The sequence below is a fragment of the Dreissena polymorpha genome, chromosome 3 (assembly GCF_020536995.1).
Source record: "Dreissena polymorpha isolate Duluth1 chromosome 3, UMN_Dpol_1.0, whole genome shotgun sequence".
In the NCBI taxonomy this organism is placed as follows: Eukaryota; Metazoa; Mollusca; class Bivalvia; order Myida; family Dreissenidae; genus Dreissena; species Dreissena polymorpha.
In genome coordinates this window covers 39572853-39633800 of record NC_068357.1, presented here as the reverse complement: position 1 = coordinate 39633800, position 60948 = coordinate 39572853, and the positions used below count along the sequence as shown (strand labels likewise).

The window sequence follows — 60948 nt, the reverse complement described above, 5'->3', positions numbered from 1 at the left end:
TGTGTATGTGTATGATAGGATAGTATGCTGTTGTATTTGTGTTTCTATATTTGTGCACTTTTGTATATGTGTATTAAAACAACGTTTGAATATATTTATGTTATCAATCTAGATATTGTTAAAATGTATGCATGCATTCACTTCTGATGTTGTTAATGTCAATTTATTGCAAATGTTTGTATATATTTATGTAATCTCTGCCAACACAAGATAATCCTAACAGATTGGGTATGATGCATTTTTTGTTTAAAATGTATGTTTGCATTCACTTCTGATGTTTTAATATACTTATGTAATGTATTGTTAATGTATTATATGAAGCATTTAAATTGACTCTTAAACAATCTTGAAAAAAAAACATTGTTGTTTTCCCATTGAACAGATGTTACAATCAAAGGTGCGAAAGTTTTATGTTATGATTTCACACCTATACGGTATTATTCACACCTATCCGCCTATGTATTATCAGTGGGACGAAACGTCCAATGCCCTCCTTCACAAATATCAGTGGCACGAACTGGTAGTGGCACGAAACGTCCAGCACCCCTTATGAATAATAGAGATAGTTATATGTGCTGATGATGAAATAGAGGTAGATAGCTGACAATTTAATGGAAGTAGCTAGAATTGCAAGTAATGTAATGGGGTAGCCAGTATTGCTGATATAAATGGGGTTGCAAGATTTGCCGACAATTAAAGGGAGGTAAGTAAAGAATTTAGATACTCGTGATGTAATGGAGGTTGGGAGCTAGCATTGCAGACAATCTAAAGGAGGTAGCTTGTAATGATGATGATGAAATAGAGGTAGCTAGCATTACTGACAATATAATGGAGTCAGATATTATTTCTGATTACGAAATATAGATAGCTAGAATTGCAGACAATTAAATGGACGGAGCTTGTGTTGCTGTTGATGTAATAGACGTAGTTTCCATTGCCGACACTTTAAGGAAGGTTTCTCGTATTGATGGTGATGTAATAGAGGCAGTTAGAACTGCCAAAAATCTTTTGTAGATAGCTGATATTGGTGATGACGTTATGGGGTTAGCTAGCATTGCTTGTGATGCATTGCTGACGATGTATAGTAGTTATAAATGGGGATGAAGGCGGTAGGTATCTAGCGTCGCCAATTCTAAATTTGAAAGTATCTAGCACTTTTGATTTTATATTGGCAAATGTTAATACCATTCATGAAGTGTTTCGGGATTCTGTTACGTGCAGCCACAGGCCTTATGAGTTTGGGTAGAGCGATGACTAAATTTGACTTTATTTTGGTCAGCTAGCTATAACGGTTGTCAATTTGTTCAAATGCCAAGATCATCTTTTTAAAATCCAGTTTGAGTTACATAGTTCGAAAACGCGGATATATATTCACAGTCATTTCACGATTTGGTGTGCCTGAACAAAAGAAAATATATTTTGTTATGGATGAGATTCCCGTCATTCCATCGGTGGATTATCCAATACTTTACAAAGATCTCGCATGCATCATGGTTCTACTCAACAAACAGGCTTGTGTTCAATCCGCCGTAAAACAAGCTGGTTCAATAATCGTAGTTGAAAAACCAATGAGTCAGTAAAAGATGATTGACGAATTTTCAATATGTCTTGTTTTTGTTTACAACAAATACTAGCTACCTGACCACTCTGTGTAGCAAACAGGTTAAGCATACATTTAGTGGGGTGGATCTTCCGCGGTGCGGAATACAGCTTCTAACATGCCTCGATTTTGTCGCATTATGACACCGGCTGAAACAAAAGGCGCCTTTATAACCGATCAGAGTTGAGTACCGTAGTAAAGATGTATTGAATGTCAATTACTGATAATAAGTAACGCACGAAAATCAATGTCCGATTTATTTTATTTACCAATACGTTAATTAGTCAGTTGAAGTATTAACACGTGCATTTATTTAACAGTAACGTTGTACAATTATAAGCGACGCTTGCAAGTGACTGGGAATTATACCATGGTTAGTCGGGAAATTAGTTATTTATCGATTTAACGATTTTAACCCTTTTATGCCGAGCGTCTAGAAAAAAAGGCCTTGGCAAACAGCGTTGACCAAGATGAGACGCCGCATGAAGCGGCGTCTCATCAGGGTCTGCGCTGTTTGCTTTAAGGAATTTCTGTAAGAAATATACTAGACTAAAGTAAATATACTAGACATCCCTAATTTTGGAAATAAATTGATCCAATTTAGGAGGATGGGAGAGTCCACTAGGCATAAATGGGTTAACGCACCTGTTATTCAACTTACATGAATTTACAGATAGCGACACGTTAACTTCAGCCAAGTACATTTATAGCGGCAAAGTTTTCGGAATTATATTATCTTGTATACTGATGTTTAATATGTGATTTAACACTTTTATAGTTTTTAGTTAGACGTGCATTTTCACTGACCTTAGGGTTCATTCGTTATGTTAAATATTCAGTTGTTTCATTATGTTAAATATGCAGTTGTTGCGTTTTTAATGAGATTAATACTTGTTTGTATTGATATACTTCGGGAAAGTTTGTATAGATATACTTCGGGTAAACTTTTCTTTTTCTCTATATATAAATATTTTAAGCAAGCTATGTTTCTTTAATAGGCTGAGCAGATGACAGAAGAGCAGATATCTGGTAAGTGGACATAAAGTGCTGTATATTGTTCTCGAAAGCAATATGGTATATGCTGCTTTTACGTAATGTTCACAAGCTGCTTAAAGAATGACCAATCAATTCTTCATGAAAATCAGGAATAACAAGACTATTGCCAAGCAATATATGTCTCCTACCGGCTCAACCATTGTCAGAAATTCGACCATCGTCAGATTTTTTATATTTATTTGTTTCCATAGCAACAAGAATTTTTGACATAGGAACACAATTAAATGACGTGCATAATGTCCATATTGCCATCTATCCATGTTTCAAGTTTCATTAAAAAATATGAAGAACTTTAAAAGTTATCGCAGGATCCTGAAACCCACCATTTTCAGCAGTATGTCTAGTCTATTGGTTGCCATAGCAGCCAGAATTTTCGACGTAGGAACAAAATGAAAGGACGTGCATAAAAAATGTCCATATTGCCATCAATCCATGTTTCAAGTTTCATGAAAACATATCTAGAACTTTTAAAGTTATCGCAGGATCAAGAAAAGTGTGACAGACATACAGACTCACAGACGCACAGAGCGAAAACCATAATTCCCCTCCGGTTTCACCGGTAGGTCACAATAAAACATTTACATGTATATCATAGCACATCACTAAACTGATGAAACATGCACTTTCAAAAGCAGTAAAGGTTTGGTTAAACGGCTGAGATTTGTAAAGAAATAACAAGTTCTAAGGGTCGTCCTCACTCCTAATGGGTAGCAATTTTTTTTTTAATAAAGATGTTCAATTTTTTTTAGAATCTACTGTTTAATCAGATTGTTTAACCTGTTTGTGTGGATCTACTTTTCACTCAGATCTGCGAATGTCTGTTGGCAGAGTTCAAGGAGGCGTTCAGCTTATTCGACAAGAATGGGGACGGGACGATCTCGTCGAAGGAGCTGGGTATCGTGATGCGCTCGCTGGGACAGAACCCTACAGAGGCAGAGTTGCAGGACATGGTCAACGAGGTGGACGCTGACGGTGAGTAACCGCTTGACCACCGTGGAAACGGCGTTAACGCGCCACGTGGAGATGGGCATTGGTCCCTAATGTTGAGGCTCGATTGGTCGCTGTCGGGTAAGGTGCTATTTAAAAGTACCCCGTGTACTTTTAAGTATGTTTCGAAGTACCCGGGGTACGAAAAATATACCGGTACTAAAAAGTACCCCGGAGTATGACCGGTGCCTTTAAGAGTATACTTAAGAGTAAACGCGTTACGTGTATGCAAGCATTGGTCTACTATAATGAGCCGTTCGGTTTAGGTCATACGATACGGTATGTACTTGAATGATAAAATAAAAAGCATCCATATACAATGCACAGGATTACGTGACTTTTTTTCAAATAACTTTTTCAAACAATTTTTCATAAGACTTTCAACTAGTGCATAAAAGACATTCTTTATGCTGCTTATGGCAATGTGAAATACAGCAGAAGAAGTTTATTTAATAAGCCTGTGTTTTTGGCCAAAAAGTTAATGCGTACAGCATTTAGGTTTACTTTTATGCTGCTCACGCAACGTGAAATTTTGGCATCGATTTCAGGCGTATTCAAGGATTTATTCTAAAATCTTAAGATATCGACACAGACTGCAAGAAAAACTGCATTTTATGCACTTAAGATTTTTGCAAATGTAGTTCAATAACTTGAGATATTTGCAAGAATTAAGTGTTTATATTCTGTCCAGCCCGTGTATTAACTCCTTGTGAACCCCGTTGATCCTCCACCCTGATATACTGCTGAAATAAATGTAATGTCATGGGACTGAAAATTATGCGGACAATCGTGTACTCGAAAATAGTATTCACGATCCTGACCGAGCTACGGTGGCAAAGAGGTGACATTCTTTTTTTTTTTTTTTTTTAATTGCTCTCCTCTTTTTTCTATCTCGTGGCCACGAGTTAGCCATGTCGTGGCCACGAGATAGAAAAAAGAGGAGTGCAAAACTAAATAAAAGCGGCGTACAATTAAAAAAAGAGCGGTGCTTCTCTTTTTTTTTTAAATTGCTCTCCTCTTTTTTCTATCTCGTGGCCACGACATAGCTAACTCGTGGCCACGAGATAGCAAAAAGAGGATTGTAAACTAAATAAAAGCGGCGTACAATTAAAAAAAGAGCGGTGCAGTAAATAAAGGCAGAGTGCATTTTCGCTATCTCGAGATCCCGAGTTAGTCAGCCAATCAAATTTTGCGTAACATGTGTAAATAATCTGTACATAGTAATAGTAGGAAGAGAAGGAGGAGGAGCAGTAACAGCAGTAGCGATAGTAGTAATAGTAGTAGTAGCAGTAGTAGTAGTAGTAGGAGTAGTAGTAGTAGTAGTAGTAGAAGTAGTAGTAGTAGTAGTAGTAGTAGTAGTAGTAGTAGTAGTAGTAGTAGTAGTAGTAGTAGTAGTAGAAGTAGTAGTAGTAGTAGTAAAAGTAGTAGTAGCAGCAACAGCAACAACAACAGCAGCAGTAGTAGTAGTAGTCGTAATAGTAGTACTAATAGTATTCTCCTCTTTTGTTTAATGCACCCTTCCTTTATTTACTGCACCGCTCTTTTTTTAATTGTTCTCCTCTTTTATTTAGTTTTGCACTCCTCTTTTTTCTATCTCGTGGCCACGACATAGCTAACTCGAGATCCCGAGTTACTAAGTCGTGGCCACGAGATAGAAAAAAAGGAGTGCAAGTTAAAAAAAGAGGAGTGAATGTCACCTCTATGCCACCGTACCGAGCTGTTTCACACAGGTTCTCCCGTATGTAGCGGGTATTCTCTGTCTAATATATAATGACCGGTTTCCATGTGCATAAATATACACGCAGTTAGTACAAATGATAACTATGTACAAAGTTCACCATTTCGGTGACATATCGTCATACACACTGACACAAATATTTAACTACAGGAAACGGTACCATAGACTTCCCCGAGTTCCTGACGATGATGTCGCGGAAGTTGAACGACATCGAGAGCGAGGAAGAGCTGCGAGAGGCGTTCAAGACATTCGACCGCGACGGCAACGGAATGATCAGCGCCGCGGAGCTGCGTCACGTGATGACCAACCTCGGGGAGAAGCTGACCGACGAGGAGGTGGACGAGATGATCCGGGAGGCGGACTTGGACGGGGACGGACAGGTTAACTACGAAGGTGGGTCCACTTTGTAACGTATTGTTTATAAGGACAGACAGGTTAACTATGAAGGCAGTCCCACATGGTAGCGTATTGCTTTATAAGGATGGACAGGTCAACTATGATGGTAGGCCAATGTTGTAACGTATGGCTTGATTAGTGCGAACATGTCAACTATGAAGGTAGCTTCACATTGTCACATACATGTATTGTTTGATTGGGACGCACATGTCAACTATGAAGGTAGTTTCACATTGTCACATACATGTATTGTTTGATCGGGACGAACATGTCAACTATAAAGTTAGTTTCACATTGTCGCATACATGTATTGTTTGATTGGGACGCACATGTCAACTATGAAGGTAGTTTCACATTGTCACATACATGTATTGTTTGATTGGGACGCACATGTCAACTATGAAGGTAGTTTCACATTGTCACATACATGTATTGTTTGATTGGGACGCACATGTCAACTATGAAGGTAGTTTCACATTGTCACATACATGTATTGTTTGATTGGGACGCACATGTCAACTATGAAGGTAGTTTCACATTGTCACATACATGTATTGCTTGATTGGAACGCACATGTTAACTATAAAGGTAGTTTCACATTGTCAAATACATGTATTGTTTGATTGGGACGCACATGTCAACTATGAAGGTAGTTTCACATTGTCACATACATGTATTGTTTGATTGGGACGCACATGTCAACTATGAAGGTAGTTTCACATTGTCACATACATGTATTGTTTGATTGGGATGCACATGTCAACTATGAAGGTAGTTTCACATTGTCACATGCATGTATTGTTTGATTGGGACGCACATATCAACTATGAAGGTAGGATGTGTTTGATTGTGTAACTTATATACGTGCACGTGTACACGGGGCGGGAAGTTCAAATACGATAATGGTGTGAAATAATTGAGACCGCTCGTTGCACATGTTGTTATCGATTACTAAAGACAAGAACCCACAAGATGTGAGTAAATTGATAGAAAGCATGAGTAAACAATATTAAGGCACAAACGAGTCAAAAATTATTCTGGTATTTCGGCGGGTAAAAAATACGTAAATTTTCGGGTTGGGTCTGGACAGGTTTTGAATAAGGTAATACAACTAAAACCGTCAATAAAGCGTAACCTTCAATTAAGCGTTTACGTGTTTATTGAGTTGTCCAAATTATAGACGGTTGATTTATTGTCATACAAAGAAGTAGAATTCATTAAATAATTAGTTGTCTATTTTAGCATATTAATATTTATTTATTACCGGGTATACGTCATTGTTGAGAAATATAATCGAGTCTTGTTTTGAGAGAACTGGGCATAATGCATGTGCGTAAAATGTCGTCCCAGATTAGCCCGCACAGGCTAATCCGGGACGACACTTTCCGCTTTTATGACATTTTTCGTTTAAATGAAGTCTCTTCTTAACAAAAATCCAATTTAGACTGTAAGTGTCGTCCCTGATTAGCCTGCGCGGACTGCACAGGCTAATATGTGACGACACTTTACGCACATGCATTATGCCTAATTTTCATAGAACACCACTCATATGATGGTTATTCTATAAAGATAATTTACTGCCTTTACGAATAAAGGCAAAGAACTCATGTCAGCGTATTTTAAAGCTTCTCTAAAGAAAATGAAGAGCATAATGAGCATTTTAATGTGTTTTAAATGCCGTTTCAAGTTTTCTAATTTAATTTTTATAGACAAGTTGTGTAATTTGGGTTATAAATGTATAAAAAGAGCACTCCTCGACTAACAAGGGGTAAGTCGCTACTACATGTATTCTATTAAAGAAATAATATTTTTCTATCATGGTTTGTTGTCGAATAACCCAAAATAAGGAGTATAGATGCGTAGGAATTAAATCACGAGTGCGAAGCACGAGTGATTTGATAACACCCATCTATACAACTTACTGTGGGTTATTCGACAACAAACCATCATAGAAAAATATTATTTCGATTCTAACACGATTCTGATTTTGTTCAAGCTTTAGGACGTGAACTATATTTTTCAATACTCCGCCCTTCTTAGTACAAAGTTCACTTTTTAGTGACGTCATTGAATTGTACAAACATATTACGTCGTTTTCATTCATAAATATTTTGCAGTTGACGTCACTTTCATTGAAAACAACAATCGTAGAAACTTAATGCCGTCACGTTTTTGATGCTACTGAAAAGCTGACATGCTATAAATGTTTTCTAAATTACGTTTCCTAACAAATAACATTCTTTGTAGGCGTGTTTATGCCACTTATCAACAAATATACAATTTGTTGTTTCATTATAATTATTTATATATACATGCTACAATTATTACATTTCTTTTAGAGCGGGTTTTAGCACGTGCCATTTACTGCAATTTTTTCTTTATTTATTCGGAACTATTTTCGAAACATTAAGCTCCGCCCATAAGTAATTGCAGAATAACCCACACTTGATTTCCTTCTTTGTCTATAGAAAACAAGTCGCGTGCCGTGTTAGAATTCTTTGTAATTGACAAAATTCGTATGTTAATTCAAACAACTTTTGTATTGAATTTGTAATATATTGAAACCCGTATCTACCTTCCTTTCTAAAAACAAGCTACCCTGTCCGGTGTCGTTTTTAATAGACATTTCACCAGATCCGTGGACATTTTTTTGGACCCGCGAATCTGATTTTGTCGTGTACCCCTTGGAACCAAACTATTTTGCTTACTGCTAGTCCGAATGAGAACGGCGTATACATGTATAAATTGGTCAGCAGCATTTAAACCTGTTCGTATGTTGTTTTGATACAAAATTATTGTGTTGTTTACAGAGTTCGTGAAAATGATGACCAGTAAATAACCAAGCCGGCAGGTTTTGCCTACTTGTCATAAGTAAGTATACATTTTCATTTGAACAGATGTGTTCATCAAGTAAGGCGGTTTTATAGTGTACATATACTTCAGCTTTCATAGTGATATACGTCACTAAAACATACACACGTAGATTGTTTATTCGTATTTAAATATTGGTATTAAATTGGCAATCAAAGCAAACATTGCACTAGTATTTTAAAAAATTCGTGTATTGGTGCTTCCACTCAAACTTGTTTTAAAGAAAAGATCCTTTTGTGTCGTGTGCAATAGTTTTAATTTTCAGTACAATGATTTACATGATAATGTCTCTATATCACATTTATGTTATATTATTATTACACTTTTCAGGGACAAATGTTATCGAGAGTATTTCACGTATATAAGGTTCCAGGATCATCGTTGAGGGTGTGATAAATAGTGAAATAAAATATTGTATATAAGTCTGTTCTTCTTGGACACAGCATCAAGTGTTTTGACAGAATGAAAGAATTGTATAACCAATCACTTATTATTTTTGTTTGTAATTACACATGTACCTTTGCAATGGAAAGTAATCTTTCTGCAAATTGTCGATGCAGCGTTCCTGTGTCATTTACGTTTTCTATGTTTGTGTGTTATGTCTTTAAATGATTATTACACATCGGCTGTCATCTTGTTTGGAAAAATCCAATAGTGGATCCAGACCAAAACTACAAGTGGCACATTCGCGGCATTTTGCAACCCAAAAGTGGGCATTAATAAAAAAATAATGATAAACAAGCATTGTTGTTGTTATTTAATGGACACTGTTTCTTTACAAATTTTATCAATTATTTTTTTAGTAATTTTTAGTATTTAAAACAATCTGTGGCGGAACAAAGCTTTGACCGGCTATATACATTAATTTACTCATATATTCGTAGTTGTTAAAAGCTTTCTGAATCGAAAAACCTAGAATTAAAAAAAACGTTATTCAGAACCACTATCGGCACTTCTTTTTAACCGTGCACTTTTTCTTTATTTAATCAAAGCGCCGAACCACTATCGGCACTACTTGTTAACCAAATCACGTTCACTACTTCTTTACTAAATCAAAGCGCTGACGGCATTGCAGTTGTTTGCTCTTTGAACGTATTGAACAGTCACGTGACATGGAATTCGACTTTTTAACGTAGGCCAATCGAACGGCCACGAAAAGAAAAATGCATCCACCAATGTAATTTACTTTTAATTGTCTACATCGGTAAGATTTTGAAAGAAAAAAAAGAAGAAAAAAAACAAGAGGAAAAAGACATTGATTTACAATCTCTCTCAATAATTTAATACATAATTCGCACAAACTCCACTTATGATTACAAAGATGAAAAAAAAAGACATTCAACGTTTATCTAAGTTGTCGCTAAGGAAAAGTCCATGTGTCAAACAAATAATGGACCACAACCTAATTCTAATAATAAATGTATTGGTATCAACGATCATTGTAATTAATTATCAATCACACAAATTAAACAAGAGCTGTGTTTGTGAAACACAATGCCACAAACTGCGCCGCGTTGAAGCCATATATTTGACCTTTGACCTTGAAAATGACATCTGACCTTGAAGGATGACCTTTACCTTGACCTTTCCCCACTCAAAATGTGAAGCTCCATGAGATACACATGTATGCCAAATATCAAGTTGCTATCTTCAATATTGCACAAGTTATGACCAAGGTTAAAGTTTTAAGACAGACACATAAAATGACAGACACAAACAATGACAGACACATACAATGACAGACAAACAGGCCAAACCAGTATAACCCCGATCATTCGATACGGGGGCATAAAATATATTTAATACTTTTTTCGCCTGAAACTGAATGCTTCATTTAATGTATTTCCATTTAGTTTTATTCAGTTTGATGTACTGATATTAACGTGTAATTCCTCTACTCTCCCACCCGTCACAAATACTTTAATGAACGTTCCATCTACTGCAATTTTTAAATATTGTTTTTCTATAGTTCCAACGGGTCAATACTTTCTCATCGTGTGCATTTATTTCGATTTAATTTTTGCATCATATAATACTAAATGTACTGAAATGCACGTCTAAAAATAGTGAGCACCTGGTCTGTTGCAACACGCACGCTGTTAATGTGTGGAACTTGACAGACGACACCAACAATTTCGCAGTCTTATAAAAACACGTTTTTTTTGCAAGCTTGCGCATGGACTTTAACCAGCAAATATGAACACGGGACTATAGGAAAGCGGAATATACATGTACTGAAATTAAATTGCTTCCGCTGAGATTTTTTTTCCGTTTGATATATTTTATTATACTCGTACATAGGTCTTAGAGGTCCGCGGGCATCCCACTCCACACCGTACATGATTTTCTCAAGCAATGTATACATATTATAACAATTTTTAAACATTTGATAATCAGTAGCTTCTACATAATAATACATACAATATTGGTGAGCAAATAATTGACAATACATGAATTCTCAATCCCTTATCATTGCTACTGCAAAAGAGCTAACAATAGTTCCATATCTTTACTTTGACGCAAATCATTAACATTGTTAATTTCATTTAATACATGGTAATGCAAGGACAGATATGATTTAGCTGCTTTAATAGAGGATATAGTATTGTTCATTTTACAATTGTAAATAAACATTTTGATCAAAACAAATATACAAATTAAGAGTCCATTTGCATTTCCCAATAGAAAGGAAGGTATATTCATGCCATTTGAATAAAGATTGTATCCAAAAACAAATCTGTTATCAACTTATTCACATGCTTACATTCCCCCAAAATATGTTCAATAGTTTCACATTCAATTTGACTAAAGGTGCAGTTTGCTGTAGTTGCATTTCCGATTTTGAAAAAGAAGGAGTTCGTACGTATGATTCAGAGTACAATTTTATATTCAAACCACTTTAAATTAGAATCTCGTGTAATATGAAAAGGCATATAAAAGATATTAAACCAATATTTTGTTTCAATACAATTACAAATAGTTGACCATTTATTTAAACATGCTTTCGAGAACTCAGTTTTGGTAAAAGTATCATACATTGGTTTTGTACCCTTTGTTTAAAATAAGATGGACCGTAAGACTTGTCGGAATACCCGGCTTCATAAAGCAGTTGTCAGTAGAGCCCCTCAGTCTCTTGTATCTTGTAACTGAATTTAAAATGCCTTGGAAAATCAAACAGTTTGGTTTGAAGTTGTATACTTGGCAAAAGTCATTAAAATTGTAAAAAGTTAAGAGTTCGGCATTGTGTATCAAGTCCCCAACAAAATGGATGCCTTTGTAAAACCATGATTTAAAAAATACACTTTTATGAACAATTTATATTTCTGGATTTTAGAAAAGTGGATTCTGTAGCCAAAGCTGATTTTTAGAAGGTGCTTTTCTGCTAAGATTAACAAATGATTTCAATTTGTCTTTCCGAAATTCATTTTGTATCCTGTATATTACGTTTTCAGGATAATGACTGTCACATTTATATATTTTTGTAAAATCAATCATTGCATAAACAATATGTATCCATTTACAATGTCCAGTGATAAGTCTACGGATTAATGCACGCTTCAGAGATCCGACAAAGGAAAGCAGATATATCATCTTTAAACCTCCTTCTTTATAATCTTTTATCAAAATATGTTTACTAATTCGTGGTTTTGCGTTCCTCTAAAAATTGAAAAATATTTCATTGATGTCTGCCAACATTTCATGTGGGGAATTTTACAAAGAAGCAAAGAGATGAATTAACACCGGTAGTGCTACAGTTTTAATACATGTAACTTTAATTGTTCCTATTGGTGTTAGCATCCTACAAGACCAATCTTTGAGCAAGTCTATTATTTCAACTTTTTTGTCAACGTAATTAAGTTCTTTTATTTGTTGAGGTCAACGTGAAATTTTAAGCCAAGCATGTCAAATGTGTGTTGGTTCCAATTTAATTTCCGTCTAGTTGTAATGCTTTCGGAGCTAAACTTGTTTTTTACCTATCCGGACAACTTTAGTTTTATCGAAATTTATGTTTAACCCTGAGTATTGTGAAAATAGTGCCAATACATCTAAAATTTCATTAAGTGATTCTGCAGAGCCATCCAGAAGTATAAACGTGTCATCTGCAAATTATGACAGTTTGTATTCTAAGTCATTAATTTTGATTCCTTTAATTTTGGGATTATACCAGTTTAATAGACAATATTTCAGCACAAAGTATGAAAATGTAACAACTGAGTGGATCTCACTCTCTGCAAACACATTTTATATGGAAGAAATCTGATTAAAACATATATTCCGTCTTTATACAATTAGACCATGATTGCGTCCGATTTACCAATACCCATGACAGAGTCGAATCCTTCTCAAAATCAATAAGCAACAGCAGACTCAGAAATCATTTTCAACATTTTGCACATAGAGATCCCCATAACCATATCTCATCTGAAAGTTCATTCTAAGCTGAATCGATTTAAGCAATAAAATAGATATGTCATGTTCAAACCAAACAAGAACTTGACTCAAACCAAAATCGACCGTTTTTGCACCTTAAATTTTCAGGATTTTTCGAGTGGAATGTAACCTTTTTCAGTGCAAATTTGTACTTAAGTCTCTAACGTTATTATATGTCATGGATTTAGTAGTGAACACCTATTCTTTCCCTTCCAATATCTCCAAGAGATAAAGCCAGAACACCAGTCTTAAGTGTAAAACATGGCTTCGAGTAAAATATGATGTTTTTTTAACTAGTACATGAAACGAGTATTTAGTATAACGTAACCTTAAGTATATAGTTAATTGTGACCTACAGTGGTCGTCATTTGTAATCTCCCTTAGTTGTACATTTGCTATGGATTAAATTGTTGTAGTTGCCAAACTTGCCAAGTTTGTGACATAGGTACTTTACATTTTATGACGATCATTACATTTATAATATTTGATTTGAAGATTGAATTGCTACATGGTGAGTTGTAAGCACATATTGAGTAATAATTGACAGTTTTGATCAGGGACCGTCACCTGTTATCATCGGTCTGTTGTTACTGGTTGAGTCGTGGGTTCTGTTTGATTCGTGGGTATAGAAATCGCCTGAAATCTCGCGATAGAATGTTCGCACATGATGCAGTTCGTTACGGAAAAATGTTTTGACACGGTCACCATTTTTTCCAATCAAAAATGCGTCAAAAACAAGTAAATAGTGTAATTCATCATAACTTGATAGGTCGGTATGAAATATTTCCCCATTTATGTATTGTTCATATAGTGTTTCAGGCTTGGCGAAATTGGAAAAAATCTGCCGGTCATCTGGACAGGCATTTCAGAAAATGTGCCTGTCCGGAGAAAATTTTGTCGGACCGAAAAAAAACAACAACACAACTATGTACATTAACATAAATAATGATGAACATCCAACGAAATATGTAACAGGGCATCTAATTGGTCAAACTATATTTAACTGACCAACCATACCCATTTAGACATTATAACAACGTAAACTAAAGAAAGGAGGAAGTATCGAAAATAAAATTGCGGTTAACGGACATTAACTTGTACAATTTTAAATGATAACTTGTTTGAGACCTATGACGAGTGCATGTTATAAAGTAATCACTAGAACATTATTTATATTTTATAAACAACCTTTTTAAAGCCATGCTTCATACAGAAATTCATATTTTAATGTCCTTATCAACTCGTAAAATATGTCAAAGCTACCAAGATCTTTTTTGTTAGAACGCAGTTGCCGATTTTGCGACTGAGTTTGAAGTAGGTGTTGTGTAACCAGTTGGATTTGCTAATTGTACGCAACAAACTTATTGCAAACATCAAAACAATGAGCGATTTCATTTTCATGATGAAGTAAGGGATTTGCTCTTCGAATTTTTAACATTGAAAATAAAAATTATTTGTTTGCATTCATTTCACATTTTGCCGGTCGCCAGGACCGATATTCTTGTTAAACCTACCGGACCAAATGAATATCTGCCGGTCAGGACCGGCGGACCGGCAATTTCGCCATGCCTGGTGTTTCAAAGTAACACAAAATCGTTTATTTAGAAGTATTTACCATGCTACATCGTCTGTTGACATTTTTTCACAAGAAATTAACCTGTCCTGCAAGGTCAGTTTAAAGGCTATTTATAGTATGCAAATCTTGAAATTCTGGCAGCCAATCAGAATCCACGAATTAGCCGGAAGCTTATTTTCATGATGGTAGTTTGACTCTATTTACACAGGCGATTATTTTGATGATAAAAGACGATAAACATTTGGAAAAAAGCAACAAATCTTAAAGAAAAAAGGTTAATTATTATTTTCATAATGATTCATGGTCATATATTTATAAAATATTTGTAATGTAACAACTTTATGAAAATTACCCACGACTCAACCAGACTATAGCATACCTTTCGATCGGTCAAAATATGCGATTTAAATACAGTTTATGTTATTACCTCCAATAATAAACATTTATCTATAGATGACGTATATCATCGAGTCATCTGTTTCGGTCAATGTAACAAATAATCAAAAATATTTTAGATTTAATACAATAAAGTCGGCAAAATAAAAAATACGCACAGCAAGACTTATTTACAGTCCATCAATTCATTTATCAAGATCATTTAAGTGCTTCCCCTTTTTTTCCATAACACCAAGATTCTGCTATGAAAACATACAAGGAAAGTTGTGTACTGCGTCACCTGTTTCGGTCGATTGACTCCAGACCTAAATATATCGGCGACGGTTGTCCAAACAGTTACATTAAAATAGTAGTTACTGTAGAAGGCCTCGGCATACTCGGAACTATCAAAAACAAAGTATCTGTATGTTGATGATATTTTTGTAAAAAAGAGCAAAAAAAAGTAATAGCAAAAATTATCAAAATGTCGATGGAAATCAATTCAGATTTAAATCTGTACTGGTTATGTCCTTATTTTTTTATAAACACTTCGATTAGACGTCGATGTTGACATTTGCTATGTCATTCGTCACTTGGATAGAGCGTACGCGTAATAAATCTACCATCGACCGAAATAGGTGACCGACCAAAACAGGTGAATGGACGATAAAACAGATCAGTATTAAAAGTGTTTCACTTTAAAATGTGGGTTTATTGATTAGGAGGAAATCAAAGAAGTTTAAAGTTACACACCTCTAAATCACTAGATAGTAGTGCCCATTTCTAAAGAGTTCATTTTCTCTTCTGGTTGAAAAACCATTTAGTTATAGAACTGATGATGTTCAAGGTTATTTCCTGTATTCTATGTGAGTATGCAACATTTTATTGCATTTCATTGGGGACTACATTAAAAAATGAACATAATCCTAGGCAGAGCTCCAGATAAGAGATTAAGAATTATTTTTAAGTCCGTTACGGTTTTATTTTAAAATCTGTTCGTACCATTAAGAATTACAGAATCAAGTTACGAATATTATTTTTACATCGGTTCGTATCGATTTTTATTGAGTTCTTTTCGTGTATTAAAGTTTCGGTACTTATATAGAATGGTTATCGGGTTTGTATTACGAAGCGCATTTTTTCCAATAAAAGCGGCGTGTACAGTCTTTATGTAAAAAAAATTATGGCTGCACCCAGAGGACGTCCTAAAAACTGCAAAGCGTGAAAAAAACAACACGCTTTTAAGATATTGTACTCAAAGTGAGCCGAAGTTGAATGTTTAGAAAGACATTATAGAAAAGATCTTATACGATGACACCAATTATAATTTATTTTTAGGTCATTTTGAAAAATTAAGAATTATTTTCCAAAACTTAGTAGTAACGTTAAGAATAAAATTTCAAAGTTAAGCATTCTTTTTGAAAATCTGGTAGTAACGCTAAGAATTTCACAAAACCTTATCTGGAGCTCTGATCCTAGGTGAGTGTTTATTCAAAGATCTACAAATAAACATTTAATCACAGATCTTTGGTTTATTGAAGTACTGTGCTTTTGTTGTTACCTCACTGCAGAAACTCTGTGTAACCAGGGGGCCAGTAATTAGGCAAATTTTAATATATAAACGTTGAGTGTATCTATCTTTTTGATTGGACGAGGACAGATCCATCTTAAACATTGTACAACACATGCACAATTTGATACATAACAAAGGCAAGAACAATGTTTTAAAAACAAAGTGATAGCCATTTATTGATCTTGCATTTCATATAAAATGACACCAGATTCTTAAACAACCTCCAAATTAAATAACTAATAATTAAGACGTAAAAATATGTTTATCCGGTTTATTCATGACAACAAAATGCTGTACCCATAAAAGGCCTCCCACATGTTGCATTGGCAATAGTAAATTGAAATTGCCAGACAAGTATGATTAAGCATGCTATTGCACACTTAACAACAAGTGTACACTGTATTTTTATTAAAAATACATATTAGAGACTGTTGGAAATTTACAGAAATCATTGGAACATGTGTTTGAAATCAATAATAATTTAAAAGGAAGTTTTTACTTAACGCTTTACCACTTAGGTACGTATTTTCATGCATTTGTAGTCCCTCAGAAAGTTAAATTTTATTAAAGGTCTTTCTTTCTAGATTTAAGTTTTAAAGGTTTCAGTTCCAACCGTTAGATACTGATTAGCAGCAAACAGCATAAAACCTGAACAGACTATGAGTTCCTTGCAGGCTGTTCTGGTTTTATGCTGGTTGCAAAAGCGGTTTTTACTTTGCTACTAAGTGGGAAAGCTTTAAATTATACACATTAAATAAGAAGGTTCTTTGGTACTTGGTCCTGTACCTACCTATTGTGTAGGTGAAATATTAGATTTCATTTTGCAAAATTGCAGCACAAAGAATTTGTGAAATAAAACAAGATGCTTGGCCATATTGGCAAAATCTCACAGGCTTGCAGTCACAGTGAATTCATGGGCATCTTCATCAGAGGACTTCCAATACTGAGACCCTTCAAAATCCACTATCATGATCCCAGGAAACAAAATGAAGACAATGATCTCAATGTGGGAGTGTTTATGATTCTTCCACAAGAAAGCCTTGATGACACCCAAGTTATAGATCTGACAATAAACGTAGAAGCCTGCACAAATTTAGATCACAAGGAATTGCCTTCGATTCCTATAAGGTAAAATGTCTATTACTTGACGCAAAAATGTTATTGCTTTGAATTTTTTTTGGAATTACAAGTGCAAAGATTTTGTTAAGATTCTTTTGTTCTTATGCATAAAGTTGGATGGCATATAGCAGTCAGTCAGTCCGTCCTTCCTGTATTCAATTTTCCACAGATTTTTTATGCAACGCTCTCCGATATAGAGCTGTTTTTTTAAATGTGAGTCTACCTACATGATCTACAGATGTAGTGTGAGTTTCGATTCATCAATTGATTTTTGGTGAAGTAATCGGCCTTGGACTTATAAATGTTCTCTATAATAATCGTTTTCCGGAATAAATGTCCTCTATAATAATCGTTTTCCGGAGGTTTTTTAGGCAACGCTTTTAGATATTTAGCTGAATTTTGGTATGTGAGTCTACCTACATAACCTATAGATGTAGTGTAAGTTTCGTTCAGGTCGATTGATTTTTGGCAAAGTAATGGGCCTTGGGCTTGGTAATTTTCTCTATAATAACCGTTTTTATGCTCCGCCAAATTTTGTTGGGGGGGAGCATATAGTCGCCGCTTCGTCTGTCCGTCATTGTGTACGTCTGTCAGTGCACAATTTTTGTCCGGGCTATTTCTCAGCAACTAATGACTGGAATTCAATGAATCTTTATGGGAAGCTTCACTACCAAGATGAGTTGTGCATATTATCAGCCGGTTCTGGTCGGATGATTTTTCACAGAGTTATGGCCCTTTGAAATTGTCCATAAACTGTACATATAGTACAATTCTTGTCCCCCCAACTACTAGACGTTTCCTTTTATCTGAATATATAATGCAATATTGTGACAAAAAAAACTTTGGGGAGCATCACCCGTCTCTGACGGTTTCTTGTTTGGAGTTTTTTGTGCAACACTTTCAGATATCGAGCTGATTTTTGGTATATGAGTCCACCTACATGACTTACAGATTAAGTGTGAATTTCGTTCCGGTTCATTGATTTTTGGCGAAGTTATTGGCCTTGGACTTTGACATTTTCTCTAAAGTAACCGTTTTCCGGAGTTTTTTTTTTACGAGATTGTGATTTCAGAGATTGTGCAGTTTTTTGGTATGTCTACCAACATGACATTCAGGTGAAGTATGAGTTTCGCTCTGGTCAATTGATTTTTGGCGAATTTCTTGACCATGGACTGAACAATTTTCTCCAAATAGATTCTGAGCGGCTTCAAACTACAGTAGGGGGCATTATGTTTTACAAACACAGATTTTGTTTTCCTCTGATAGCTCCACATGTTGAACTGATACAATTATTTTAATGATCACAGACAGGTAAAACGGTTCAATTTAGTAAAAGAAACAGATAACTGCGTGGCACTGCGCTGGTTATTTACCAGGTTTTTAAGTTTAAAATCTGGGCGGATTTTGAACACTTCAGTTAACTGATTCTAGATTTCGCTTTTGTTTGCCAAATCATCATGAACTTGCTCACAACATTCATGTTATTTATAGCTCGGCAAACGGTTCAAGTCCAATAAAAAAACATGTCTGCAAGGGGCTGATGCAGTTTGCCTAATGTGGCTATAATGAAATCTTGGGGTCTTAGGTTAGCGCCTCGAAACATTTAACTCCCTAATTTCTTGAATATTTTCAATTTAAGCATGATGGTTCCGCAAAATATCAAGACGGAAAATCAGCAAGATACCGTGGAAGTGAAAAAAGAGCCCACTACTGATTATGAAAACAATGAAACTGACATCAATGTGTTACATAATTATTCAATAAAAGTACTAGTTGGTGTCAAAAGAGACATTGAACTAATAAAAAGTATTAATATGACAGAATCATCAACATCATCAGAGCCAACAGTTGAAATTGAAAATGTTGATAGCGACGACAATCTGAATCTTCTAAACAAACGGTTTAAAAGAGTTTCAGATGATGACATTGGTAATATTGGACAAATGGATCAAACTCAAGGCGTCAGCAAAAGCTCAAGACAGCAAACTGAAGCCGAATTGAGACTATTTAATACCTACCTTAAAAATGTTGGTGAGAAAATGGCGATGGAAATGGAAACTGTTGAGACATCAACATCATCAGAGCCAAAAGTTGAAATTGAAAACGTTGAACGCGCGGAAAATCCCAATATTCTAATCAAACGTGTTTTAAGAGTTTCAAAAGATGACAGATACCATAAAAGGCAAATGAATCGTGCTGACAGTGTAAGCCAACTTACAAAGCAGAAAACTGGAGCCGATTTGAAACGGTTTAATACCTACCTTGACAATGTTGGTGAGAAAATGGCCATGGAAATGATGCCACCTGACCAGTTAAATGAACACATATGTGGATTTATACTCTCTGTTACTAGAAAGGATGGTAATGAATATGAGCCCATATCGATCAGGAGCCTCGTGTCTTCCATTGATTGGCATCTACGAACAAAAGGCTACAAGTATTCGATACTTAACAGTGTTGAGTTCGAAAAAACTCGTTGGGCCCTGAAGACTAAGCAAAATCATTTACAATCTCATTATAAAGGCATAAGTTCTAAAGATGCTGAACCATTAGACGATGAAACGATTGCACAATTTTATGAATGCGGCACCTTGGGTGACCGCAGCCCGGAATCTCTTTTTCACTCACTGTGGCTCATTTGCGCTGTACAGTTTGGAATTAAACCAGGGCAAGCCATGTATGATATGAAATGGGGAGATGTTCAGCTTAAAGAAGATGAAACTGGGCAATATCTTGAATACGACAGTGAAATCACAAGAAAAAGAAGAATTAGAACACTTGACACAAGGTATACATTTTAAATATATTGTATTGCTTAGCTACATGGTACCGATTCCCGTTTGTTATAAGCTTTTATAATAATGTTCAACCTGATTTTTTAAAGTTTAAAATCGTAGATATTAGACAGGGGCGTCGGAAGCAAATTGACAATTTGGCGGCGGAAAGGTGGGTATGGGAGGGGGATACCTCTCCCGTTGGTGGGGTCCGGGCCTCCCCCGGAAAAAAAAATCAAATTTTAGCATCAAATGGCGCAATATGGTGCGTTTTTATGCCTGATACCTGACCGTATACATGTCTATTGCAGGCTAATCTTAATGACAAAATTGTGTGACAGACAGACGATGGAGAAGTGATACCTATATGTCGCAGTTTGTACTTTGTGGCAGGCTACACAACTATAGGGATCATGTAACGTCAATACTGATTTAACTGCTAAAAGTCAAATTAAGATGCATGCATTAAGTTTTATTTGATGTATTTTTATACATGTATGTACAGTAACAATATTATCATATCGCATGAAACATACAACTACAATAGGACAATCAAATGTGAACGCTATCGCTATCAAATATGGTAATTTGTCTATTTGTTAGCTCACCTGATTGCTCTGGTGAGCTTTTGTGACCGGTCTTTTATACGTCTTCCGTCCGTCCGTCCGTCCGTCGTCCACATTTGGTTTGTAAACACTCTACGAGGCCACATTTCATGTCGGATCTTCATGAAACTTGATCAGAAGATTTGTCCCAATGATATCTCGATCAAGTTCGAAACTGGGTCATGCTGGGTCAAAAACTAGGTCTCTAGGTCAAAAAAAAGAAAAACCTTGTTAACACTGTAGAAGTCACATTTCATGCCCAATCTTCATGTAACTTTGTCAAAATGTTTGCCTTAATGATATGTTGGTCGAGTTCAAAAGTGGTTCCGGTCCGTTGAAAAACATGGTCGCCAGTGGGCGGGGCAGTTTTCCTTATTTGGCTATAGAGAAACCTTGTAAACACTCTAGAAGTCACAATTTTTGCCCAATCATCATTAAAATTGGTAAAAACATTGGTTTTATTGATATCTCGGACGAGTTCGAAAATGGTCCAGATCGGTGAAAAAACATGGCCGCCAGTGGGCGGGGCATTTTTCTCTATATGTATGTAGTGAAAACATGTGAACACTTTAGAAGTCACTTTTTTGGCCCAATTTGCATGAAATTTGGTCAGAACATTAGTTTCCTTGATATGAGAGTTGAATTCGAAAATGGTTCCGGTCAGTTGAATAACATGGCTGCCGGGGGGGGGAGGGGCAGTTTTCACTATTTGGCTATATAGAAACCTTGTAAACACTCTAGAAGTCACAATTTTTGCCCAATCATCATGAAAGTTGGTCAAAACATTGGTTTTATTGATATCTCGGACGAGTTCGAAAATGGTCTAGATCTGTGAAAAAACATGGCCGCCAGTGGGCGGGCCATTTTTCTCTCTATGTATGTAGTGAAAACATGTGAACACTCTAGAAGTCACATTTTTGGCCCAATTTTCATGAAATTTGGTCAGAAAATTTGTTTCCTTGATATGAGAGTTGAGTTCGAAAATGGTTCCGGTCATTTGAATAACATGACTGCCGGGGGGGGGGGCAGTTTTCTTATATTTATATAGTAAAAAAAGCTTGTGAACACTCTTAAAATCACATGTTTTGCCCAATCATCATGAAACTTGGTACAAAGATTGATTTTATATATATCACATAATTAATGCCATAATTATTGCCCTTAGATTGTCCAAATTTTCATTATATTATACAAAAACCTTGTAAACACTCTAGAGGTCACAATTTTGTTTCAGATTTTATGAATCTTGGTCATAATATTTATTTTTGTAAGCAAAGTTTGATGTTTGGTAAGGGGGGTCAACTCAAAATATAGGTCACCAGGTTAAATCTTACAAAAACAAAAACACTCCATATGCCAGAGTTTTGGTTCAATAATGATGAAACTTGACCAGGATGTTTGTCTGGACAATATCTAGGTCAAGTTTGACGTTTGGTAAAGATTGAATGAACCGACTCCTCTCAGGTGAGCGAACTAGGGCCATCTTGGCCCTTTTGTTTTTTAATTTTCACACTGACCGGCAACCAGACAGGTACCACAAGGTCATTTTAACATTGAATACTGAACACTGGCCGGCAACCATATAGGTACCACAAGGTCATAACACTTAAAATTTTCCAAATGTTGACATCCATGTTTCCTTATACTGGAAAAAATCATTTGCGACTTGGCGTAAAGAGATTATCGTTATAAAAGAGATCGATCAATTAACAACATAATTGACACGTACATTACCGCGGGCGGGTGATAACAATCAACAATACACGTGTCATAACCGCGGAAGTGTGATAACCCTGCTTCATGGTTAAGATATTTTCAAATATACGGGTATTGAAATAATAAAAAAATGAAAAGGGTCTTTGCCGATATTTCATGTTTGCCGAAAATATTCCGCCGCCCCTGCCGCCCCAGCTCCGACGCCTCTAATCGTGGTATTGCGGACGTGGCGGCTTTAAACAGGGGTTTCCTGTTGTTAACTTTAAATAATCAAAGTTTTTATTGGAACCTTGTCTGCGATTTTATTTGTTTATAAAACGTTTTCGTGTTATAACTCGAGTTTGAACGCAGATAATTCACTAGAATTATGTTTTCTATTTGCTTACATGCATACCTAACTTGCTTGGGATAGGCTTTGGTTTCAATACCAAGGCCTTTAGGGAACGGTGTGTTGCAAGTTGTGTTGCTTGCAATGCGTGTTTTCATTGCTCAGAATCCATCTTTAAAGACGATGCTGTAATTATGGGCATATTGCAGCTTATACAGAAAGTGAGAATATACAAATGATATGTTTTTAAATGTTGAAACATTATTTGGCACTGAATCGCTTAGCTAAATTCAAATGTTGACACTAGGGCAATGGTTAGTTTTGGCTCCAGGGGTATAATTTGAACTCATTAAGAATAGCAAAACTATACCATGTTATACACTAAATATTAAAACCCTTATCATTGCTGTTTCGGAGAGGAAGATTTATTAAGTTACTTTCTATGTGTATATAGGCTAGTAAATCATTTGACCCGATAGTTTCATAAAAATCGTGTATTTTTTAATTGTTTGATCAATGATGAAGTTACGCTACGACATTCCCATATTTGAGAATTTCTTTATAGTTTGACATTTACTTGCAAGCTTGGTCATTGCACTTGACTCGTCACCTCTACAGTTTTATAGCAATACTTGTTGATAATGTTTTGAGCTTAATTTCAAATTTGCACGATGAAAATGCAGTCGGTACATGCTTAAACAGAGGTACGCTGCATTATTTACCGAAAGGCACCCACATTTGGTGTGGGCTCTGTGTTGAGGAGAGACGCCTTGTCCTGTATCAGGTTTTTTTTTCCTTATTTGGGACCCGCCAAAAATCGGCCCTTTCCCCTCGGAATTTTTTTCCCCTCAGCTGGTAAATTTTCCCCTCCCCAAATTTTTTTTTTTTACCTGTTAATATATAAGTTAACCTGATCGACTGAGAAAATAGAAAAAATATTGCACAATTAAATTATCTGTTGTCATGAATTTGTTTTAAAAACAGTAAAATATGTTAACTTGATTATTTTAGACTTTCCTCATTTTCCCCAATATCCGACTTTTCGCTCATTTTTTCCCCCGAAATTCGACGTTTCGCGCGATTTCTTTCCCCTAAAAAAAGTCCAGGCCCTTTCCAAAAAATCAGATAAAAACCCTTGTATAATTACCCCAAACTAGTCACATTTTCCAGGCGCGGGGATTTAACCCATGCTTTATAGCTGTACATTAAACGGGCATTATTATGCCCTGATATGAATAATTTAAAGTACCCTTATGATCGATACATTATTTCTGGATTTGAGTTTAATAGATAAAAAAATTAACAATCTCACTTTCAAATACTAATAACCGTTGAAAACCGAAGTAGATTTTGAATATCTTAAACGTTCAAAATATGTGAATTTTGAAAAACTACTTGTGTCAAAAAGAATGATTCTCTTAAAGGAAATATGACGTCTCAAGATTGATACTATGCTATACTTGATAGTTTTGAAATTGATAAGCGAGGTTATACCGTGTTTGTACCTTTTAATCTACAAGTATATGTATTCATTGTGTTAAATAAATACGGTAAAACTGATCTTTTCTAAAAGTATAATGTAGGGAAACCATGACAAAAGCGACAAAGGACGATCGTTGACTATAAAACGTAATGAATAAATAGACTGTTCATTTTCTTCGCAAAATATGAGATCGTAGGAAGAATGATTTAGAAAATGTCGAGTATATTATCTCAAAATTAATATGTATAAAACTACTTTAATTTATATCAATTTCAGATTATCAGACACGAGGCCGCGAGCGTACGCTACCTCAGATCCACAAAGGGATCCTGTACATCTGTATACGACATATAAGAACCAGCGACCCGAAGGAACGCTTAACCCAGAGAGCTCATTTTTTCTAACCATATCCCATCATGATCCTTTTTTGCATAAAAAATGGTACATCAAACAACGCATGGGGTTAAACAGGATGTATGGGGTCATGAGTAAGATGAAAAATGCAGCAAATTTAGCGCAAGATAGGAGGATTGGTTCAGCCAGGTAATAAAGTAAAATAATATACTTGTTTAATATATAGTAATGATATATGCTAGAACATACACATTATTATTTTTTTTCCTTATAAGAGCACGTTGGTATTGGGGACCTCCCCGTGCGTTTCCGTGTTCGTTGTCAGTTTCTGCATTCGTCCAGAATTGGGAACGTTAAGCTATAGAGTCTTCACTTTTTATCCAGAACCCATTATTTAGAGTGTTATTCCTTTTTCTTGGGAAAGATCATATATTCCCCATATGCAACATACATATCTCGATAATTCTACATTTAATATGTACTACACATACACTATGGGCGTGACCATCAGATCTTTACAAAAGCGAAACATTATCCATTTACTTTTTTTAAAGAAAAACAAACAACACACACGGACATTATTCTGGATTAAAAAAACACAATATTGCGCAGTTTGTTTATGATAATAAGTAACTTATTACCAAGTATATACATGTTCTTGCTCTTTGTTATGCCCCCCTTCGAAGAAGAGGGGGTATATTGCTTTGCTCATGTCGGTCGGTCGGTCGGTAGGTCGGTAGGTCGGTCGGTCGGTCCGTCCGTCCACCAGGTGGTTGTCAGACGATAACTCAAGAACGCTTGGGCCTAGGATCATGAAACTTCATAGGTACATTGATCATGACTTGCAGATGACCCGTATTTATTTTGAGGTCACTAGGTCAAAGGTCAAGGTCACGGTGACCCGAAATAGTAAAATGGTTTCCGGATGATAACTCAAGAACGCATACGCCTAGGATCATGAAACTTCATGGGTAGATTGATCATGACTCGCAGATGACCCCTATTGATTTTGAGGTCACTAGGTCAAAGGTCAAGGTCACGGTGACCCGAAATAGTAAAATGGTTTCCTGATGATAACTCAAGAGCGCATACGCCTAGGATCATGAAACTTCATGGGTAGATTGATCATGACTCGCAGATGACCCCTATTGATTTTGAGATCACTAGGTCAAAGGTCAAGGTCACGGTGACCCAAAATAGTAAAATGATTTTCGGATGCTAACTCAAGAACGCATATGCCTAGGATCATGAAACTTCATAGGCAGATTGATCATGGCTCGCAGATGACCCCTATTGATTTTGAGGTCACAAGGTCAAAGGTCAAGGTCACGGTGACCCGAAATAGTAAAATGATTTTCGGATGATAACTCAAGAACGCTTTTGCCTAGGATCATGACACTTCATAGGTGCATTTATCGTGACTTGCAGATGACCCCTAGGTCAAAGGTCAAGGTCACAGTGACAAAAGTCGTATTCACACAATGGCTGCCAGTACAACGGACAGCCCATATGGGGGGCATGCATGTTTTACAAACAGCCCTTGTTTGAAAAAAAAATGCAAAAATAATTATCATCAAACACAGCGGCCATTTTATTCTGTCAAACTTCATCAGTTGTTCACGGTTTGTCATTAACCATAAGATTTAAAGAAAGCGAAGTTTAAAAAATCTTGCAAAAATTGACTATGACTCCTGAGACTGAAGTTCAACTTTGCACCAGAACCACGATAGATATAATGAGTTATTGTCCTATGCTTCATACAATCCCTTATTGTCATTTCGATGTCAAGTTCTTTGATCTCCATCTTCTTCAGCTCTCAAATAAGAACTCTCGGCCATCGTGGCCATTTAAAAATCGTTTCTTTGGAACAAAGTTAAGACAATACCCTCACAAAAGCCATATATTTTTTAATTTAAACAGTCTTTTGTTCGCCTTTTTAAGCATTTAGTCTATTTTTGGAAGCAAACCACGTGTCAGATTGGTCGATATCTTTCGTATAAATTGACTTATCTGAGAGAAAATTATTGTTTAGTTTGCATGGAAATGTATCTTGAGGTTTTATATAGAGCCAGTCGGATAAGGCAAGGTACTATTTTGTTAAAAAATATGAAAAAAGCTTCAAAATATTTTTAAAATTTCAATTGAGGAATTGCTCTGTGCATATAGCTTACTTGCATACCTATCTTTGGATTGCATTTGGAGCCGTTCGGATCAAGGTCAAGGTGACAGTTGCAAACAATTGAAACTAATTTCTGGTCAATAACTTGAGTTTGGATGGAGTTATTGTACTTGTGTGTGTGTGTGTGTGTGTATGTAGCATACACATAGAAATTGGTTTAAAACGCATTTTGGGCAAGTCAGTTCAAAGTCGAGTACATGTTAATTAAACTCTTTTCCATCTCAATAACTTGAGTAATGATGGGGGTATTGTGCTTAAAGTTTGTGCGTTAGTAGTTTACATGCAGACCTAACTTGGATATTAATTTTGCGCTAGTTGGGTCAAGGTTACAGTTTTTAACAAAAGGTAAAACGGTTTCCAGTCAGAAAGGTGACATTACGGTAGGGCTTAAAACAAATGAAATTTGCGATGGGGATAAATTCTCGCAACATAGGTAGCGTAAAAAGTGCGAAAATAATCATTCGCTAAAACGCTCATTTGTTTTCCATAATGGAAGTATAGTCAAATTATTGTTATAAAAATTTCAAATTGGGTGATTTCTCTTTTTCAGTGCCAGAAAACGTGCTATTCAATTGTGGAAAGATGGTAGTGCTCCATCGCACATACACCGGAAAATGCCTTGCACCGTTGAAAAGGAATGAACATGATATGCATGTGTTTTATATAGCGTTATTCGCTTTCTCGTTCATTTACATTTAGATAAACTGATCAATGTTGCAATTAATAACAAGAACATTTATTTACCCGGTTGAAACATATTTTTTCTGCAAATCTAAATATAATCACACGATGATTTTGTTATTTTGTGTTGTGAATCGTAATGGTGTTTATATGGTCCTCGTTATGCGAAAATGGGTCTTATTCAATATGCGGTCAGCGTTGCGCAGACTAACCTGCGCATCCGCTCATTCTGGTCAGGAGCTTCCCTGTACGCTAATGAGGCCAAGAAACCGTGTGTGACTTATATCGGCCTGCGTATCTCCTGACCAGACTGCGCTATTGCGTTAAAAGGGACTGGAGCTTCGTTCGGCGCATATGGCATAAGACCCATTTTCGCATGACGTGGGTGTATAAAGTTGTTTTAGTCAGGTAATTAGATAATTTGTTTGGGAAATTTCTTTCTGATACAAATTCATATTCATTGAGTTTATTATAAATTTTGTAAAATTAGATTTGATTCCCAAATTGAAAAAAAAAGATGTATTTTACAATAAGAGTACGAAAGTTTTCTCTTACAAATGGACTTAGTTATATACGATTTTTATAATAAAAGTACATTTTTTTGACTTTTCAAACTTGCATATGTTGAAAATAAAGGGTTGATCGAAATTAAGCTTAACCACCTACATGCTTGAACTCGAAATGTGCACCAGGTATATCAGGGTGCCGGGTCACGTTACTTTATGGGGTTCACAAATGGATGTAAACAAACCAGTAAGTTTTTTTTCTCCAAATAATCTAAAACAAATGATTCTGAAGAATTTTAACTAGTGTATAAAAGACAGTTTTTATGCGGTTTATGGCAATGTGAAAAACAACACTCATTAGATTTACCCTTTTTAATAAGCCTGTGATCTTGGCCAATAATTCGATGTGTGCAGCATTCAGGGTCATAGGCTGGACTCTGTTACATGTAACATGTGTGTTAAGTTCAGTTAATAAAATAGTTATACATTGGTTAACTTGTTTTCCTGTATTTAGAATGCAACTGTCAACAACTGTGTACAAATACAAGTTTTCTTATCTTTGTAGTCGTAGTATGAAGTATGATTTTCAACATACAGAAGGGGACCAGAGGGAAAGGGCCCCCCGTAACATGTGCAGCCTTGGGCCCCAAAACAGCTTAATCCGGCCCTGAGTTCTACACGCCACACCCATGTTTTTGGTCACTAGGTCAAAAGTCAAGGTCACTGTGACCTTTAAAAAAATATTCTGACAAGCTTTCATTTATTCAAAACTGCAGCCGTAGCCGAGCGTGGCACCCGTTATGCGGTGCTCTTGTTGCAAATATATTTCAATAACTTGAGATATTTTCTTAAGTTCTTAACGGTGTGTTTTCATTCTGTCGAGCCCGTGTGTAATCCCAGGTGAACCCCGTTGATCATTCACCCTGAAATAAGCGATATGAAAAAAAAAACTAAGTGAGACTCCAGTTACTCAAGAAGGAAAGGCGTCCTATCAAAGTAATGTATTTTACAATTGTGATTTATTACAACTTGCCCAACAATATGACAGCTCAAAATACACAAATATATGCAACTTGGATCGCCGCAACAAAATAGTCCGTGCAAATAACTTATCGATTAATTTCTTTTTATTCGTGATGCACAACGTATGCGTGTGTCTTCAAACACTAGAACAGAAAGAGCACAGTTACAAGTGTTCTAACAGACGTGTATTTGTATCCCTTCTGTAGGAATGCATTTAGTTTTGTTAAAATAAGTATTGTAGTAGTTATCTCTCTTGCATCGCACGTGTGACATTAATTGGAATGCTGTTCCTGAATGGTTTAAACCTGTAATGAACGTATCGTATTATCGCCTGAAATTGTACATGTCCGTCACAGTGGCGTCACTCCAAACGTTTTTCGAGTATGTGCCCAAAATTACGGCATTTGTTCAAAACCAAAACGTGATAGCATCCCCATACGCCATACATTTAGTCAAGAGACTTTTACCACGCGGGGACTCTGGTTCGAATACAGTTGTGTGCAGAGAGTTTTATTCACCTTTTTAGCTCCACTGGCAAAAGGCCAGCGGTCCGTCGTGTGTGCGTCCGTGCGTGCGTGCGTTAACTTTTTCTTTAAACATCTTCTCCTAAACTACTGGTCCAATTCTGATGAAATTTCTCAGGAATGTTCCTGTGGTGAACCTCTTTCAAATTTGTTGAAATCATGCCCCTGGGGTCAAATTTGACCCTGCCTCGGGGGGTCAAAAAATTGAAAATTTGCTTATATAAGGTCTATTTTGTGCAAACTTTATAAATCTACTTGTCCATAACTATTGGGCCTAGGGCTACCAAATTTGGTATGAAGTGACATCTTACAGTCCTCTACCAAGTTTGTTCAAATTATGTCCCTGGGGTCAAATTTCACCCTGCCCCGGGGGGTCAAAAAATTGAAAATTTGCTTATATAAGGCCTATTTTGTGCAAACTTAAAAAATCTTCTTGTCCATAACCATTGGGCCTAGGGCTACCAAATTTGCTATGTAGTGACATCTTATAGTCCTCTACCAAGTTTGTTCAAACTATGCCCCTGGGATCAAATTTGACCCTGCCCCGGGGGGTCAAAACATTGAAAATTTGCTTATATAAGGCCTATTTGTGCAAACTTTAAAAATCTTTCTGTCCATGACCGTATTGCGTAGGGCTACCAAATTTGGTATGTAGTGACATCTTATTGTCCTCTACCAAGTTTGTTTAAATCATGCCCCTGGGGTCAAATTTGACCCTGCCCCGGGGGGTTAAAAAATTGAAAATTTGCTTATATAAGGCCTATTTTGTGCAAACTTTAAAAATCTTCTTGTCCATAACCATTGGGCCTAGGGCTACCAAATTTGCCATGTAGTGACATCTTATAGTCCTCTACCAAGTTTGTTCAAGTAATGCCCCTGGGGTCAAATTTGACTCTGCCCCGGGGGGTTAAAAAATTGAAAATTTGCTTATATAAGGCCTATTTTGTGCAAACTTTAAAAATCTTCTTGTCCATAACCATTGGGCCTAGGGCTACCAAATTTGGTATGTAGTGACATCTAATAGTCCTCTACCAAGTTTGTTCAAATTATGCCCCTGGGGTCAAATTTGTCCCTGCCCTGGGGGGTCAAAACATTGAAAATTATTTGCTTATATAAGGCTTATTTTGTGCAAACTTTAAAAATCTTCTTGTCTATAACCGCATGGCATAGGGCTACCAAATTTGGTATGTAATTACATCTTATAGTCCTCTAACAAGTTTGTTCAAATTAAGCCCCTGGGATCAAATTTGACCGTTCCCCAGGGGTCACAAAATTTAACAAAATTGAACATATGCTTATATTGGGCCCATTTTGTGCAAACTATTAAAATCTGCTTGTCCATAACCATTGGACCTATTTCTACCAAATTCGGTAGGTAGTGACATCTAATAGTTCTCTACTTAGTTTGTTCAAATTATGCCCCTGGGAACAAATTTGACCTTGCCCCAGGGGTCAAAAAATGAACATATGCTTAAATAAGGCCTATTTTGTGCAAACTTTAAAAATCTTCTTGTTCTTAATTATAGAGCCTAGGGCTACTAAATTTGGTATGTAGTGATGTCTAATAGTCCTCTACCAAATTTGTTCAAATTATTCCCCTGGGCTCAAATGTGACCCGGCCCCGGGGGTCACAAAACTGAACATATGACGTTTACCAGTGGAGATTACTGCGGCCGTGTGGGTTGATGAGCAATTTCTCCTTTTATCACAATTATTTCTACCCTACCTGATCATTTCCTTCATATTCCATTTTAATTTAATTGACGTCTGCAACCTCTTTCAAATTGGAAAAGTCCAAAATGTGTCGTTTGGTAAAGGGTTAAGGCATTTTGATTCCTATGGGTCTTGTGAATCTGTTTTAAATCAAATGCGTAGATTTGATCTTAAGCATCTAAAAATATGTGAAATAGAAAGAACGACAATATCTTTTGGAGAGATAAATGTACCTACGTTATTAGCAAAGGACCTGTGAAACAATTCCTGAGCTTTTTAGTCTGTTTAGTTAACACGGTAGTAACTTTTTCCATATATAAAAATGCTCACCCTTCCAACTTTAAGCGCCCAGTGGGACGAGGGATAGAAAGAGAAAGTCACATGCTTGAGTACATTTCAACCCATGCGCATTGCACGTTTTTTTCGCAAAGAAAAAACAGTGGAGCGATACAGGGCCATTATGGCCCTCTTGTTGTTATTATTATTTCAGAATATTACGCAAGATAGGAGGATTGGTTCAGCCAGGTAATAAAGTAAAATAATATACTTGTTTAATATATAGTAATGATATATGCTAGAACATACACATTATTATTTTTTTTCCTTATAAGAGCACGTTGGTATTGGGGACCTCCCCGTGCGTTTCCGTGTTCGTTGTCAGTTTCTGCATTCGTCCAGAATTGGGAACGTTAAGCTATAGAGTCTTCACTTTTAATCCAGAACCCATTATTTAGAGTGTTATTCCTTTTTCTTGGGAAAGATCATATATTCCCCATATGCAACATACATATCTCGATAATTCTACATTTAATATGTACTACACATACACTATGGGCGTGACCATCAGATCTTTACAAAAGCGAAACATTATCCATTTACTTTTTTTAAAGAAAAACAAACAACACACACGGACATTATTCTGGATTAAAAAAACACAATATTGCGCAGTTTGTTTATGATAATAAGTAACTTATTACCAAGTATATACATGTTCTTGCTCTTTGTTATGCCCCCCTTCGAAGAAGAGGGGGTATATTGCTTTGCTCATGTCGGTCGGTCGGTCGGTAGGGTCGGTAGGTCGGTCGGTCGGTCCGTCCGTCCACCAGGTGGTTGTCAGACGATAACTCAAGAACGCTTGGGCCTAGGATCATGAAACTTCATAGGTACATTGATCATGACTTGCAGATGACCCGTATTTATTTTGAGGTCACTAGGTCAAAGGTCAAGGTCACGTTGACCCGAAATAGTAAAATGGTTTCCGGATGATAACTCAAGAACGCATACGCCTAGGATCATGAAACTTCATGGGTAGATTGATCATGACTCGCAGATGACCCCTATTGATTTTGAGGTCACTAGGTCAAAGGTCAAGGTCACGGTGACCCGAAATAGTAAAATGGTTTCCTGATGATAACTCAAGAACGCATACGCCTAGGATCATGAAACTTCATGGGTAGATTGATCATGACTCGCAGATGACCCCTATTGATTTTGAGATCACTAGGTCAAAGGTCAAGGTCACGGTGACCCAAAATAGTAAAATGATTTTCGGATGCTAACTCAAGAACGCATATGCCTAGGATCATGAAACTTCATAGGCAGATTGATCATGGCTCGCAGATGACCCCTATTGATTTTGAGGTCACAAGGTCAAAGGTCAAGGTCACGGTGACCCGAAATAGTAAAATGATTTTCGGATGATAACTCAAGAACGCTTTTGCCTAGGATCATGACACTTCATAGGTGCATTTATCGTGACTTGCAGATGACCCCTAGGTCAAAGGTCAAGGTCACAGTGACAAAAGTCGTATTCACACAATGGCTGCCAGTACAACGGACAGCCCATATGGGGGGCATGCATGTTTTACAAACAGCCCTTGTTTGAAAAAAAAATGCAAAAATAATTATCATCAAACACAGCGGCCATTTTATTCTGTCAAACTTCATCAGTTGTTCACGGTTTGTCATTAACCATAAGATTTAAAGAAAGCGAAGTTTAAAAAATCTTGCAAAAATTGACTATGACTCCTGAGACTGAAGTTCAACTTTGCACCAGAACCACGATAGATATAATGAGTTATTGTCCTATGCTTCATACAATCCCTTATTGTCATTTCGATGTCAAGTTCTTTGATCTCCATCTTCTTCAGCTCTCAAATAAGAACTCTCGGCCATCGTGGCCATTTAAAAATCGTTTCTTTGGAACAAAGTTAAGACAATACCCTCACAAAAGCCATATATTTTTTAATTTAAACAGTCTTTTGTTCGCCTTTTTAAGCATTTAGTCTATTTTTGGAAGCAAACCACGTGTCAGATTGGTCGATATCTTTCGTATAAATTGACTTATCTGAGAGAAAATTATTGTTTAGTTTGCATGGAAATGTATCTTGAGGTTTTATATAGAGCCAGTCGGATAAGGCAAGGTACTATTTTGTTAAAAAATATGAAAAAAGCTTCAAAATATTTTTAAAATTTCAATTGAGGAATTGCTCTGTGCATATAGCTTACTTGCATACCTATCTTTGGATTGCATTTGGAGCCGTTCGGATCAAGGTCAAGGTGACAGTTGCAAACAATTGAAACTAATTTCTGGTCAATAACTTGAGTTTGGATGGAGTTATTGTACTTGTGTGTGTGTGTGTGTGTGTATGTAGCATACACATAGAAATTGCTTTAAAACGCATTTTGGGCAAGTCAGTTCAAAGTCGAGTACATGTTAATTAAACTCTTTTCCATCTCAATAACTTGAGTAATGATGGGGGTATTGTGCTTAAAGTTTGTGCGTTAGTAGTTTACATGCAGACCTAACTTGGATATTAATTTTGCGCTAGTTGGGTCAAGGTTACAGTTTTTAACAAAAGGTAAAACGGTTTCATGTCAGAAAGGTGACATTACGGTAGGGCTTAAAACAAATGAAATTTGCGATGGGGATAAATTCTCGCAACATAGGTAGCGTAAAAAGTGCGAAAATAATCATTCGCTAAAACGCTCATTTGTTTTCCATAATGGAAGTATAGTCAAATTATTGTTATAAAAATTTCAAATTGGGTGATTTCTCTTTTTCAGTGCCAGAAAACGTGCTATTCAATTGTGGAAAGATGGTAGTGCTCCATCGCACATACACCGGAAAATGCCTTGCACCGTTGAAAAGGAATGAACATGATATGCATGTGTTTTATATAGCGTTATTCGCTTTCTCGTTCATTTACATTTAGATAAACTGATCAATGTTGCAATTAATAACAAGAACATTTATTTACCCGGTTGAAACATATTTTTTCTGCAAATCTAAATATAATCACACGATGATTTTGTTATTTTGTGTTGTGAATCGTAATGGTGTTTATATGGTCCTCGTTATGCGAAAATGGGTCTTATTCAATATGCGGTCAGCGTTGCGCAGACTAACCTGCGCATCCGCTCATTCTGGTCAGGAGCTTCCCTGTACGCTAATGAGGCCAAGAAACCGTGTGTGACTTATATCGGCCTGCGTATCTCCTGACCAGACTGCGCTATTGCGTTAAAAGGGACTGGAGCTTCGTTCGGCGCATATGGCATAAGACCCATTTTCGCATGACGCGGGTGTATAAAGTTGTTTTAGTCAGGTAATTAGATAATTTGTTTGGGAAATTTCTTTCTGATACAAATTCATATTCATTGAGTTTATTATAAATTTTGTAAAATTAGATTTGATTCCCAAATTGAAAAAAAAAAGATGTATTTTACAATAAGAGTACGAAAGTTTTCTCTTACAAATGGACTTAGTTATATACGATTTTTATAATAAAAGTACATTTTTTTGACTTTTCAAACTTGCATATGTTGAAAATAAAGGGTTGATCGAAATTAAGCTTAACCACCTACATGCTTGAACTCGAAATGTGCACCAGGTATATCAGGGTGCCGGGTCACGTTACTTTATGGGGTTCACAAATGGATGTAAACAAACCAGTAAGTTTTTTTTCTCCAAATAATCTAAAACAAATGATTCTGAAGAATTTTAACTAGTGTATAAAAGACAGTTTTTATGCGGTTTATGGCAATGTGAAAAACAACACTCATCAGATTTACCCTTTTTAATAAGCCTGTGATCTTGGCCAATAATTCGATGTGTGCAGCATTCATATTACACGGTTATGCTGCAAGCAATGTTTAGGCACCGATTTCAGACGTATTCAATGGTGTATTCTTAAATCTTTATATCGGCACTAACTGCAAAAAAAAATTGTCTTTTATGCACTGAAGATTTTAAGCTCTGCGTTTTCGGAGAAAACCTGAGGTATTGTCATAGCCAGCTCGTCGTCCGCCGACCGCGTCGTGCTAAAACCTTTATATTTATGCCCCCCTTCGAAGAAGAGGGGGTATATTGCTTTGCTCATGTCGGTCGGTCGGTATGTCCGTCCACCAGGTGGTTGTCAGACGATAACTCAAGAAGGCTTGGGCCTAGGATCATGAAACTTCATAGGTACATTGATCATGACTCGCAGATGACCCCTATTGATTTTGAGGTCACTAGGTCAAAGGTCAAGGTCACGGTGACCCGAAATAGTAAAATGGTTCTTGAATGATAACTCAAGAACGCATACGCCTAGGATCATGAAACTTCATGGGTAGATTGATCATGACTGGCAGATGACCCCTATTGATTTTGAGGTTACTAGGTCAAAGGTCAAGGTCACGGTGACCCAAAATAGTAAAATGGTTTCCGGATGATAAATCAAAAATGCATACGCCTAGGATCATGAAACTTCATGGGTAGATTGATCATGACTTGTTTGTTTAGATTTTGAACATTGGCTCTAAAAATCAAATTGCTTCCACCTACAACGTTGAAACTTTATATGTAGATGCACCTTGATGAGTTCTACCAGGGCAGGATTAAGCACTAGGCTAGCAAGGCTGCAGCCTTGGGCCCCCGAATTTTAAGGGGCCCCAAAGGCAAGCCATGGAGTTTCCCAATGTATGATCTTTCTCTATTACGCAATATCGGGATTGCAGTAGATATTGCCTGTGTGATTTTACCAGTTTCCCGATGTATATCCAATTGCAAGCCCTACAGTTCGCTTTGATTTACTATGTTATCGTTTTGTTTCTGAGTTGTATGTCCATTCAATACTTCAATACCATTAGTTTCTCTGTTTATTAATCGACTTGCCCGTATGGTCATTACAACATCTGGACACGTTTGACGACATTGAAGAGAAGGCCAAAGCGTTTGTTGCAATAAAAGGAATGTAAGGATGTTAATAAGCTTAAGAAACGGCGGGAACTATTTCGTGACAAGAGTGTGACACCAGATGCGAATTCGGAGCTAAGTGCACGCGGCAATTTTCGAATTCGCACATGCTACGGCATGGTTGATTGTCTCATTGTTGAACTTCGCAAGCGGTTGAACGCATGTTCTGGTCTTCACAAACTGTTTGGTTTCATGACAGACTTTGAGTCTCTCACCTTGGATGATCTACAGAAATGTGCAACGCATCTTATGGAGTCTTATCCAGATGACATTGAGGCGTCTTTTGTTGACGAGTTCGTTCAGTTCAAAGCCATCTTAGAAGCGGACCAAGACAGAACCATTACCCACATGAATGGACTGCTTAAGTTAGATGGGGATTAACTACAGCCAACTTTTGCAATCTTTGCCATCGCTGTACGAATATACTTAACAATTTCAGTTAATAACTGTCAAGGTGAGAGGTAATTTTCAACATTATCACGTGTGAAAAAATGAACTGAGGAACACAATGAGTCAGGAAAGGTTGACAGCATTGGGGCTTTTGTCTATTGAATTTCAAGTCGTCCGAGAACTAGACTTTATACAGCTGATCGATGACTTTGGCCAGCTTAAGTGTCGTAGAAGAGACTTATAGGCTGGACTCTGTTACATGTAACATGTGTGTTAAGTTCAGTTAATAAAATAGTTATACATTGGTTAACTTGTTTTCCTGTATTTAGAATGCAACTGTCAACAACTGTGTACAAATACAAGTTTTCTTATCTTTGTAGTCGTAGTATGAAGTATGATTTTCAACATACAGAAGGGGACCAGAGGGAAAGGGCCCCCCGTAACATGTGCAGCCTTGGGCCCCAAAACAGCTTAATCCGGCCCTGAGTTCTACACGCCACACCCATGTTTTGGTCACTAGGTCAAAAGTCAAGGTCACTGTGACCTTTAAAAAAATATTCTGACAAGCTTTCATTTATTCAAAACTGCAGCCGTAGCCGAGCGTGGCACCCGTTATGCGGTGCTCTTGTTGCAAATATATTTCAATAACTTGAGATATTTTCTTAAGTTCTTAACGGTGTGTTTTCATTCTGTCGAGCCCGTGTGTAATCCCAGGTGAACCCCGTTGATCATTCACCCTGAAATAAGCGATATGAAAAAAAAAACTAAGTGAGACTCCAGTTACTCAAGAAGGAAAGGCGTCCTATCAAAGTAATGTATTTTACAATTGTGATTTATTACAACTTGCCCAACAATATGACAGCTCAAAATACACAAATATATGCAACTTGGATCGCCGCAACAGAATAGTCCGTGCAAATAACTTATCGATTAATTTCTTTTTATTCGTGATGCACAACGTATGCGTGTGTCTTCAAACACTAGAACAGAAAGAGCACAGTTACAAGTGTTCTAACAGACGTGTATTTGTATCCCTTCTGTAGGAATGCATATAGTTTTGTTAAAATAAGTATTGTAGTAGTTATCTCTCTTGCATCGCACGTGTGACATTAATTGGAATGCTGTTCCTGAATGGTTTAAACCTGTAATGAACGTATCGTATTATCGCCTGAAATTGTACATGTCCGTCACAGTGGCGTCACTCCAAACGTTTTTCGAGTATGTGCCCAAAATTACGGCATTTGTTCAAAACCAAAACGTGATAGCAACCCTTATACGCCATACATTTAGTCAAGAGACTTTTACCACGCGGGGACTCTGGTTCGAATACAGTTGTGTGCAGAGAGTTTTATTCACCTTTTTAGCTCCACTGGCCAAAGGCCAGCGGTCCGTCGTGTGTGCGTCCGTGCGTGCGTGCGTGCGTGCGTTAACTTTTTCTTTAAACATCTTCTCCTAAACTACTGGTCCAATTCTGATGAAATTTCTCAGGAATGTTCCTGTGGTGAACCTCTTTCAAATTTGTTGAAATCATGCCCCTGGGGTCAAATTTGACCCTGCCTCGGGGGGTCAAAAAATTGAAAATTTGCTTATATAAGGTCTATTTTGTGCAAACTTTATAAATCTACTTGTCCATAACTATTGGGCCTAGGGCTACCAAATTTGGTATGAAGTGACATCTTACAGTCCTCTACCAAGTTTGTTCAAATTATGTCCCTGGGGTCAAATTTCACCCTGCCCCGGGGGGTCAAAAAATTGAAAATTTGCTTATATAAGGCCTATTTTGTGCAAACTTTAAAAATCTTCTTGTCCATAACCATTGGGCCTAGGGCTACCAAATTTGCTATGTAGTGACATCTTATAGTCCTCTACCAAGTTTGTTCAAACTATGCCCCTGGGATCAAATTTGACCCTGCCCCGGGGGGTCAAAACATTGAAAATTTGCTTATATAAGGCCTATTTGTGCAAACTTTAAAAATCTTTCTGTCCATGACCGTATTGCGTAGGGCTACCAAATTTGGTATGTAGTGACATCTTATTGTCCTCTACCAAGTTTGTTTAAATCATGCCCCTGGGGTCAAATTTGACCCTGCCCCGGGGGGTTAAAAAATTGAAAATTTGCTTATATAAGGCCTATTTTGTGCAAACTTTAAAAATCTTCTTGTCCATAACCATTGGGCCTAGGGCTACCAAATTTGCCATGTAGTGACATCTTATAGTCCTCTACCAAGTTTGTTCAAGTAATGCCCCTGGGGTCAAATTTGACTCTGCCCCGGGGGGTTAAAAAATTGAAAATTTGCTTATATAAGGCCTATTTTGTGCAAACTTTAAAAATCTTCTTGTCCATAACCATTGGGCCTAGGGCTACCAAATTTGGTATGTAGTGACATCTAATAGTCCTCTACCAAGTTTGTTCAAATTATGCCCCTGGGGTCAAATTTGTCCCTGCCCTGGGGGGTCAAAACATTGAAAATTATTTGCTTATATAAGGCTTATTTTGTGCAAACTTTAAAAATCTTCTTGTCTATAACCGCATGGCATAGGGCTACCAAATTTGGTATGTAATTACATCTTATAGTCCTCTAACAAGTTTGTTCAAATTAAGCCCCTGGGATCAAATTTGACCGTTCCCCAGGGGTCACAAAATTTAACAAAATTGAACATATGCTTATATTGGGCCCATTTTGTGCAAACTATAAAAATCTGCTTGTCCATAACCATTGGACCTATTTCTACCAAATTCGGTAGGTAGTGACATCTAATAGTTCTCTACTTAGTTTGTTCAAATTATGCCCCTGGGAACAAATTTGACCTTGCCCCAGGGGTCAAAAAATGAACATATGCTTAAATAAGGCCTATTTTGTGCAAACTTTAAAAATCTTCTTGTTCTTAATTATAGAGCCTAGGGCTACTAAATTTGGTATGTAGTGATGTCTAATAGTCCTCTACCAAATTTGTTCAAATTATTCCCCTGGGCTCAAATGTGACCCGGCCCCGGGGGTCACAAAACTGAACATATGACGTTTACCAGTGGAGATTACTGCGGCCGTGTGGGTTGATGAGCAATTTCTCCTTTTATCACAATTATTTCTACCCTACCTGATCATTTCCTTCATATTCCATTTTAATTTAATTGACGTCTGCAACCTCTTTCAAATTGGAAAAGTCCAAAATGTGTCGTTTGGTAAAGGGTTAAGGCATTTTGATTCCTATGGGTCTTGTGAATCTGTTTTAAATCAAATGCGTAGATTTGATCTTAAGCATCTAAAAATATGTGAAATAGAAAGAACGACAATATCTTTTGGAGAGATAAATGTACCTACGTTATTAGCAAAGGACCTGTGAAACAATTCCTGGGCTTTTTAGTCTGTTTAGTTAACACGGTAGTAACTTTTTCCATATATAAAAATGCTCACCCTTCCAACTTTAAGCGCCCAGTGGGACGAGGGATAGAAAGAGAAAGTCACATGCTTGAGTACATTTCAACCCATGCGCATTGCACGTTTTTTTCGCAAAGAAAAAACAGTGGAGCGATACAGGGCCATTATGGCCCTCTTGTTGTTATTATTATTTCAGAATATTACTAACAGTAGTGGGATATTTCTGAATACATAACAAAACATCTTAAAATACTAAAGCGTGTGAATTATCCACTTCATTTCAACAGTCAAAATTCCTCTTTTATTTAGACTTTGAAAAAAAGATACTGTGAATTCCAAGTTTCAGTTGGGTCATTCCTTTTTGAATTGTGATGGTAACATGTTAACATATTTCTTGTTACACTTTCAGTTGACTATGAACCATTATCATGTTCGCATGCTTAAAGACTGGAAATCACCTCATCAAAAGTAGTATAGTAAGAGTTATCTCCCATGCACTGAACTTGTAGACTGTTTTTTTGCCGTTTTTAGTTCGCTTAGTTATCCAATAGTGATTGAATTATATGCGTGTCGTAGCCGCATATCCAAGTTCGTTATGCTATCTTATACTATATTAAAACTTGTGTATAATTGCCCTATGTAGTGCTGCTTAAAATTAATTGTGCGTCAACATTGAATAGTGTCTTGTTAAACACCTGCTGTTGTCATAGAACAGCAAAATCTCTCTATATATAATATATATAATTTCTATAATAATAATATGGCCACGAGATAGAAAAAAAGAGGAGTGCAAAACTAAATAAAAGAGGAGTGCAATTAAAAAAAGAGCGGTGCAGATCATAAAGGAAGGGTGCATTAAACAAAAGAGGAGAGAATTTCGAGATCTAGAGATCCCGACTTAGCTTACTCGTGGCCACGAGTTGGTCAGCCAATCAAATACTATCTTGTTCCCTCAAATTAATCAGCCAATGAAAACGGCCCAAAAGCAAGGCTCTGATATAACATAACATACTATTAGTACTGCTATTACTACTACTACTACTGCTGTTGTTGTTGTTGCTGCTGCTGCTAGCTACTACTACTACTACTACTACTACTACTACTACTACTACTACTACTACTGCTACTACTACTACTACTACTACTACTACTACTACTACTACTACTACTACTACTACTACTACTACTACTAAAAGAGGAGTGCAATTTAAAAAAAGACGAGTGAACGAGTGAATGCCACCTCTATGCCACCGTATAGTTGTGATGTTCGTTTTCTTTCTAGTTTCATACCTGTAAAATTAGTCCTTTCACAAATTGTGCTAGTATTTATGGGATAATAGTACATGTACTAAGAACATCACAATATATATACATTAAGAATACGGCTGCGTGAATCTAAAGCCCCGGGCTCATATAGATGCCGAATCAACACGGATCATACCCGGCATGTGAACCGTGTAGCTCCGTGTCGACCCTTCTAATATCCGGAATGGTCCGTGTAGCTGCCGTATAGGATACGGGAACAGCCGTATTTTGGCTTAGTTGCTCGTGTGTGTCCTTTTCAGTCCACGAAGACAATGATATGGTATTCATTCGGCCCTGCTGTGGGAAAAAGGGGTTAAATTCATGAGCGTAAAGTGTCTCCCAGATTAGCATGTGCAGTCCGCACATTCTAATCAGGGACGACTTTTTCCGCTTTTGAGATATTTTTCGTTTACAGATAGTCTCTTCTTAGCAAAAATCCAGTTTAGGCGGAAAGTGTCCTCCCTAATGAGCCTGTGTGCCAACCTTGATTATATTGGAATGGGGCTTAAGTACGAAAAATAAAATAAATAAAAAATGGAAATATTAAGAATGATTAACATTATCGCTTTAGTTGCTTGTATCGAAAAGCGAAAAGTATTTTAATACTACAATCATATAACATTATATAGAGCACATGTGATAATAACAGATTATACAAAAGTAAGTACTTGACGTGTGTCCGTTGTAAAAAAATGCAAGTGAAAGTGTATAACTTAAATTGATCGCGCTCTGAGAAACCCGGGCGTAATGAATGTGCGGAAAGTGCCGAGTCAGATTAGCCTGTGCAGTCCGCACAGACCAATCAATTACGACAGTGTCCGCTTTTAAGTGTGTAAACGTTAACAGGAGGTCTGGTTTGAGAGCAAATTATGCGGAAAGTGTCATGATAAGCCCACGCGGACTTCACAACCTACTGGACCCGACTAGTTCTGATAATATTCAATCGCTGCACTAAGAATCCATGATGTGTGTATGTACGAAACCTCACCAGGCCGTCTTTTGATGAAGTTTGGTTGCTGAATTATTTCTACTACCGTTTTGCTACTGTATATGATTCATGCCGACCATTCTCCTACCACCTCTGATTCAAGTCGGGCTATTGTCAGTCTTCAGAATCTCATTTCCGGAAACTCCTTTGTATGTTCTGTTGACATGGTTGATCTTGCAGCTGATATGTTGTTTAAACATACGGCTGCATAACATTGAGCGAGATATAAAATATTTAATACGCGGTGGAAACAAGTAACGAACGAATTGTCAGCAAACTGAACACAGTTTTATGATGTCGTATAAAGGTCAATTATTAAAGATAATTGAATTAATGCGTTGTTCATTCTCTTTGATAATACCCGTGACCGGTCGCTTTATGTTATCATATAGTTTAGAGCGATTTCGCTTCGCACAATTACGCTCGTATAGAGGACAGTAAATACTTTAAACAGAAAATTAACAAGAAAATTGCGAATAATGAAAACCTACATGGGCTTTCATTGTGTGATAAGATGTGTTTTCCTTTCAACAATAGTCTATTACTTCTGGAATTAATGAGCTTTAAAACTGAATTCGCTTCGATAAAGCTCTTTTTAATATAATATCACATTATCACCATGAACACAGTACATCTGATCTGAAAGAAACTGACACGTCGCTCATATTTATTATCAATTTAGTACAAACGCTTGTGGTATAATTGAAATTGAAAGGCCCATAAATAAATATCAACACAAACGAAATCATTAAATGTGCTAAGTGTATTATTAACACCGGCAGGCGAAATCAATTTGGGAGAAATAAATAAATAAAAAAATAGTGAGAGCGCTTCTCGAGAACATGTGCGCGTTACATTTTAATTCTTTCAAACATGCAAAGGAGGCTAAATTAGCAATTAAATGTAATTTAACGTTTTTTGACATGTTCATAGTGGTGCTCGATCAAGGCGTTCGCAGTTTACAATGCGGTTTTATAGACCCTGGGCCGTATAGCTAGCACACGTGTACCAGGCTTTAAAATGCCATTCTAAAACTCATGTGATGTCATGAGACTGAATTTATTTGTATTAGTATCTTTCAACAACATCAAATAAATATGATGAGAAATGATTATTATAATTATGATATTGATTGTAATAGTGACGACTTTAATGACCCAATCATATGTGTGTGTGCTTTGCTATTTATAATGACGATGCTATTGTTGTTTCTTCTACGATCGCTGCTTTCTGAATACAAAACCGACGAAATAATGACTACAAATACTTAGTATGTGGTAAGGATGATGCGGACACTGAAGACTAAGTCATAAGGGATGTATTTAAACTTTAAAAAAAACTCACCTGCAATGCAAACTATTTGAATCACGTTGGTATCTTTAACTTGTTGACTATATTTAACCTTATTTGGGACAACATACTGAAATTCACTTAATTTACAGACAATGAAATCGCAATTGTGTAGCTATTTGCCTGATTCCAAACGCAACGATCCCACAATCTGTTTATTAAAGCACCTTTACAATAACCCGATCGAGGTTGAGTAAATATTATTAGTTTGATGGGTGAGATAACGCGACTCATCGACGTGTCGCGATGGCCCCTTAAGGGTCCAATTAAGTGCCAACCTGTCATTTTCGGTGTAACAAATTCTGCCAAAACACAAGAGGGCAGTGTACCTGTCGTCCGCGACCTCTCGTATTGTGGTCTCCATTCAGACCGGCGAGATGGTCATCTTGCGACAGGACAGGATAACTTTCTAGGTGACAGAGAGGGATATCGCCAAGACACGCTTATCGTGCCCCCACTGTCCATTTTGCTTAAATCGCCATTAAACAAAACAAATCGAGTGGTAAAACGAACCAGCCCTAAAGTCATAAAATCGCGGCAGGGTTTTAAATGGGTTTACGGCTATTTTAACTGGTGATTAACTCTTTAAATGGAAATTGCTCACTAATTCTATTTATTTGCCTTTCATCAGATGTATATCGCGCTGCTATGAAGTGGCTAGTCAATCGGTCAGACAGGCTCATATTATGGGGACTCTCGAATTACAATAGAATGAATTCGATGTCAAGCCGAGAGGTATGTAACAACCTTCAGTTTCATTTACGCGACACGCCGTGCGTGTAATTGTAAAAACAAGAACCTGAAATTCTAGAAATGCCAAGAAGATGGCCATTAAATGATATGTCTAAATGTTGCATAACCGATTAAGGAAACCATCTGAATATTTCTCGTGTTACCATGACCAGAATTGGCTACCGATGTGACTCGAGAGGTAGATCAGTCAGCCTCTATAGAACTGTCTTAATTCACGAACATATGAGCCTCGCTGTGGGAAAACAGGGCTTATTGCATGTTTGTACAGTGGCGTCCCAAATACGACTGTGCGGTCCGCACCGGCTAATCGGGGAAGAGACTTTCGACAATAAATAGATTTTCGCGTTGAAGAGATTTCATCAAAACGGCAAATATCATAACAGCGCAAACTGTCATCCCTGATTAGCCAGTGCTGACAGAATGGTCGGATATGAGACAACACCTGACGCACATGTATTAAGCCTCGTCTCCTCAGAGCGATTGCCATATGTTTGATTGTTTATGTGAGGGTTAGGAAGCATCTCGTACCAAAAAGTGGATTTAAATACCAGTCAATTGCTATTTAAAATCAAATGTGCTGCAAACAGTTAATCCGAGTTGTGTATGATCAAACAGTGTTTACAAAGTGTGAATTTACGGTTTATATGAATCGGTCAACTATGTGCGTATACCTAAAGGTAATGTCTACACAAACAGCCCGTGTGTGAAATGCAAGAAAACAGAAGTATGAAGTTCTGAAATTATATTACTAAAAAACACTGTATTTATCGCCGCGTTCACCCTTGAATGCACTGTTCATCGACAAACGCTGTCATTATTTTCTTTGCACGAGTAATAAGTAATGGTTCTATTCAATTAAAATTATCTAATTATCCTACAGCAATTCTTGTTATATAAACTCGCGTTCATATTAGCCAAATCATGAAAACTGTCATCACAAATATGTAATGTCTACGTAGCTCGTGTTGTCGTTGTCCACAATTTTTATAAAACGAACATCGTTCTGCATAATCTGGGCTAAATGCATGTGCGTTAAGTGTCCTTGCAGTCCGCTCAGGAAAACCATAGACGACACTTTCCGCTTTATGGAAGTTTTTATTAAAAATAATGTTAGGCGTTAATTGTCGTCCCATATTAGCCCTTGCTGACTGCACATGCTATTCTTGAACGGCACTTAATGCAAACGACACTTTACGCACATGAATTAGTCCAGTTTTCCTAAAACGCGACTCATATTTATCTTTTGTGTTGTGTTGTATTAATTATCCTGCATAGACGATTGGTCACTTGCCTTAAAAATCGCATCGTTACAAGAATTTATATTATCATCATTTTATTTGGAGTTCCTAAATTATAAATACAGTTTATTTCAAATTCTTACACGGCACGCGACTTGTTTTCTATAGACACAGAAGGAAATCAAGCGTGGGTTATTCTGCAATAACTTATGGTCGGAGCTTTATGTTTCGAAAATAGTTCCGAATAAATACAGAAAATGTTGCAGTAAAATGCACGAGCTAAAACCCGCTCTAAAAGAAATGTAATAAATGTAGCATGTATATAAATGTAATGAAACAACAAATTGTATATTTGGTGATAAGTGGCATAACCACGCCTACAAAGAATGCTATTTGTTAGGAAACGTAATTCAGAAAACATTTATAGCATGTCAGCTTTTCAGTATCATTAATAAACGTGACGTCATTCTACGATTGTTGTTTTCAATGAAAGTGACGTCATTTGCAAATTATGTGTGAATGAAAACAACTTCATTTATTACCTGATGTCTTATATAAATGATAATTAATTATTTTTTGCTATTTCCTAGTCGAAAAAGAAATTTGCAATGTTTTAAACTGTTACCGGTGAATATCGAAGTGTTGACCGGCCAACAGTTTGAATTATTATACCTCACTTTTATTCACAATGCTTAACTCCCATAGGCCATCGTGACATAGAAATACTGTCAGACCCAGCGGGAATAAATTTACTGTCCAAAATATACTGTATCCCGCTGCAATAGCAATCACGTGCCATCAGCGGGAAAAAAATTACTGACAAAAAAATACTGTATCCCGCTGCCTTAGCAATCACGTGCGGAATGTTCGAAAATTATACTGTCCCATTCGCGCATGCGCAGTACGCAGTTGTGCGTGTCCGTTGTATTTGGATAATTAAAATATCGATTGCAGCTGAAACTGTGCGGTAGAATAGATTAATGCCATTATTTAAGCTTTGACAGGAGTCAAAAAGAAAATCAATTTAGTATAAACGACACTCTTACCTCAAAGGCAACTCCAATGCTAATAACAATAAAGTTACAACGATTTACACTTCCAGTGTGTGTTCTTAAGGTGTTATGCGTGACAAACACACAATCCGAAATACGTTTTGGATTCGTTCGATGCTTTAAACAAATATTTTACTGTTAAAAAAACCACCACGTCCATATTGTTGTCCCAAAATGTTTCGTCACCGAAATGACGTCACATAAGTACGTCATAAATTTCGTAATCAAGTGATGAAAATAAAATACGGAAAGCTGGTTCTGTAATATATTTTCAAAGAAATAATTGACGAATTAACAAAATTGATGGGATAAATTGATTACTAGGTCGGTGCCGAATAAAGCGAAGTTCATTTTGCTCTGCCCGTAAATCTGAACCACTCAACATATTAATGGTTGTTCATTGCTGAAATTAAATTCAATTATTGAATATAAAAATTGTTTATGGTTCATATAAATTGTTCATGTTTGAATAGTTTATTCGGTATAATAAAATAAATATTACATGCCTGACAGTGTGACAGTAAATTTGTCAACTTTCGGAAAAATACTGTCAACCTTGGCTTCGCCTCGGTTGACAGTATTTCCTCAAGTTGACAAATTTACTGTCACCCTGTCAGCCATGTAATATTTATATACTGTTGCCCGCTGGAATAATGACGTCATTTCGTCCTATCGGCCTCGGGCAACAGTACCAAAGTCATCCCTGATACCTTGGGAAACAGTTTTGACTGTTCACCGCGCATCCATGAAATAAGTGTATAATGTTTGTACAATCCAATGGCGTCACTAAATAGTGAACTTTGTACTAAGAAGGGCGGAGTATTGAAAAATATAGTTCACGTCCTAAAGCTTGAACCAAATCAATCAGAATCGTGTTAGAATCGAAATAATATTTTTCTTTTATGGTTTGTTGTCGAATAACCAACTGTAAGTTGTATAGATGCGTGTTCTTAATTATCTAACGTTTTAAAATGGAAAAAAACAGTATCGCGATATTGATTTAAGTATTTGTTAATTATTGCAAATATTTTAAAATACATGAATGCATTTTAAATAAAAGGAAACATGTGTATTGCAGATTAACTCGATGAGTTAATGTTTTATGCAATAAACGTCGGAGACGCGATAGAATACTTTGAACTGAATTGATAGTCGTATAGTTAATCGGTTTAAATATCACTGTTTACAAATTAACTGTATAATAATATGCATATCCAAATTTGTTTATTTCTTCTTTTACAAGCTTTCCATATAAAAAATATCGGATATTGGTCATCATAAAAAAATGCTATCTTAAGATATAAATATTTTGCGATTAAGAATTATCGGTACATTAAAATGTTCTCCCCGCCCGAGTGTCTACACTACCCGTCATTCAAATTCGGAATATTTCAAAAATTTATTCGTGATTGTCTCCGTCGATTGAATATCAAAATAGATAAAGTGGAAATGAAAATGAAATCTGTTATGACTAATTGAAAGTAACCTTCCTCCGTTTCACTCTTCTTGTTATAATCCTTTTCTATTCCCACGCCGATGCGGACTAGTCTAAGGTCATATTTACATTGATGAGGCCGAGAAACAGCGGCCACAAAAGGATCAAGACAAATACTGTTTACTTACAATCGTCCATCTCTTCTCGAATTACGGTGCCTGGTTTGTTTAGATGCGATCGCCGATTTACTGCAGCCTGTGTCCATTTTCAGTTACTATGGCTAGCGATTTATTATAAGTCAAAGTCCCCTGGACCGGTTACTTTGCATTTAGGTCTAATCTGACACAATATGGGTATATGTGTGATCAGTAATGCTAAACAAACATTAGTGTTCAGCCAAGAAAAATGACAACGTAGATTACTTTGCTTGTAACTGATATGCAAGTACGTATACCTAGTCAAGGACATATTTATTTCATAATTCAAACATATAACATACTGGTACATTATTGCTTTTTTTGCGTGTATGGTGTGTGAATTATACTCGTTATATACATAAAGATCCTCGATAAACTCTTAATCGGAAATGTATGTACAGAATTTACATCGAAATAAAAATGTCCCAAATGCAAATACTGTCTTAGCAGCACACAATTGTGACAAGTTTCAAAAATCAATCTCTTCATTTGTTCTTGCGGTCGTTTTATAAACGATTTATTTATCACTTTGTAATAAAAAAAAATAATAAATACTCTTATACCATTTTATTGGCAGTTCAATAATGAAACTTCATAATTCATAATGAATATCACCAGAAAAAACAACAACATCAGTTATATCGGCTACACGTTTGATTAAATATGTTTACCGATTGTTTTTATAGCACAGAATGAGCCGCATTATGCGAACATGGGTATTGTGCAATGTGCGACCAAGGTAGCTCCAAATCACGCACATGCGCAGTCTGGTCTGGAGCTACCCTGTCAATAAATGAAACAACGGAGCCAAACGTGCTTTTATAGCGGACGTACTTGCTCCCAACCAGACTGTGCGGACGAGAAGGATGGTCTGGAGCAACACTGACCGCATAAATCATAAGATCCATTTTCGCATGACGCGTATGCTTTTTATAATAAATTCATGCATAATTATGAAATAAAAAAAAATAGTGTGCAGCGTATGTTAAAATATCATCGATCACTAGTTAAGTATCATAAAATGTATTTTCCATTCTTTGAAGATTATTGAGGGAAGTAATTAAAATTGGAAATACATGCAATCAATAGTCTTTGTAACACAAAATGACAAACACAATTCAACACAAACATACCCAGTTGTGAAGTAAAAGAAATTTTAGCTCTTTCATCGTAACTTAAAATATTGAAAGTAAGATACATGTACCTTGACATTTAGCCAATGTGAACACACTGAAATTGATTCAAACACCTGTAGTATTTATTTTATTTTAGTTTAGTTTTAGATATCAAAATCGTATTCTCAATCCAAATGAAACGATGGGACTATTTCAAAACGTATAAATTCACTGTCAAGATTACATTACGATAACATCATTGATATTATATCAAAACTTCAGTTGTTTATCGAAAAACTGATTATACGGAAACCACATTATTCTTATTACTTTTTGTCATTTATAGGCAGCATACTTTCAACACAAATCATATCCTCTAATTTCCAATGTAATTATTTTGAATAATCATCATCCTGCGTAAATTTGTATAATAATTTGAATTTTGTCGAATAAATATGTTACTCGTCCCGTAATGCGTTTAAAACGGCGATTTCACATGATACTGGTAATGATTTTTAATTCGCTCCGCAAAGACATCACGGTTTGATCGACCAAGCCTGAACGATATTTAAAGATATGCGTCGCACAGATAGCTCCGGTAATTAGTGCGCCACTCATAACATCCTTTCATCAGACAATAAGATGAAAGATGGGCGAATATTTTAAATACAGAATCGACATCTTTAGGTACTCATAGAATAGATCTCTTTACCCCAGCCAAATGCCTGATGCTTTGATTTCATTTCTTAATGACATTAACTACGCTGACCTATGCGCCCAATTTTTCTTTGTATGCCCAATCTCAACTTCAGATATGATTTAAGGTCTATATTGATTATTGTTGTTCTAAACAGATCTGCAGTGATTTATTAATTTACCGGCACGTGTAAATTAAATCTTAATTGCAAATTAAAGTCGTGTTTGGTGGTCAGTCTAGCAAAGCGTGTGAACATGCCTCGCTTTGGGAAAACGGGTCTCAATGAATGTGCGAAAAATTGTTGTCCCAGATTAACCTGTGCCGTCCGCAAAGGCTAACCAGGGACGGCAATTTCCGACGAGGCGCGGTTTTCATTTACAAGATATTACTTTTAAATGAAGAATTCCATTCAAGTTGGAAGTCTCGTTCCTGGTAAGCATGTGGGATGACACTCTAAGCACATGCTTTGAGCCCCGTTTTTCCAGAGCGAGGCTCACACGCATGTTATCTATTAAACACGTTATATGCAATATCAAGCATGTATCCTTTACACACGTTATATGCAATACCATGCATGTATCCTTTTACACACGTTATATGCAATATCATGCATGCATCCTTTACAAACATTATATGCAATATGATGCATGTTATGTATTACAAACGTTATATGCAATATCATGCATGTTATGTATTACAAAGGTCATATGCAATAGCATGCATGTTATCGATTACACACGTTATATGCAATACTATGCATGTTATCTATTACACACGTTATATGCATGTTATGTATTACAAACGTTATATGCAATATGATGCATGTTATGTATTACAAACGTTATATGCAATATCATGCATGTTATGTATTACAAACGTTATATGCAATATGATGCATGTTATCTATTACAAAGGTTATATGCAATAGCATGCATGTTATCGATTACACACGTTATATGCAATACTATGCATGTTATCTATTACACACGTTATATGCAATACTATGCATGTTATCTATTACAAACGTTATATGCAATATCATGCATGTTATCTATTACACACGTTATATGCAATATCATGCATGTTATCTATTACAAAGGTTACATGCAATAGCATACATGTTATCGATTACACACGTTATATGCAATACTATGCATGTTATCTATTACACACGTTATATGCAATATCATGCATGTTATCTATTACAAATGTTATATGCAACATCATGCATGTTATCTATTACAAACGTTATATGCAATATCATGTATGTTATCTATTATACACGCTATATGCAATGCCATGCATGTTATCTATTACAAACGTTATATGCAATATCATGCATGTTATCTATTACAAACGTTATATGCAATATCATGTATGTTATCTATTATACACGCTTTATGCAATATGATGCATGTTATCTATTATACACGTTATATGCAATATCATGCATGTTATCTATTACACACGTTATATGCAATATGATGCATGTTATCTATTACACACGTTATATGCAATATCATACATGTTATCTATTACACACGTTATATGCAATACCATGTATATTATCTATTACACACGTTATATGCAATATCATGCATGTTATCTATTATACACGTTATATGCAATGCCATGCATGCTATTTATTACACACGTTATATGCAATACCATGTATGTTATCTATTACACACGTTATATGCAATACTATGCATGTTATCTATTACACACGTTATATGCAATATGATGCATGTTATCTATTACACACGTTATATGCAATATCATGCATGTTATCTATTACACACGTTATATGCTATACCATGTATATTATCTATTACACACGTTATATGCAATACTATGCATGTTATCTATTATACACGTTATATGCAATGCCATGCATGTTATTTATTACACACGTTATATGCAATATCATGCATGTTATCTATTATACACGTTATATGTAATATCATGAATGTTATATATTACACACGTTTTATGCAATATGATTCATGTTATCTATTACAAACGTTATATGCAATATCATGCGGTATCAAAAGCGTGTATATGATAATGTCATTTTAATCAATACAAACGACTTTCAAAACTCGTTTATCTTCATTTTGATACGTATGTAGCAAGTATCCCGTGAAATTCGAAAACAGATAGGAATCATACCACAAACAGAAATACAAACGCTCCAAAATGTACCTGAAAAAATGTGAAAAAACGAACATTGATAAGAGCTACTTCATCAAAACTTAAAAATGCAAAAATCGTGAAAAAAGCGAAATAAACGTATCAGAGGAAAAAATATTTAGGCAAACATTTATTTTTCTCTACATTGTTTTAAGAAATTTTGAAATAAAACACATTGCGTTTGTATGAAAACGGTATTAAAACGCGATAAATACTTGTTTATTAGTTTGAATAAGATTCATTTTAAATGAATTGACAACACAGTATAATTGTATTACAAGTATATATACAATACGCAAATCGTTTCGTATAAAGCTGAATACGAGCGAATTTAACTTTCATTCAGGGACTTACAAACTGCATGTTTTATAGTCTTAAATGTTATACCGTGTATGGATACATATTGACCATTATGCCATGTATCAAATACAACGAATAGCAATGCACTTTTTTCATTTCATGATGGCCATGATAATTTGTGATGTTTATAGTATACATTATGCCCCAGTCCAACATAGATGCCGGATAAACACGTATCAAATCCGGAACGAGGATATGTGTGTACCGTATAGCCGCCGTGTAGCTCCGCGTCGATCCTTGAACGTTCGAGAATATCATTGGGGCTCCGTGAGGCCAACGCGGCAGTTTTGGGCATTCCAAAACTGCCTTGTTGATCCGTGACGGTACGGGACGATGACAGCATACGGATGATCCGGTATAGTCCGTGTACATGTAGCTGCCGTATAATGTCCCGGGATAGCTTTTACAAAATGATGTACAATCCGGATTGCATATTGATGACATTGTCTTGATTTTACTGTTATTTGCTGACGACATGGCCATTGTAGGTAAATCGCCAGACGAAATTCTAAATCATTTAGATAATCTACATTATTATTGCAATGTTTGGGGATTAAAAGTAAATACAGAGAAAACAAAGATTATAGTATTTAGGAAAAGAGGCGGATTATTGCCCAACGAAAAGTGGACCTACAATGGACATGTCATTCAAGTAGTGAACGATTTTAATTATCTAGGAGTTGTTTTTAATTATACTGGGAGTTTCACATTGAATCAGGAACACCTAACGGGTAAAGCATTAAAAGCAATGAATATCTTATTATCTAAATGTCATGACTATGATTTAAAGCCCAAAATACTTTGTCAACTATTTGACTCTTTTGTTGGTTCCATTTTAAACTATGCCTCGGAAGTTTGGGGCTATACTAAATCTAAGGAATTAGAAAGAATTTATTTGAAATTTTGTAAACGATTATTAAAGGTTAAACTTAACACGTGTAATGCATGTGTTTTTGGTGAGCTGGGTAGATATCCCATGTATATAAATAGATATGTACGTGTCATTAAATACCGGTATTGGTTTAATATACGTAGATCAAAAAATATCATTATTAAAACTGTATATAACTTGACCGTTTAAGATTACCACAAAGGCTGTCATAATTGGATATTTAATGTCAAAAAGATGCTTGATGACTATGGTTTCAGTTATGTATTTTATGATGTAACTAATATTAATATTGATATTAATACATTTGTAGAGGAATTTAAACGCAGAGTATATGATCACTTTACACAGGACTGGTATGGGACATTAAACAACAGTTCAATGCTAGATGTTTACCGAAGTTTTAAAATCAACTTTGCATATGAGTTCTACCTAGATATTATCCCAAGCAGTTTGAGATACCTTTTTACTAGACTTAGATTGTCAGCCCACCCATTACATATTCAAACCGGTCGTTATGCGAGACAAATCATTTATAGAAACCTTCGATATTGCATTTGTTGCGATTCGACCGATATTGAAGATGAATTTCACTTTATTTGTATTTGCCCGACGTTTGGAAACATTAGAAAAAAAAACATTAAAGCATGTTATTATATAAGACCATCTATGTATAAATATTTAAGTTTACTGCAAACGAATAATAAAACAGAACTAATTAATATATGCCTTTATGTAAAAGAATCACTTACAGTACGAACATCTATTCTAACTGCAAGAATACTCTAATTGTTCATCCTCTTTTTTCATTTTTCATTTTTTCTTTCTTTTTTCTTTCTTTTATGTTGTTGTTATATTTAATTTGTAATCACGCCACTGTATTTGCATAGTAAATGATTTGTAAATTTGTATAAAACCTTGTTCCTATCACAATTGACAAACTGTACTGTTATCATTATGTGTTGTTGACGATGTACTTTGTACAAGTGGAAATGAACTGTCTGTCTGTCTGTCTGATAGCCGTATTTATAGCGTGGTTGTCGTGTGTGTCCTTTCAGCCTAACACGTTGCAATTATATGGTATTAATTATTTAGAGAATATGTAGTTAGTGTGTTGAATGTGAATAGTTAAAGAAACTGTCCATATTAGAACGGGTTTGATAGTCGGCTGATAGTCTTTGGAGACCGTCGACGCTCAAAAAAATTCAAAAACTCCACGGATCGTCCCGGTACTTGATCCGGTGGATCCGGGACTTCCTTGTCCATCCGTGCTTATATGGTACTGGGTATTTAAAAGTCCAATAAATATAATTATATAATAAATTAGCCGCGTCATGCGATAATGGTTCTTATGCCATATGCGACCAGCGCAGCTCAAGACCGATCTGTCTGGTCATAATAAGCTACATTGATTGCTATAAACGTACGCAAGGTTTATAGCTCTTATGAGTAGACCGTGTAGCTCCTGAACAGACTGTGCGAAAACGCAGGCGTCTCTGGATTTACGCAGCAGCATATGGGCATAATGCATGTGCGTAAATTGTCGTCCCCGATTAGCCTGTGCAGTCCGCACAGGCTAATTAGGGACGTCCCTTCCACCTTAACAAGATTTTCGGTAAGAAGAGACTTCCGTTAAACGAAAAATACCATAAAAGCGGAAAGTGTCGTCCCTGATTAGCCTATGTGGACTGCACAGGCTAATCTGTGACGACTTTTTACGCACATGCATTAAGCCCAATTTTCTCAGAAGGAGACATATGTGCAACGATGCAACGTCCTTTGGGGTTTTAATAGGTTAACGAGTAATATATTTTGTCCCCTTGTGACGAAGGCATGTTGCGTAACGTATTTGATTTAAACTAAGAAAGCACACTACACGATTTAATTTTTATTATTAATTTACTTTTAAGAATGTTCTTGATCAAAACTAATATAATTGTCGATAATTTCAGTATATGATCCATTTACAAAATACTGCAATAATATCATAATAAAAAAACACACACACTCTTTCGATAATTCCACGGTGTTTTAAAGCCGTTGCCCTCGCCAATGTTTGCAAAAGCATAATCATTTGTGGTGAACAAAGAGGTAATAAATGATCCACTAGAAAGCCTGGGCAGACGTTTATCAACACACTAAACTTTAAATCAAATAATATTTATAGTATTACTTGGATGGGACATGGTAGCTGGATCCCTTGGGAAGAGACATCAATGCAAAGAGAAAGCGGGACCCAATGTGTGTTTGTGTTCAATTTCAGTATTTTTTTCATATTTTGCTTAGCGATGTTTTATAATCCTTCAGTTTGCGATCCGGTGAGAAGATAATCTCGAGCTTTCTGCGTATGATGTCAAATAAAACCGTCCCAAATCAACTTATGAATAATTCATGGCTCTCTGCGTTGTGCGTAACTCGTTTATGAATGATATAATGGTGCTCTAAACTGAAAGACATGACATAAACAGAGAATGCGACCGTTGGGTACAAGGACATCCATAACATTTCCGCGGAAACCTGCTCCATTGTGTTCAAACAAATGTATATATTTAAGCTGCAGCCCGTTTCTTTTACAATATCTGACACTTGCTGTTGCCAATCTGTTATTGTTGTATTACTGTTCACACTGAGGCGTGTCCAACATTAATATCATGAGACTTCACACCCTGCAAAGAAAAATCAACAAACAAACCAGTACAATCACGAATTACAAAAAAACGTATTAACCCATTTATTTATAGTGGACTCTCCCATCTTTCTAAATTGGATCAATTTATTTCCAAAATTAGGTATGCCTAGTATATTAATATCAATATTTAGAATATTTCTTACAGAAATTCGTCTAAGCAAACAGCGCAGACGTCTCATCTGGGTCTACGCTCTTTGTCAATGCCTTTTTTCTAGACGCTAGACATAAATGGGTTAAAAGTCAAATTAAAACTTGGACCATGGCAAGAACGCCTTCATAGAAATGTAATACTTCCAAATATATTTCAGTCGACACAACACCAGAATCGACTAATACTATTCATGAGTACGAGCTACAGCTCATAGCAATTAATTTACATATTGATCGAGATATCGGGTTGAACTCATATTATGTACTTATGTAATTTACAAGCAATTTGGCTTCAAACAAGACCTTTTACAGTTAAAGCAAGAGTGAACATATCATATAACAATGTCGTTCAATTTTCCAAAGTGACTATTGCTTTGTAATTACCAGCTTAATTATGTCTGAACATGGAAATAAATTAACGTTTGATATGAATCAAATTTACGGTTGTCTAACTGTTGGTTCTCGTTGTTATAATAATTAGAAGTTAACTCATTATTGTCAGTCGTATTTTCGCCTTGTGATACCTAATTTGTCGTTTTAACTGTTAATTTTTGATACGGAACGGTAAAATGAAAGAAAGAAACCCAGTCGGCGCGTTATGATTAATTTATAATTAAAGTTGATAGTGTTTTATTGCCTCGTATCGATCAGCATATGTTGTATAATAATCGGAATTAATCAAAACAATCGCTTGATTACTTCCTTCTCTCGTTCAGATGAGTTACAAATGATATTCAAGACAAACGCTTGTTTAAAAGCAAATCCATACTTCCAATGCACCGAAACCGTTATCTCAACTGTATTCATTCGTTTTGTATTATTTGCATCTATCACTGCAACCATTAATTGGTATTACGAGTTCTTAATGTGCTAAATGTCATTAGTTTTACTGATAACGTACACTGTAAGGATTTTTAAACAAATAGCCTTTCATCTCGTAAAATAATAACCATAATTATTCATCCGAAACACTGTAAGATATCCTTCTTAATTGTTGCTTTTATCTATTCTGATGTAACCCGATAATTAAAAAAATCATATTTTTTTATCCGAGCTCTTGTGTCTCTTGAAGACATTAAACGGTCGTGTTATAATTGAGTTGATACAGCAACAACAAACCATAATAACAAAAACAACAATAACAAGTACTACTACTACTCATACACAACTCATACTCAACTACACATACAACAACAGCAACTACTACTACTACTACTACTACTACTACTACTACTACTACTAACTACTGACTACTACTACTACTACTGCTGCTACTACTACTACTAACTACTACATACTACTACTAGCTACTACTACTACTACTACTACTACTACTACTACTACTACTAACTACTACTACTACTACTACTACTACTACTACTAACTACTACTACTACTACTACTACTGACTACTAACTACTACTACTACTACTACTACTAGACTACTACTACTACTACTACTACTACTACTACTACTACTACTACTACTACTACTACTACTACTCCTCCTACTACTACTACTACTTATACTACTACTACTACTACTACTACTACTACTACTACTACTACTACTACTACTACTACTACTACTACTACTACTACTACTACTACTACTACTACTACTACTACTACTACTACTACTACTACTACTATTTGCTGCTGCTGCTGCAGGCCTACAGGCAACATAGAGGCTGCGACAATAAACAAGGCATGGGCAAACAAATAACTTTATTTGAATGTGTTTTAGTACGTTCAATTAAAGTATCGAGCCCTGTATCTGACCTGCGGAACGGTTGACGTTTGAAGGCCATTAATTGATATATATTTTGTAAATACTTTTCTTTACAAATACATAGCTTTGAGATAATTTGATTTTAGATTTTTATTGTTGGACTGTTAACAATGTTAGCCAAAAAGAAATTGATTTTATTAGTCACTCATACAGTGGAGACGGTATCGCCAGATATATATGTTTCGACACATTATAAATTGAATAAACAATCATTGTAAATTTCCAGCAATATTATGGGCCTCAGAGATTTAACGTTTATGGATTTGCGGTTTAGCAAACTGTTCAAGCCCCTTAAAATTAATTGGTGGGAAACTAATTTTAAGACAAATGAGCGTTCATAAAAATACAACTACATGCGATTTTTAAATCTCATTTAACAATGAGTCTAGAGCATAAGCCTTGAAGTGTTTAACACTTATTAATATTAAGACGAAATGTTCGAATTATATGCATTGATAGTAATAACGAGTTATAAAACAATCACAATAAATTGCTATCGTTTGCTAAGTATATAATAGAACATAAACGTTCACAAAGCCGATGTGTGTTCATCCATCTCATTGTATCAACTGCCTTGTTTAGGGAGAAATATATAATTTATTAAATGTTGATCCTTATCAAGCGTTAAGTGGTTGTGTTGGTGTTGGGCGATAAATAGTTCTGTTGTTAACTTGTAATTAAAAAAAACATTTGCATTTTTATAAAAACAGTAATTGCAAAATGCGCGTATGTTTCGTATTACCACACTGGAACGCATCTGTACGTTGCCTTAACCCATTTATGCCTAGTGGACTCTTCTGACCATAACAGTTAAATGGGTCATTTTTCTATTAAAGGGGTTTCTGGTATATTTGTTCTATTTTTAAAATATTTCTTACAGAAATTCCTTTATTAGCAAACTGCGTAAACCATGATGAGACGCCGCATAATGCGGCGTCTCATCTGGGTTAACGCTGTTTGCCAAGGATTTTTTTGTAAACGCTAGGTATAAATGGGTTAAAACGAGACGCAGTGGCACTACCGGTAATTGTTTACATTTTAAGGTCATAATTGTTGTTAAAACTTGTAATACTTTTTACATTAAGCATAGCATCTATATTTATTAATGATAACAATTTTAAAACTTAATACCACACTTAAGTAGAAAATAACCATGTCCATGTTAAACTCGTTTTGTTCGTTCAATGCATGGTATAACCCGCGGGAATGTGTGTGATAATTGTAAAACATATGTATCGATTAAGTTTTAAATTACAAAAAATAAATAAATAAAATATATCAATATTTTATATAAAACATTAATAACTTTCAAGTGGACACAAACGTGCAGTAAATATTATTGTACATCCGCATTATACTCTTATATTCAATTTATTTCATAATCAATATTTACACGCGGAATGAAATAAGGGTGTGAAGCATCTGTTAAATTTGTATAGATTAATTGATAAACTAATCACAAAATGTAGTTTTCATTGTTTGAGGATATTTGCCGAATCATAGGAAATTGGAGATAATAAAATAAACTTGCAATTTATATGGTCATGACATTTATATTTAAAATCAGGAATACCCATACAATTTTTTTACGCAAATGCATAATATTAATTATTCAATTAAATTCGGCCGTCGAGAACCTTATACATGTAACAGGCCCTTCAATGGAGCATTTGTTGTGCTTTTAGTCATTGTCATTGGTTCAAAATGTTAAATTTTTTTCGCGAAATGGTAAAGTAGCAGGATAAATCGAAAACATACTACGTGCTGCGTTTGAGAGAGTTTATCTAATTGGGCCAGAAAAAGAATATTTTCATTTTCTAAGAATCTAATATAAATTCTCTGAGATGTATAACATTCTTGACAGCTGATTAACCCATTTATGCCTCGTGGACTATTCCATCCTTCTAAATTGGATCAATTTATTTCCAAAACTTGAGATGTATATTTATTTCTATATTTAGAATATTTCTTACAGAAGTTCCTTTAAGCAAACAGCGCAGATACTGATGAGACGCCGCATCAAGCGGCGTCTCATCTGGGTCTACGCTGTTTGCCAAGTCCTTTTTTTCTAGACGCTAGGCATAAATGGGTTAACTGCCTGTTTCGTAGCTTCCGTATTTAGCTGTAGGTTTTC

The 60948-nt window shown here is 36.0% G+C and overlaps 2 protein-coding genes across 13 annotated transcripts; both read left to right on the top strand.

The window, feature by feature from the left end:
- The first annotated feature begins 510 nt into the window (after positions 1-510).
- Positions 511-9389, top strand: LOC127873773 (calmodulin-like). Of its 6 annotated transcripts, none has more exons than XM_052417748.1 (6): positions 511-592; positions 2599-2629; positions 3485-3628; positions 5532-5774; positions 8588-8648; positions 8979-9389. In XM_052417748.1, exons 2-5 carry the CDS (start codon positions 2608-2610, stop codon positions 8614-8616), a joined length of 438 nt encoding a protein of 145 aa, XP_052273708.1. In that variant the 5' UTR covers positions 511-592; positions 2599-2607; the 3' UTR covers positions 8617-8648; positions 8979-9389. The 6 variants fall into 6 exon arrangements, with proteins under 6 accessions (XP_052273708.1, XP_052273705.1, XP_052273703.1 ...); XM_052417745.1 differs by lacking the exon at positions 511-592 and adding an exon at positions 614-703; XM_052417743.1 differs by lacking the exon at positions 511-592 and adding an exon at positions 740-804.
- A 4058-nt stretch (positions 9390-13447) lies between these two features.
- On the top strand, positions 13448-35408 carry LOC127873760 (uncharacterized). Of its 7 annotated transcripts, none has more exons than XM_052417721.1 (5): positions 13448-13524; positions 17439-17731; positions 19362-20510; positions 24905-25171; positions 27712-28838. In XM_052417721.1, the coding sequence occupies exons 2-5, from the start codon at positions 17466-17468 to the stop codon at positions 27800-27802; spliced, it is 1773 nt and encodes a 590-aa protein (XP_052273681.1). In that variant the 5' UTR covers positions 13448-13524; positions 17439-17465; the 3' UTR covers positions 27803-28838. The 7 variants fall into 7 exon arrangements, with proteins under 7 accessions (XP_052273681.1, XP_052273683.1, XP_052273682.1 ...); XM_052417723.1 differs by having other exon boundaries at positions 13457-13524; positions 17496-17731; XM_052417722.1 differs by having other exon boundaries at positions 13465-13590; positions 17496-17731.
- Positions 35409-60948: the final 25540 nt, after the last annotated feature.

Excerpts from the sequence above, each read along its gene's own strand:
- LOC127873773 (XM_052417742.1), top strand. Across the intron at positions 3,629-5,531 it reads CAACGAGGTGGACGCTGACG|GAAACGGTACCATAGACTTC; the intron begins GTGAGTAACCGC and ends ATTTAACTACAG. Across the intron at positions 5,775-8,587 it reads CGGACAGGTTAACTACGAAG|AGTTCGTGAAAATGATGACC; the intron begins GTGGGTCCACTT and ends TGTTGTTTACAG.
- LOC127873760 (XM_052417719.1), top strand. The coding sequence starts at position 17,466 with ATGCTTGGCCATATTGGCAAAATCTCACAGGCTTGCAGTCACAGTGAA. Across the intron at positions 17,732-19,361 it reads TTGCCTTCGATTCCTATAAG|CATGATGGTTCCGCAAAATA; the intron begins GTAAAATGTCTA and ends TTTCAATTTAAG. Across the intron at positions 25,172-34,674 it reads AGGAGGATTGGTTCAGCCAG|TGCCAGAAAACGTGCTATTC; the intron begins GTAATAAAGTAA and ends TCTCTTTTTCAG.